We start from the raw sequence: 72,089 nt of genomic DNA, 5'->3' as shown, positions 1-72,089 counted from the left end.
TATAAGCACCTGTTAAGATAGCGGGTTCGTTCAAGTATACACGTGGGTAACATAATACACGATAAGCAAAATATTAATTTTATAATTTTATAACCCTAAAAAATACTATAATAATTATATATATTAATTTAACAAAAACTATAATAATTATATATATATATATATTAAATTAAATATTAAAAATTGGTGACCATTGGATTGGCTTAAATATACATACCATTAAATTTCTTAAGTGTTATACGTACAAAATAAATAAATTTAAACCTACTTAATAAATATAAAAAAAATATATATATATATATACACACCATTGAACTTGATGGGATACGAATTCTACGAAACTAATTTCAACGATCCAACCGTCAAACTTGTTTGTATATGCTTCGAGATCGCATCAGCAAAAAATTGCAAAAAACAAACATTCAGATATCAAGTAACGGGACAAAACTTTTCGACTATTATCAACGAAAAATCACGATTTAATGGTTGTTTTAACTCCGATTTTGATGATTTTTTACAGCTACACTCCTTGACCCTATATGAATACAATGAATGAACTCGATCTTCAATTTAAAATATTTAAACTAGTGGATACCACAAAATCTTAGGTTATACTTAATAAAAGTATGACTAAACTATTAAGTGTTAGTGAATCTATTGTTTTGATGGGATACGCATTCTATGAACTAGTTTTAACTATCCAACCGTCAAACATGTTTGTATATACTTCGAGATCGCATACGCCAAAAATTGCAAAAAACAAATATTCAGAGATCAAGTAACGGGACAAAACTTTTCGACTATTATAAACGAAAAATCACGATTTAACGGTCTTCAATTTAAAATATTTAAACTAGTGGATACTACAAAATCTTATGTTATACTTAATGAAAGTATGACTAAACTCTTAAGTGTTAGTGAATCTATTGTTTTTATGGGATACACATTCTACGAAACTAGTTTCAACTATCCAACCGTCAAATATGTTTGTATATAATTCGAGATCGCATACGCCAAAAATTGCAAAAAACAAATATTTAGAGATCAAGTAACGGGAAAAAACTTTTCGACTGTTATAAACGAAAAATCACGATTTAACGGTTATTTTAACTCCGATTTTGATGATTTTTACAGCTACACTCCTTGACCCTATGCTAATACAATGAATGAATTCGATCATCAATTTAAAATATTTACACTAATTGATACCACAAAATCTTATGTTATACTTAATGAAAGTATAAATAAACTCTAAGTATTAGTGAATTTATCGTTTTCATGGGATACGCATTCTACGAAACTAGTTTCAACAATCCAACCATCAAACTTGTTTGTATATGTTTCAATATCGCATACGCCAAAAATCGTAAAACACAAACATTCAAAGATCAAGTAACGGGACAAAACTTTTCGACGGTTATCAAAGAAAAATCATGATTTAATGGTTTTTTTTTTTATGATTTTTTACAGCTACACTCAAACATGTTTGTATATACTTCAAGATCACATACGCCAAAAATTACAAAAAAAAAAAAAAACAATTCAGATATCAAGTAATAGGACAAACATTTTTTACAGTTATCAACGAAAAATCACGATTTAACGATCATTTTAATTCTGATTTTGCTGATTTTTTACAGCTACCTTGACCCTATATGAATACAATGAATGAACTTGATGTTCAATTTAAAATATTTACACTAGTGGATATTACAAAATCTTATGTTATACTTAATGAAAGTATGAATAAACTCTTAAATTTTAGTGAATCTATCGTTTTGATGGGATATGTATTCTACGAAACTAATTTCAATGATCCAACCGTCAAACTTGTTTGTATATGCTTCGAGATCGAGTACACTAAAAATCACAAAAAAATAAACATTCAAAGATCAAGTAATGAGACAAAACTTTTCGACGGTTATCAACGAAAAATCACGATTTAATAGTAATTTTAACTTCGATTCTGATGATTTTCTACAGCAACACTCCTTGACCCCATATGAATACAATGAATGAACTTGATCTTTAATTTAAAATAATTACACTAGTGGATACTTAATGAGAGTACGAATAAACTCTTAAGTGTTAGTGAATCTATTGTTTTTATGGGATACGCATTCTACGAAACTAGTTTCAACGATCCAACCGTCAAACATATTTGTATATACTTCGAGATCGCATACACCAAAAATTGCAAAAAACAAACATTCAAATATCAAGTAACGGAACAAAACTTTTCAACGGTTATCAACGAAAAATCACGATTTAACGGTTATTTTAACTCCGATTTTGATGATTTTTTTACAGCCACGCTCATTGACCCTATATGAATATAATGAATGCACTCAATCTTCAATTTAAAACATTTATACTAGTGGATACCACAAAATCTTATGTTATACTTAATGAAAGTATGAATAAACTCTTAAGTGTTAGTGAATCTATTGTTTTGATGGGATACGCATTCTACGAAACTAATTTCAACGATCTAATCATCAAACATGTTTGTATATACTTGGAGATCGCATACACCAAAAATTGCAAAAAACAAACATTCAGAGATCAAGTAACGGAACAAAACTTTTCGACGGTTATCAACAAATAATCATAATATAACGGTTATTTTAACTCCGATTTTGATGTTTTTTTACAGCTACACTACTTGACCCTATATGAATACAATGAATAAATTCGATCTTCAATTTAAAATATTTACACTAGTGGATACCACAAAATCTTATGTTATACTTAATAAAAGTATAAATAAACTCTAAGTATTGGTGAATATATCGTTTTGATGGGATATGCATTCTACGAAACTAATTTCAACGATCAAACTGTCAAACTTGTTTGTATATGCTTCAAGATCGAACCGTCAACTGACAGTTTTGAAAAACTAAATATTCGTTTACACGTACTTTTAATAGGGATGAAAGCGTTTTTGGGTATAATTATATAATGTTAAAAATTTGCATAAGAGGAGGGAAAATCGAAAAGAAATATAATGTTTTTTTTTTTTAAGTGTTCATGTATCACGTACAGCTCCAATGTGCAATAGATGAGGAAGGCATAAATATAGGGATACATATATTTACAAGTAATGTTAAATAGACCAATTTTTTAGATTAAATTTGCAAATCATATGATGTATCAATAATAGAAAATAAGTACGTTTAACAAGACTGAAATAATAATCTAATTATCCATAAGGACATCATATGATTTACCAAATTTGATTTAAAAAGTTGACATTCCTAGCATCCTTATATATAAAAACAAAAATGAATGTGAAAAAATAAAAGTAAAAAACAGAATGTAGAATGGTAAAAAGATAAAAGAATCAAACCACCTCTGGTTTGCCCATACAAATGAACTTCATGCTTAATGTTCTCTTCAATGACCCATCACCGCTTTTGCTTTTTTATTGTCCTTTTGCAATGTTTCTTGGAATAAAAATGCCTTTCGATGGAATAAAAGTAAAGAAGAGAAAGATTAAGAAAAATATCAGACCTTACCTAAAATCAACTCCAGTGGTTGGGTTAAAAATAAAATTAACGTATATTATCTTAATTTATTTTTATAGTTATTTTAGCTAGAAAATGTTTAAATTTATCGATAATGAAAAATCACTAAATATACTTCATTCTTACACACATGCACCACATGAAAGAATATGTAAAACCATACAACCTACCTCATTCTTAAACACAAATGCACAGGTGGATAAAAAGAAAAAAAAAAAGGAAGAATTGTTTGGTGAAAGTGGACTTTGTGTGGATGTTTGAACAAATAATAGGTATTTAAAGAGTTTTTTGGTGAATTTTGATTTAAATTTAGCTGTTAGATTTAAGTTTGGGTTGTTAGATCTTCTTTTCACAGTCCAACCACATGGGTCTGATAAAAAAAATAGTCATTGGTCTTTCCGCAAGTGGCCGACAAAGTTAGCAATTGGGTTCCAACCACTAATTTTGGCTCATTTTCTGGGTTAAATTTGTCCCAAAAGTAAGTTTAATAAAACCTCTTTGTAGCCCAATGATTGGAGAAGCTTGGACGAATTTAATACTTAAATTTTGAGTTTTAACCCAACCATTAGAGTTGGTCTAATAAAATCACCAAAAAGGTGATCTAAAATTTTGCAAGGGCTACTACTATTCTCTAAAACCCAATCCTTCTTCATAATTCTGCACCAAAAGAAGAAAATGACCACTCAATCGAATTACTTGAACATTGTGTTGCCAATAGAATGAAAAGGTAAACTTCATAATGGTGATTGAAGAACCCACCAATTCAGATTTGACTTTCAGCAAATTCCGTCGAGTCTCTCTTCTTTTTTGCATGATTTGTGAGGTACGTGTAATTACTAATTACCCTTCACACATTAGAATCTAGATGAGATTGAAAATCAAATAAGAGTGAAATGCTTGATATGGGATTTATGGAAGCTAAGCAGTATGAGAGAAACTGGTTTGCATGGAATGTGGTGGAGTTTTCTCCTTTTTCCACGTTTGAATTTCTTTTATTTATTTTTCATTTTGATACGAATACCCTTGGAACAATCAGATACAAAATCTACTTCAGTTGTAAGTTTTTTTGTTTTAGGGTTTTTTTTTTTTTTTTTTTTTTTTTTTTTGTGAAGCCTTTGTAAACCCAAAGTAAGGTTTTGGCTTTCTAACAATAAAGATAAAAAAAAATTCAGTTTCTGTGCTTAGTTTTTTTTCCTTGCATCTCTTCTTCTCTCTCGTCACCCTTTTTGACATCTCTCATTTTTCCAATACATATATATTCTTAACATTCCAAAAAACAAAAAATAAAGACCAAATACTAAACACAAAATGATTATTAATCAGAATCCAAGTTAATGTTTTATTTTTACTGAGATGTTATAAACCAAAATTATCATTATACACTTCTGTATTCATTCTTTCTCTCGTATGTTTGCGTAGATGAGAGTACATGATAGTCATTTGTAATGTGAATAATAACGCTTTATTTTTATATTTTATTTAGATTTAACTGCATTTAACACCATAAGGTTCGGGAGTCATTTGCCAAATGAGCTACAAGGTTTTAAGTTTCACATATTACACCACGTGGTTTATAAATTGCACTAATTTAACATCTCCATCAAATTCATTGTCTAATCAGACGTTAAGTGTTGACATGGCATAGACTGAGTTAACATTTGAGGCACACGTTGACCATTAATTTTATAGAAGGGATAAAAGAGTAAAAAAAATAAAGCAATACAGTGAAATTAACGATCAACATGTTCTTCAAATATAGTTCCATACTATGTCACGTCAGCACTTAATGTCTAATTAGACAGTGATATTGTCTATGAGGTTAAATTGGTGCATTTCAAAAACCATATGGTCTAATATGCATAAATTAAAACGTCATGGCTCATTTTGCAAATGATCATCAAACATTGTGGAGTAAAATGCAGTTAGCCCTTTTATTCACAATGTAACTTTCTGGCAATTGAGCCTTCTTTTTGTGTGAATAAAATGCTGTTAACCCTTTTATTACAATGTATAGGTCCCTCGCACAACTCCCCATGCGTGAATGGTGAACTCTTGTGTTAATTTTGAAGGGTGCATTAGTAAAGCCTTCGTTAGGCTTTTAGGTTTTCTTACAAAGTTAATAGAGTGTCAAGCATGCCATTGTTGGCCAAGAACAACAGATTGTAGATTGATTTAATTGTTTGTGAGTCATTTGCTTGCGCCACAAGTTACTTGAGCTTCTTAATCAAATGACTATTTATAGAGGATTTAAGTCCATAACAAGTTCTTTACTATGCCTCGTGGATAAGGACTTTTGATTCACATTAAATGCCAAGTTATTATGAATTCGCCAACGAGTAGAGTGAACTACTTCACAATTGTTAGTTGGAAGAAAAAAGACAAAAAGAAAAGATAAACAGATATTGTAGGTAAAAAGCTTGCAAGAATCCGTAAGTGTTAATAAAAATGACAGCAAAACGTATAAAAAGATGATAATTAAGACATTAAATAACAAATACAAATGCTTGAACAAGGTTTCAATCTATTCGGGCATGATCAGCTGCATGTCGGGCAAACTCCTTTCAGTCATAAGGTAGAACCTTTAATGAGAGGAAAAGGAAAATAACAACTAAGGAATCGATACTACAAAAAGGGAAGTAGCAGAGCTAAAACTATAAATATGGTGGCTGAACTACAAAAGGAAAGTAAGGAAAATGACAGAGCTTTTTAGGGAATTTTTGATAGTTGAGTTGAGGGCCCCTTTCTCCTTATTCCTCTGCTGGTTTTATAGAGTCTTCTTCCTTGTGAATTAAGCTTTTCTAGTTTTGATGCATCTCCCTTCCTACCAAATGGCTGATTTTGTTTGTTGGCAAATGACGAGTCCCCACTTGAATAACTGCCCTTTGATCCCTTCGAATTTACAAACTTTGCCATCAAAAAGTGCTTTTCCTTTCACTCATCAGGTGTAGGCTTGCCGTCCAAAATTGCCACATCACAGGTATTTTTTAAGTATTGGGCCAAATATCGTTCAAATGCCTTTAAATACCCATTAAGCAGCAAGTGTTTTCTTTGAGGGAACTAGTGCACATCATGGGTCTCACATATTGCACAAGTGACATGTGATATATCAAAGGCGGATTAATCATCAGGAGTAACACATATCAACATCTGGCATAATGCAAAAAAAGTTAATAATGGAAATAATTGAAGAATTATCTTTTAATTTAAATTTGATGAAACCAACATTGACATTTTAAAGTCAAATTTTGATTAAATTCTTCCGCGGGATTAGTCCACATTGGATTGGTTCAAATGTTATACCAATCAACCTATTTAATTGATTCAAATGAGACACCAATCTGATTTGATTAATCGAATTAGCTTATTTGACTTAACTGAACCGTCTGAAAAATGGGATCCCTTTCCTTAAAGAATATGTAAACATAAATATGTAAATATATTAATGGCTATGGCCTTGAAAATTTGAAAATCAATAATGTATGAAGTGTTTTGTTAATGAGTATTTTATGAAGTAGAAATACTACTTCATAAAATATTCATTTTCTAAGAACAAAGTCATGCAAATTTTTTTTTATATCAAATGTCTAATTTGACAATAAATTTGATTAATAATTAAACATAATACAATTGGTTTAATTAGAGGAATCAAGGTCAATCTAATCTATGAAGTATGCATGCTTGGAAAACAACATAGAGATGAATGTCCAAGAATGGCTACTTGGAAAGAAAAATTATCATTGAAATTGGTTCACACAGACATTTGTGGACCAATGTAGATCAATTCAAATGTTGGAAACAAGTATTTCTTTTTTATTACAAATGACTGCACAAGACTAACTTGGGGTTTATTTCTTGAGATACAAGTTAAGAGCATTTAAATGTTTCAAAAAGGTTAAAGCCATGACAAACTACAAACTGGTTATAAGGTGAAATGTCTTAGAAGTGACAAACATGTTGAGTTCATGTCTAATAAATTTGTTCATTTTTGCAATTCTACTGGAGTGCAAAGGCAACTAACCATGGCTTATACTGCATAGCAAAATGGTGTTGCTAAGAGGAAGAATAAAACTGTTGTGGAGATGGCCAAAGCTATGCCTCATGAGAAAAGCATGCCATATTAGTTTTGGGCTGAAGCGGTACATACTACTGGCTATTTATTGAACATAAGCCTAGTAAGATGACACCATTTAAAGCCTACAATGGAAGGAAACTAGAATTGCACATTTCATGATATTTGGCTCACTATGCTATGTGCACATTCCCTCTAACTTTAGACACAAGATGGAGAGCAACAATCACAAATGCATTTTTGTTGGCTATGACACTAGTGAGATGGGTTACAGACTATATAAGCCTCTATCAAGGAAGATTATCCTCTCAAAAGATGTTGTATTTGATGAAGATATCAACTAGAATCAAAGTGAAAACTCTGAGGGAATTGTTAGTGTTCCATTCCTTGATGTGGATGAAGGAACAACAAGTGAATAAACTGAAGGTTCTGCAAAAATTGATGTTAGTCAAGTTTCAACTCCTTTCACTTCACAAAGTGAGAAGATTCAAGATACAAGTGGTCCTAACTCACAAAGGGAGATTGAGTTATCACAAAGCTATGACTTCACTCCACAAAGGTGGAGGGACCTGAATAATGTATTTGCACAACTGCAATGTTTACATTATTGAGCAAGACAGCTATGAGAAGCAGCACTAGATAACTCATGGAAAAAGGCTATGAAAACTGAAATTGACATGATTGAGAAGATATACATTTGGGATTTGGTGAATAGACCATCAAACAAACCTATTATTGGTGTGAAACGGGTGTACAAAACAAAGCTCAACCTTGATGGTACTATATAGAAGAAAAAAACAAGATTGGTAGCTAAGGGATACTCACATAATCCTGGAATGTATTTCAATGAATTTTCCACTGTGGCAAGGCTTGACCCTATCAGGACCTTGATTACCTTAGCGACTCAGAAATGTTGGAGCCTCTATTAGTTGGATGTGAAATCTGCATTCCTAATTGGAGTACTAAAAAAGGAAGTGTATGTGGATCGACCACAGGGATTTGTGATTAAAAATAAGGAGGACAAAGTATAAAAGTTGAATAAGGCTCTTTATGGTTTGAAGCAAGCCCCTAGAGCATGGTATGATGAGATAGATGCTTATTTTATCAATGCTGGCTTCCAAAATAGTCACAATGAAACTACACTATATATCAAAACAAATGGAACCTCAGGTATCATCATTGTATCTCTATGTTGATGACATTATCTACAATGAAAGTTGTCCATCAATGCTTCAGGAATTTAAACATGATATGGTAAACCGCTATGAGATGACAGACCTTGGATTCCTGCATCATTTCTTAGATATGGGGGTTGCTCAAATTGAGAATTGCATTTCATTCATCAAAAGAAATATTGAAAATGCTTGAGAAATTTGGAAGGATTGTAAATTAGTGGGAATACCAGTTACTGTAAATGATAGATTATAAAAAAATGATGGTAGTAAACCTGCAAATGAATCTGAACAGAAAACTGGTTGGAAGTCTATTGTAGTTGAAAGCTACAAGACCAGATATTGTGTTTGTTGCAAGTCTTCTTTTTAGATTCATGCATAATCCAACCAAGAAGCATATAGGAACAACCAAAAGAGTATTGAGGTGCATTCAAGGAATTCTAGATCATGGAATTGAATATACCAAAGGAAAATTAGCTCTGCTAATAGGCTACTATTATAGTGATTGGGCAGGTAGTGAAGATGATATGAGGAGTACCTTTGGATATGCATTCAATCTTAGTTCAGGTGTGTTTTCTTAGGCTTCAATAAAAAAAAAATGGTTGCACTTTCAACTGCAAACGCATAATATGTTACTACTGTAGAAGCAATATCACAAGATAAATGGCTGAGATTTGTAGTGGACGACTTTGGTGAAGAACAAATTTAGCCTACTATGTTTCTGTGTGACAATACATCAGCAATTGCCATTGCCAAAAACCTTGTCTTTCACCAAAAGACTAGGCACATTCACATAAAGTTCCATTTCATCAAGGAACAATCCAACAAAATGGAATTGAGTTGGTGCATTACAAAAGTGTTAATGTCTAAACCTTTGCAGCCATGTTCATGAAGAAAGAAGGTTGTTTGATCTTTGTAACAACCTTTTGTATTTCAGTTTTTAAGTTTGTAAATGAACAGTCAAGATTAACAAGTTCATAGGCTTAATGAGTGCCATCTGTCATAATAGATCACTCACTTAAGTGACTCATGTGCATTACACAGGAGGTTCAACGGTTGTATGCTTATAGCCTTCACACACTCATTTGATGCAAGTAATCCTCACTAAGATTTAAGGAAAGTGGAGTAAAAACTCCATCTTCTTCAACCTCTCTCCCTCTCCATTGTTCTCTGCAACTTCATTGTTTCAATTCCTTGTTCAAGATTATTATAGCATAAATCATCCAAATACACCTAAACTTACAGAAACTAACAGCTTGAACAAGGTTCTACATGTTTTTGGAATGTCACTCACTTTCTTTTTGCTGATTATATGTTCTCTTTTTTTTTTGTCACCTTTATTTGTTTATATAAATTTGAGCTACCAAGGACATTAAGCTTCACATGCCCATTGAATTAAATGTTTATGTTGATGCCGGTGTAAAGGTGGCATGGTCATATGACTTGACACCACTCGTTTATGTAGGAATGCAAGGCTTTTGATGAAAAATACATGTGAATGGACACAAAGTTTCTCTGTGAGTTAACTTCAGATGTTGATAGCTTCCAATAAAGCCATTGGTGGATCTTACTAGTCGTGCTCTTGCACAAATAATTGAAAGGAAAACACTTGAGAAGATAATTGAAATATTTCATCTGCCTGATGACCTTACAAATGTCTCCGATGCTTGAGATATATATGCATGCTGAGCAAAAACATGTAGCTTCTTTGTTGTTTTTAACAACATTCAGAAATCGTCCAAGAAGAGAAATTGGAGCCTTTGAAAAATTCAACTCATTATCCACGTATTAGAAAAGTATCTTTCATTGAATGAATAGAGGATTACATTGAGATATTTATACACTTGTCAATAAATGATTAATGACTAGTAAAGATTAATTAATCTTAGGCTAAGATTAGTTACATTTCTATTGTAACAAACTACAACTAACTATAATAGCCTAGCTGAGATAGTGCTGATTGTGTTGTTGACATGGAGCTATATTGCTGATATGTGTCTTTACACCCCCCTCAAGCTAAACAGAAAGGAACCAAGAGAGAGCTTGGACTGAAGAAATTGAAATCTAGCCTTTGACAGAGCTTTAGTATGAATATCAGCAATTTGAAACTGACTAGGAACATACTGAACTTTCAGAAAATGAGCAAGAATAAGCTTCCTAATATAGTGATAATTGATCTTAACATGCTTAGTATGAGCATGAAAGACTGGATTTGAAGCTAATGGCAGAAACATGGTCACACCACAAAACTGGTACCTGAGACAAGGGAAAGCCAATATCCTTGAATATTTTGCAAATCCAAGCTAATTCGGCAGAAGTATATGGCAAAGATTAATATTCAGCTTAGGTGGAAGAACAAGCAACAATGTGTTGCTTCTTTGCACTCCAACTAATAAGATTGCAACCCAGATAAACACAATAGCCACTAGTACTCATTCTGTCAAATACACAGCCTGCCCAGCCTGCATCTGAAAATGCAGTGAGTTTGAGATTGCTTTTCTTGTACCACAAGCCTTTATCAACTGACCATTTGAGAAATCTTAACACTCTTTTAACAACTTGAAAATGCGTATCCCTTAAACAATGTAGAAATTGACATAGTTGATTAACAGTGAAAGACAGATCATGTCTTGTCCAAGTCAAGTACCGCAATGCACCAACTACGGATCGACATTCATGGGGATTTGGTAAAAGAGAACCGGTATGATCCAGTTTTCGAGTGCCAAGAGAAGTAATGCAAGACTTACTACCTTCCATATGAGTTTTAATGAGAATATCCATTGCATATTTATTCTGGGAGAGAAAAATGCCTTCTGCAGTTCTAGTGACTTCGAGACCCAAAAAATAAGGCAAGGCACCCAAGTCCTTGACAATAAAATGTTGACCAAGTTTGTTGATGAAAGATTTTCAAACTGTGGAATTGAGACTAGTAACCAATATGTCATCAACCTAGACAAGTACTATTACCGCAGATGGTTCAAACTTCATAAAGAAAGAGCAATTAGATTGGGAATTAGAAAACCCAAGAGAGAGCAAGGATTGAAAAAGTTTGTCATACCAAGTCTGAGGGGCTTGTTTTAAACCATATAAAGATTTGTTTAGCTTGCAGACATAAGAAGCTTTAGAAAGATCAATGAAATCAGGTGGTTGCTGCACATAAACTTCCTCTTTAAGAGTGTCATGCAAGAAAACATTGCTAATATCCAGTTGATTCAATAACCAATCAAATTGAACTGCTAGCCTAAAAACCCACTTATAGCCTACCGAAATTTAATAAGGAGATGAAGGAATAAATGTCCAAGTTCCTATGGATTGAAGTGCCTAAAACTCCTCTAACATAGCCTTTTGCCAATGCTTATGCTTGGATGCCTGAAGATATGTAGTTGGAACAAAATTAAGAACATCAATGAGATGTTTGGTAGCTGACAATGCCTTGGGTTTGAAAATACCAGCTTTAGAATGTGTAACCATAGGATGTGTGTTTTTGAGTGGAGAATAAGGTGTTGTAGGACTGGAAGGAACATGATTAAAGGCTGCAGGGCTAGAAGTAGCACTGCATTGATGATCTGTGTCAAAAGATTTAGGTTGTAATGCTGATGATTAAAGAGATAAACCAGGGATTGATCTTGACTGTGCTGTTGATGGTTAAGTGGAGAGACTTGGAGTTGAAAATGGCAGTGTAAACTGAGATAAGGACGCTGGAACATTGGTTGATGATAATGCTGAAATAGTCTTCAAATCATGAAAAGGATAATGATTCTCATTAAATAGTACATGCCGAGAAATGTAAAGTCTTGAAGTGAAAGGATCTAGCCATCTGTATCATTTGCTGGAAATTGTATCCCAGAAACACACTACAAATTATTACCATCTAATTTTGAAGAAGTGTATGGTTTGAGACATTGGAAGCATAGACACCCAAATACCTTGAGCTTTGAATAATTTGGAGATCTATTGAATAAAAGTTCTCAATGAGACTTGTCTAAACCAAAAATAAGAAGTCTGTTGATAAGATATAAAGTTGTAGAAATTGCTTCAACCCAGAAAATATGAGGAACTTTGGAGTCAATGAGCGAAGTCCTGGAAATTTCAATTAAGTGCCTATGTTTTTGTTCAACACATCCATTCTGTTCAGGAGTGTGAGGGCAGCTATATTGGTGAACAATGTCATGTTATGAAAGAAAAGAATTTAAAGCTGAACTAGTGAATTCACCCCTTGAATTCGATATCAAAATCTTGATTTTATTACCAACAAGATTCTCTACATAGCTTTTGAAGTTTACAAAGATGTGGTACACTTCAGATTTAGCTTTCAAAGAAAATAATCAACTATATTTGGTATACTCATCAACAAACAAAACATAGAATTTGTAGCCACTTAAAGAAGGGATTGGAGTTGGACCCCAAACATCACAATGGATAAGTTCTAAGTTGTGAGATATTGAGTTGCAACTAGAAGTAAATGGCACCTTATGATTTTTTTTTCCAATTGCACAGTCATTACAAAAGAAAGAACTAGACTGTTTACCACTATAAACAAGCTTATTTATATTTAATATCATTATGAGAATTAGAGATGATGGATGACCAAGCCTCTTGTGCCAGAGTTGCAGAGAAGCTTTGGCAGTGAAAATTGCTAAGGGAGAATGATATGATGAGGGTAAGCCATGTAGTGGATAAAATCCTTGACTAACAAGCCCCCGAAAAAGCATCTTCCCCGAAGAATGATCCTTGATTTTAGAGCCATCATAATCAATAGTAAGTTTACAGTGATTATCCTTTAAAATTTGATATACAGAAAAAAGATTGAACTTCATATGAGGCACATGGAGTACATTATTCAAACGAAAATCTGCAGTAGGTGACACACCCTAACTCGGAATGTCCACATATACTCTAAATTGAGTTGTGATCGCTAACACCTGGAGGGTGATGAAGTCATAAAGTGTAGTGATGTGGAAAATGTGAATAAGTTAAACCTAAAAGTGCCTAAATATAAGAGTGCGCTTATGAGCGGGAATGAACTCATTTAACATCAGAGCATAAGTATAGTAAGGTAAGATGAGAATTATACCAACAAAAGTAATCTCCAATACCAAAATTTACCAAGAACCGTCGTCGATACGAAAGCTCAACAACTAAAACCTGAAGGGGCAAAAAAACAAGGGTGAGTCGGCCTAAAAATAAAGCTTTATAAAAACCTTCTGAAAACGTTATAACCCCTCGCCATAAAACAAGTATAGTTTCCAAAATATATATTCTACGTATTGTATAAAAATGCTTACCATAACCAGCAATATTTCAAGGATGTCATACGTCACAACTTTCGTGAATAAGTACATGACTTCCGTAATCACATATTTTTGCCTAAATAAACATATCATATCAAATACTTATTGACAGATGCTGACACACGAGTTCATGCATAGGTATTGTGATATAAACATAACTAGGTGTAATAATGATATACGTTCTAGTACTACGGTGCGATGTGCATATACATGTGAAAGATTGGCCCTGGCCCGAGCCAGTACTAACACCAGTGCAGCAATGCTGAGCAAATAACTTATATATAATCATGCCACAACAATTCGACACTTCTAGTCAATATAATTAAAGCATCCCCTTAATAATAAGCTTCCATGTGCATCCCGTAGGGTTATTTCATCATTTCCCAACAATAAGACATTTCTTATAATGTTAATTTAATCATGGCAATCACGTAGAGAAAAATTAATAATTGTATATATGGAAACTAACCAATATATATATATATATATAGAAAATACCCACTCACAGATCACGTTGTCGAGTCGAACCCGTTCGAACTAGAATAGCCAAAGTCACCGATAATAATCACACCTAAGCATAATATTAGGACCCATTAGTAAAACTCCACTAAAATAATTAATTTGGGAAAACAGAGTGCGAATTTGGAATCAGGGGGTCAAAATACGCTAAGGAGGGTCCCCGACAAATTTTGTAAAAAGTCAACGAGAAGGTGGCCAACCCTAAAAAATCAATTGAGATGCCCCGATGGTCAACTATGTTAAAACTTTGGAATATCACTAAATGGATGTAAAAAAATGGACTCGAGGCATCGAAATTAGCATAGGAAGGTTCCCAAGAAAATTTCAAAAAATCAACCCAAGGAATATTCCGAAGAATATTCTGAGCCCAATTCAGAAATTGGCTGGCATGGGACAAAGGCCCAAAGGCTTGGGCTTAAGGTTTTGGGCCTAAGGCCTTTTTTTTCCTTCTTCTCTGGTCGGGTCAACCCGGTCCCTGTCATGGGTCTGGTCGTTGGAAACTAGGCAGCAAATTCCCAAGCTCCAAATGAGCTCAAAACTCAACCATTTGCGATGAAATAAAAGTAAAAAATGAAGCTCGTGAAGTTAGGGTTTGAAATATACCAATAGTAGATGGAGTTGGTTTTAAAATACCCTGCAACCATGAGGGTTTCGCCAGAAAACCGTGGAGTATGTAAAAGTTACCCAAAACTTGCAAGTAAGTTCGAGATCGAGCTAGAAATAAAAAATTAGGAGAAAATGGAGGAGTGCGAGTCCTTACTGAGGTCGAGAAGTAAGGGGATCACCGGATCCTCATCGGCATTTTTCGTGCAGTAAGCACCGAGAGAGAGAATAGGTTCCCAGTTTAAGACAAGGAGGAAAAAAGAGGTGCACATCGAGGTGATGGTCACTGGTGGTGGTGGAGCTCGTCAAAGCGGTGAGGGCGTGTCAGTTGGCGCCACAGTTTGCAGAGGGAGAAAGTTGGGAGAAATGAGAGTCCTTGAGAGAGACTCCCAGTTTATGGTGGAGAAGAGAGAAAACGTGGCAAAGAGAGAGTGGGGAGTTTTGGGATCTATGGGTCCCACAAACCAAATATAAATAATAAAATATTTAAAATATCCTAACAGAAAATATTAAAATATTAAAAAAATACTCGAAATTCAAATTTCATAAAACACCTTTAAGTTTCGTAGTTCCGTAAAACCTTCATCGTAACTCCAAATTCGATTCCACTTGCACCTACATGTTCGTACCGTCAAGTACTTCAAGAATACGGTAAAATAACAGGTCGTTCGCATCACGAATTGGCGGTCAACGAAGGTCAACAATCTCGCCTCAAGGGTATTTTCATCTAATCACTCTTTTAAAATTAATAAAATCATAAAAGTAGGACGGGTTGTCACAATCTACCCACCTTCAAAAAATTTCGTCCCCTAAATTTGAAATAAGTTGCCATACATAAAATACTCCAAAAGATATTAAGAAATATATATATATATATATATATATATATATATATATATATATATATATATATAAGGAAGAAGTCAAGTTAAAGCGGTTGCAAAAAAGAGAATGTCATTCCATCGCGACTAAAGTGCAGTGATTCCTCTTTCATGCCCCCAAACTCATACTTTCCTTCTCCTTCAGCACAATACTGTAATATAATACCTTTAGAAAAGCATAAGGCAAAAATCTATTCAAAATAACACGTCGTCAAAAACACACACACACACACACATATATATATCATGAAAATTTTTAAATAGTTGTACTGAAATCCAAACTGAACATAAAAAAAAAAAAATCACCCACACACTCATTGTGTCATGTACTCCAAGAATAAGTGTATAGTATCTTTGGGTCATGCCCAAACAATACATAAATAAATAACTAAAAAAATACTAACATAGACGGCCTAATTGTCTACTTACTTAACGAACCCAACGAATAAGTTATTGATACTATGGTCTGCAGCCCGTAATACCGACAATTCATTGTTGTCCCTATAAGTAAGTAACAAATTCCTCAGAGTACAATATTACCATCTTGCCCCTCATTGGGAAATACATATAAATCGTCTGATTAGCGCCTCAACCGCGCTCACGTGCTACCCTCTCGGGCAACAACGCAAATAGCACACAATTTGCTACATCTTAATCTCTATCATTCAAATTCTTATTCACAATATTCGTCTATCAAACATGTTCCATGCGTAAAATCTCTATACCACAGCTCAAATAATATCGTAGCCAAACCAGAATAACAACTATCGCCTTATGCAACATAAGCAGATATAGGTGTCTAACATAACTAGCTAATTGCAAAAACATACAAAAGCAATATATTCTCTAAGGTCCGGATAGTTCATTCCGACTGGCCGCTAGTCCGAAGGTGAAGTGTGGTATGTGACAAACTTAATACACATGTCCTTCAAGAAGACTTCCTAAGGCTTGGAAGTGAACCACATGTCACGGCAAAATGCAGTAGTGACACACATACCATATATTCAAACAATGCAATTCACAATACCATAATGAGTAGATTCATATTGAATTTCCCTCGAATTTAGCGAAAAAAAAATTTGTTGAGAAGGCTAAAAGAATAATCAAGAATTTGAGAGTCAAGCAAGTCCATCAAATCTAGAATACAAGGTAACTATAAATCATGCATGACATCTCGCTACAATGGTAGCTTCTAGAATATTCAATCACCAACGGTAAAGATTAGTTTAGCAAAGTATTTGTTGGGTGATTGAGAAATAAGTAGTCACAACTACAATTCCAATGTCAACAATTCTTCTAGATGGTCCATTTACTTTAGAAATAATACAAAGTGTAGCAGGGTAAACACGTACCCAAAGTTAACTGGAATGCCTTCCAGCACCAAAAGGTAAATATGGAATCACAATCAGAGTATAAGCTAATCGAAATGCCAGAAAATTCGATAAATTCAAGAATGAGGAATTTTTTACCAAATGGTTTAAAATGTAGTCCCTCTAGGACCAATGAAAAGTGAGCTGACTTATCGAGTCGGTTAATAATCACATAAACATCATTATGATCTCCACATGTATAAGATACCTCGTACTAGAAACTTATGGTGATATTTCCCCATCTCTATTTCGATATAAGAAATGACAATAACCACTCGGACGATCCTTGATCATTTGTAAGTAACTTCAAATCGATATTCGTGAATCCCAACTAGAAAGGGATAGGACAAGCTAAAGATGTTCAAGGGTAGATATGTCTTTTGCTGTAACAGTAATTACATTTGCACAATCGGGGTAATACACAATAGTGCAAGTGTAGACGTTGATCTAGTTTTTCCATCATTGCTATCAGAAATTTAGCTTATTTCGAGTGAAGAGGTTTTTGGAAAGTTTGTATGGTTGGTAAAGATTTTGGATACATTTCTCCACAGAGAAGTGTCATCCAGTTTTCAAGTAAAGATGATAATTGTTGACTTTAAGTCATAAGTAAAATGGTTCATTTCGAACGATTCTACACGTTGGGAAATATAAGCTACACTCTGCCATGCTACCTCTACACCGCCGAAATATCCAAAGAACACATTATCATGGATTTCGAAATGATCAATGTCATCGAAAAGTGTAAACCAGAGGTAAGATGAGACAACCGTTCAGTTGTCAGAAACTTTATTCATATCCAACATCCCAAACCAAACTAACTTTCCTCGGTCAATAAGTGAGGAAAAACACTATAGCCAAAAAATCGCTAACAATTTATCGATAAAAATAAAAAAGACCAAGATATCTTGAATTTCACAACACTTTGTGAGAATTTCAACCTTCTTCCACTAAAACCTTTTTGGAAAAAGAAAAGAACATCGTTTACTGAGATCACGTCTCCCAAGAAAAGTACCAATCTATACAAAGCTAACATTTGATGAATTGGCATAAAGCTGACTACCAGTGTTTAGAAAATTTGCTCTCGTTGCTAGGGTAGGTGAGAAAGTCATCGGTAAGACCACTATGAATTCCATAAACTACTGGAGAAAACTCGAGTTCCAAAAGTTTGTCGGAGTGAACATCAACTTGAAGTAGGGTTAACGATTTTTAATCGCCACCTCGTCACCCAACTGAGTTGCTAAAACTAGGTACGATCCTAAGGTTTAGTCTTTCACCTTCACGGATAGGTTTAAGTTTCTCTAAATAAAGTGTTTGATTGAGTAAATTCCTAATCGGTAAGCTTTTGTAACTAAGTCATCTCAATGATGTAGGGTTCATTCGAAAATGCACAAGGAAACTTGTGTAGTACGAGAAAGTGGATCGATAGTGTACTTCACTTCACATTTTGGTGATATCCTAGGTAAAACTTTGAAAAGTGACGCCAAGGGTAGACATCTTCGAAACGTACCATACTACTTCCTTTCATTATGCCACGTGCCACTAGGTCTTCATAATTTCTCAACGCATATTTCACTCTTACAGTGGGAAAATAACTCGTGTGTCAATTCTAATATTTGCGTATGGAAGTGATCGGAAAGATGGCTAATCAAAGTGGTTTTGGTTACCTAAGTGGAAAATATGGTTAAAACAACTACAAGTTTACTATCCTCCTACAAGGCTTGCCCTTAACTTTCCACAATTTTAATTTCTTCGGCTCAGGTAATCACTGTTAATCGATCTATTAGTCGCACCGCTAATTAACGCACATATGATATTTTGGTATTGTTCGCTACCTTGAAACTATGAACCGGTGTTCTGGCATAAGGGTATCACTCCCAGATACTAGTACATGTGTCTGGTATCAGAAATTATACTGCCTGAATACTGGTTGACAATTCCTGGATATCGGACAATATCGTCAATTAGTAGCGCCACCATAGGCTAATTATAGGTTAGAGCCTGCTCAGGTACTTGGTTTCAGATGATTGGTAAGGAATTGGTCCTATGTGGTGGTTTCATTAATTCTAGGGAAAATACTCACTACTTTGGGGTTTTCAAGTGACCGTAGGTATAACAACTCGTACACATGTGCCTATGCTCGTCAAAATGACGAGTACATCTCCAAAAGAAATTTGAAAAACTAGTATTGGTTGGAACATCTTAAGGTCGGAAAACAAAAGGATTTGCTAATAATCTACTTTAGAACGGACTTAAACCGAAGTTGATCTTCCTCCTAAAGATCCAGAATTATAACTAGCACTTTTGAGAAGATTAGTGCTATCGGGGACCAAAATTGATTGTCCCCCAAATGTTCTTCCATCAAGTGCTACCACTTTAGTACCACATTGTAATACGAGACATTTCTAGAAATTTCGACAAAAAGAAAAACTTTGTTGGAATTTCCAATAGGTGATATACTAACAGGTACTGCCATAGAATCAAAACTAATTGGGATTTCCCATTTCAAAAGGTTTGGTAATGATGGCTGGAGAATAATGATGGATTGATTGGTAATTCTCTAGTGATACACAATTATCGATACATTAGCCCTGCTTCAAGAACCATCAACTCATACCAAATCGGGATTTTCCTTGGCAGCGAGATTTTTGTCTAACGTCTAGAGGTGGTCGCCAAAAAGTTCATCTAGAACGTCAATAAGTTGCTTAAGTCATTCAAAACTTAGAAAAAGTTAACACATTTTTCGTGCTCGACGAGGTGGCAAGATTCGTAAATTAGGTTCAAGGACCAGGAATGCTTACATCGGGCGTGTGATGAATGCAATACTGCCTAAACTTATGCTCTGATACCAAACTGACATACCCCAACCCGGAATGTCCACCTGGACTCCGAATTGAGTTGTGCTGGCCGACACCCGGAGGGTGACGAAGCCATAAAGTGTAGTGATGTGGAAAATGTGAATAAATTTAAACCTAAAAGTGCCTAAATATAAGAATGCACTTGTGAGCGGGAATGAACCTATTTCACACGTGATGTCAGAGCTTAAGTAAAGTACAGTAAGGTAGGATGATAATTATACCAACGAAGTAATCTCCAATACCAAAATTTGCCAAGAATCCTCGTCAATATGAAAGCTCAGCCACTAAAAACTAGAGGGGCGAAAAATAAGGGTGAGTGGGCCTAAAAATAAAGCTTTATAAAAACCTTCTAAAAATGTTCTAACCCCTCATTGTAAAACAAGTATAGTTTCCAAAATATACATTCTACGTATAATATAAAAATGCTTACCATAACCAGCAATATTTCAAGGATGCCTTATGTCACAACTTTCATGAATAAGTACATGACGTCCGTAATCACATATTTTCGCCTAAATAAACATATCTCATCGAATGCTCATTAACATATGCTGACACACGAGTTCAGGTAGAGGTATTCTGACATGAATAAGACTGGGTGTAATAATGATATATGCTCTAGTACTACAATCACGTGAAGACTGACGCTATGCGCAACACATATGAGTTGGAGTTACCTATTGCAACCTGTATGACAGGACTGGCACCTACAATGGATACAAAGTGAGCGTATGGTGCGATGTACAAGTGAAAGACTGGCCCTGACCTGGGCGAGTACTAACACCAGTGCAACAATGATGATCAAATAACTTATATATAATCATGCCATATCAATTCGACACTTCTAGTCAATATAATACTATTCAAGACCACAAATATAATTAAAGCATCCCCTTAATAATAAGCTTACATGTGCATCCCGTAGAATTATTTCATTATTTCCCAACAATAAGGCATTTCTTATAACGTTAATTTAATCATGGCAATCACGTAGAGAATTTATTAATAATTGTATATATGAAAACTAACCACTATATATATAAAGAAAAGACCTACTCACAGATCACGTCGTCGAGTCGACCCGTTCGAACTAGAATAGCCGAAGTCACCGATAATAATCGCACCTAAGCATAATATTTGGACCCATTAGTAAAACTCCACTAAAACAATTAAATTTGGGAAAACGAAGTGCAAATTTGGAATCAGAGCGTCAAAATCCGTTAAGGATGGTCCCCGACAAATTTTGTAAAAAGTCAACAAGAAGGTCGACAGTCAACCGAGACACCCCGGTGGTCAACTACATTAAAACTTTGGAATTTCACTCAATGGATGTCAAAAACGAAGTCGGGGTGTCAAAATTAACCTAGGAGGGTTCTTGAGAAAGTTTCAAAAAATCAACCCAAGGAATATTCCAGAGAATATTCTCATAATATTCTGAGCCCAATTCAGAAATGGGTTGGCTTGAGACAAAGGCCCAAAGGCTTGGGCTTATGGTTTTGCGCTGGATTTTGGGCCTAAGGCATTTTTTTTCCTTCTTCTTCTCCGGTCGAGTCAACCTGGTCCCTATAGCGGGTCCGGTAGCCGAAAACTGGCCAGCAAATTCCTAAGCTATAAACGAGCTCAAAACTCAACCATTTGTGATGAAATAAAAGTAAAAAATGAAGCTCGTGATGTAAGGGTTTGAAATATACCAATAGTAGACGAAGTCGTGGCCGGAGTCAGCCGTAAAACGGCTTGCAACCATGTGGGTTTCGTATGAAAACCGTGGAGTATTTCTCCCGAGTTGAGTTCTGTGTAAAAGCTACCCAAAACTTGCGAGTAAGCTCGAGATCGAGCTAGAAATCAAAAATTAGGAGAAAATGAAGGAGTGCAAAACCATATCGAGGTCGAGAAGTGAAGAGATCACCACATCTCCGTCGACATTTTTCGTGCAATGAGCACTGAGTGAGAGAATGGGTTCCCAGTTTGAGACGAGGAGGAAAAATGAGGTGCATGGCAAGGTGATGGTCACTGGTGGTGGTGAAGCTCGTCAGAGCGGCGAGGGCGTGTTGGTCGGTACCACAGTTTGCAGAGGGAGATAGCTGGGAGAGATGAGAATGCTAGAGAGAGAGAAGGGAAGGAATGGAAAGGAGAGAGAGAGAGAGTCCTAGTTTATGGTGAAGTAAGAGAGAAAACGTGGCAAAGAGAGAGTGGAGAGTTTTGGATCTGTGGGTCCCATAGACCAAATATAAATAATAAAATATTTAAAATATCCTAACATAAAATATTAAAATATTTTTTTTTAAAAAAACCCAAAATTCAAATTTCATAAAACACCCTTAAGTTTCGTAGTTCCGTAAAAACTTCATCGTAACTCCAAATTCAATTCCACTTACGCCTACGCGTTCATACCGTTGAGTACTTCGAGAATATGGTAAAATAATAGCTCGTTTGCATCACAAATTGTTGGTCAACAAAGGTCAACAATCTTGCCTCATGGGCATTTTCGTCCAATCACTCTTTTAAAATTAATAAAATCATAAAAGTAGGAACGGGTTGTCATAGTAGGTGTATGAATAATAGATGTACCAGTGTGCTGGATATGCATAGCTTGACCATCACCAATATAGACCTTATCATGTCCATTAGAAGGCACAGAATACTGAGCGAATGATATATCATTAGCAATATGAGATGTGGCACCATAATCCATGATCCAAGTAGGAAAGGGTGGCTTGGAATTGGTATGAGCACACATGGGCTGCAGCTTGGCAGGAGGAATTTTGTTAGCAAAAGAGTGATTCATCCTCTCTATGCAATCAATTGCTTCATGATCTTGAGAATGACAAATTTGGCAAGGAACTCGGTCACTATAGCTGTTGCGATTATTGCCCCCATAATTGGGATTATAATTGTTAGAATTCCATCTATAATTTCCAAAACTATTATAATTGCCTCTGTAATTATTTCCACGATAATTTCCTTTACCAATATTGTTGTACTGTTTGGGAGAAGGATTGTAGTTCGAAGATTGTGCTGCATAGAGTTATGGGGTTGGCAACAAAGGAGGCTAAGGACTTTGGTATTGAGTAGCAAAAGCTTGAAAGGGTTCAGAAGCATAAGGAATAGTGGCATTCTTCTTGCAATTCATGAACATTTCTTTGTTGAGTAACAATCCATGAAAGATTCATGGTCATCGGAAAGACCATTGAGAGTAACAACAATTAGGTCATTTTCAAAAATTGGCGCGCTAGTAGCCATGAGTGCATAAGAGATATTCTTGATCTGCTGAATACACTCAGAAATAATAAGGGGGATGTATTCAATTGAGAATGTGAGAGATTTTAATGGATTTATAAATCCATAGATTTTTATGGAGTTTAATTGATTTGTAGAGATTCCATATAAAATTTTGATTCAATTCCCTCGAAATCTCATGGGAAGAGGTGAGATTTGTGGATGTTTAAAATACACTACGAAATCTCTCCAATTCCCTCTAATTCCTCAACTTTCTCAAATTCTTTAAAATAAATTTCTAATTGAATACACCTGGAATGTTATAAACTTCTTTAAAATCTTAATTGAATACACCTGGATTTCTAAGGATTTTAATAAACTATTTTAAAATGCTAATTGAATACACCTAGAATTTCAGAGAATCACTTAAAATCCTGATTGAATACCCCTAGATTCATTAAAAGAATTAAAATCCCTTAGAATCCCAATTGAATACACCCCCCTAAGATCACGTTTTTGCATAGAATGTAGTCAAGAACACAGTTGATGGATGTGAGCAGTAGAAATTCCTCCAAATCTTTGCATCAGAGATATTATTGCTTAAGATATCGAATGCAGGATTCGGAATTCCAATACTTTTGCATGATTCATCGAGGAGAAACGGCGGCGGACAGACTTCTTACCATCAACAATTTCGGTCAATCGATATCGACGAAAGATCGGAGCAAGCAACGCCTTCCAGATGAGGTAATTATAGCTTCGTAGGAACCATACAACTAATACTTTGGATTGTAATTGAAGAAATTGAGGGAGAAGATATCACCGATGTGAAATTAGGGTTCATCGGAGAAGAATTGGGGGTGATGATTTATGGATTCAGAGGTGATGAACTCGAAGAAGATTGCATAAATTTGCAAGATTTGCAGAAATCGCAGCGATCGGAAGAAGCGAAAGATAGAGGCGATTAAGCAGAGAAGGATGATACCATATTAGAAAAGTATCTTTCATTGAATGAATAGAGGATTACACTGAGATATTTATACACTTGTCAATAAATGATTAATGACTTAAGTAAAGACTAATTAAGCACGACTCAGAATTGAACAATAAAGAATGAGAGAAACATAATGGAAAAAAAAACTCCTTCTCTTTATGCATGTCTCACAACTATACTAAGGGCTGGTTTGGTATAGCAATGCTTTGAAGAAAAAAAAACTATTTCTGCTATGCTATGAGAATAAACTCATTTTTGCTGCTTCATGTTTTCAGCTTTTTTTTCACCCAAAATTGTGAAAATAAGCTGTTTTTAAGTGTTTACCAAACACATTTTTGAGTTCAACTTTTTTTGATACCCACTGTTTATAAAAGCACATCAATATCAAATCAGTACTAACTTGAGTTTATATAAAACGTAATACACTGATTAACGAAGAGATACAAACATACATCTATTAGACAGCACCATTTTCTAAGGGGATGCATTGATCCCTTTAAGGGTAATCCTTTTCAATTTGAAAAGGTGCATACACAATGTAGTGCCTCTTTGTATAAGCCGGCACCATTTGAATAACTTACACCTTTTGATACAGACGGTTAAGAACTTTTCATTCAAACATTGAATTAAATATTATAATATATAAATTTAACACTTTATACTAATCTTTTCAGGATTGCATTCCCTCATTATACTATGCTTAGAGTACTTAAGATTACTTGAAAATGGAATTTGAAGTCTAGTGTCCTAGTCGTCTATTTTTACTTTATGTTTCACAGATTCCAAAGGGATTAAAACTACCAAGAACGAAAAGAAGAAGCACTAAGTTGGTCTTGAACTTGTATATTTTCGCTTGAGTTGTTAGGTGGCTAAATTTTCTTCATTTTCCCAAGCAATCTTAACTTTGATTGCCCCAGTGATGAACTCAACAAATTTACGCCCAGCTCTAGTTTGACATTTGATACCTGCGGAAGAATTTCATATTGTCATATGTTTTTCAATGTCGCAGAGTTTGCTTAAAAACCAAACAGCTGTTAGTGTAGTGGTATTTCTCCACTTTCGTTTAAAACTGTCCCAAGGTTAGATCCACTTTTCGCTCGGATAAAAAGAAGAAAAAAAGTTGCTTAAAAGTGTTGGTCTGTGAAAGAATTTAGTAAACTTCGGGACGATGTTTTGCATTTTTCTTGCTGCTTGTGGTAGTTCTGAAAAAACCTTGGCTCTGCATGTAAATACGCAATTGAGAGAGACAAACCTTGTTCTTGCTGCTGTTACATATTTTCTGTAATTGTTGTTCAGGGAGGTCGAAGATTTTGCTCGAAGGTACGTTAAAACCAGACTGGCATGTAAAGATGCAGGAGATCCTATCTTTGGGTCAGGAAAGGATACATAATAGTCTTGTCACATGAGTAAATCTGTGCTAAGATATTTTCGTTACTTTCTTTTGGTTAGTTTAAGGTTACAAATGCTTTATTTGTGTATATGTATGAGGTTTACATGTTTCTCCTTTCAACTAGCTTCTGAACCTAATGACATGCCATGTTCCTTAAGACCAATGGTGGAGGGCAAGTGCTAATCATGGCGGGTCTGTAAAACTTACCTAGGCAACCCGAAATGAAATTGTTACTCCCCATTCCTCTTTACTATATGATATCCATAAAAAAGAAAAAGTTGTGGAACGAAAGTTGTGAAATTGGTACCAGGAGGAATATCTTGTATATAAAAATTATAATCTGCTGGATTGACTAGTCAAGCCCACTAGTCAACTAAGATAGATTTGTTAGTCAATAAATCTAAGATTCAAACACCAATTTTAGTTTCCAAAAACTATCCTAGCCAAGAAGGCTGAAGTTCTTTGCAAGTTATTAATATGTCAAGTGAGCATAACAGTGAACACAAAGCATTTAGATGTTCAACAGATATATGTACCATGTATGTGTGTGTGGGATGTGTGACATAGTAAACATAACTTGAATACAATAAACATAACTTGAACACGATATTTTTGGCAGTAAAAACTCACATCTGGGTTAAAAAACCGGAGACTCTTCACTAAGTTAAATCCACTAGTGTAAACAAAAGTTCATACAAAGATCACATAAGCTCAATTCCTAAATCCCTATCTACGGAGCAACTTTACCTTTGTGCAACCTTGCCTTACACAAGATGGACTCCTTTGGTTTTCACGAGATGGCAGCTCCCCTGAGCTCTTCATCTCGTGGCACCGATATCACCACAATCAATGATGTGATATGATATTATGATATGCACATAAAATATGGGTTCAACTGACCAATCAGATTTTCCAATCAAACAGTTGAAGCAAGAATCTAACTTGAAATCAAAAGCTTGGTCTAAAACAAATTTAAAGCTTAACAACCAGACCAAGGCATAAGTGCAAACTTAAAAACAATGCAACCCTAATATACAATGATTGGGTGTTTAATGTATAAGGAAGGTTTGGCAGTTAGGGTTCATAAATGGAAAAGATGCAAGCTTCAAGCCTTTGAGCAACTCTCTATCTCTCTCTAACAAATGAATTATGAACCCCAGAACAATCAGAAACCCTAGGAGCAAATATACCCCAGGAAACCTGATTTTCCATTAGCCAATTTGTTCGAGGGACACTTGTGGACTGCACAGGAGATCTAGCCAAATCAATAACTAGAAACTGACTACTACAGAAAGGTGTCAGAAAGTAGGGATGGCAACGGATCGGTTTGGGGACGGAAATGCTATATACATCCCCATAACCACGAAAATTAACCATATCTATAACTGTAAATTAACCATTGGTTATTATCCATAACCATATCCACATGATACCGGATTTCCCATCAGTTAACGGTTATATCCATCTTCGTTAATATAAAAAATATATTCGCCCAATTGATTCATGATAATTTAGTAAATATTAATTTCGTCATTAAATATTTAATGTATAAGATGATTTAATTAATGGATCTTGTGGAACATAAAAATTAAAGCTAAACATTGATAATGTTGGTTGATCTTTAATATCTTGTATAAATACTATTAAATTCTTATAGATTTTGATTCATATCAAAACTTTTGAACTTTGCAACAAAATGCAACTCACACAATGTAATTTTTGTATGCTCAAGGTAATGGATTCGATGAATAATGAACGTACATATATACACATATATATACATATATACATACATATATATACACACACATATAATTATATTATATATTATTCGGTTCGGATTCGGGTACGGATATGGATTGGGGACCCTTATAACCATATCTAAAACCATAACCGAATAATATTCACGGTTTTTCTCCATACCCAAAATATACCCGAATTTTCATACCCAAATCCAATCCATTATGGCAGTTATCCACGGTTATCGGGTTTAACGGTTAGAATTATCATCCCTATTAGAAAGCCCATGTGGGCTGTCTTAATCTATATGCCTAAACAGCTGGAAGGCAACGCCCTAAACTGGCTAGACAATCAAACTAGTCAGAATGCAACACAAATAAAGATATGAAATGCACATGCATGAACAAACCTTTGAGTTGAAATGTGTCACTTTTCGAACGTTTACTCCAGCAGTAACAGCCCATAATCTAAGTATATTCTAAAGCTAGATTAAGCATGTGTGATGGTTCAATTACAATATTTAACATGAAAGCCAAACACTTAAAACTAGACTTTACAAGTTGGAATTTGTTTCCATATCTTCTACATGTGGTTTTCCAAATTACTAATTTTTTTCATCAGCTGATGCATATTATGCATTAAATTTCTTTTTGTATTCCTGGTTATTCATAACTGGCAGTTCTATTTCTGTCATTATTTTTTTTTACCAAGTGAGAGGATATGATATTGTTATCAACTATCTTCCCTAGTCACTCAAGTTAACCGTGCATTAGCTATTAGTTTAGCGATATTCCCTCAATCAGACAAGATTTATTCCACAAGCAATAGTATCATACCAATGCTGAATGTTTGATTTATATTTCAATTTCTTTCTTTTTGGAACTCCCGAGTGCATATTTATTTTATGCGCTTATGAATCGTTTGTTCTTCACGGAAGGATCAGAACCAGCCACAAACAATAAACTCTACATCACTTACTACTTCAACTTCAAGTTCTGTATCACTCATTTTTTTCTCATGCATATAGGAGTATATCTAGAGTGGAAACGGCTCGAACAAAACTCTATCGGCCAAAGGCTGGAACAATTTTGACGAGATGCTAACAGGCTTCCAAGGGTTACTATTCTCAGTTATTTGACCCAAACAAGCAATCGGCGATGTTATACTTGTTTTCACATTGAATATTGCACTGCAGGGTTTAGTTGAAAGATCATAAAATGTAGCTATATATAATGAACAAATAGATGGTCACTGGCCGAATCTAATCTTGTCAGGAAACTTGGTTTTTAATGAAGATGTGAGAAAACCGATTCTGCAATGTTCTCAATGTTAATGTATCAAATCTTAATTGAACTATCTGCCTGCTTTTCTCTCTGTAACTTAATTAAGAAGTTCTTGCACGTTTCTCAAGGATTTATTGAATTAGGATAAAGTGATCCACATAGTAATATTGGACATAAAGGACCTAATTGACCACTCAAAGATAATGTAAATAACGTCATTGCAAAACAAAAAAGCCAAATCAAGCACAACACTTTCACTAAATCATAACTTCTAATTGGAGTCTTCTATCTCCTTCTCCACCTGAAAGGGAGCATGTCTTGCGAACGGTAAATGCAAGAGCTAAAAAGATTGAGAAAAACCACAGCATATATTAGTCACAAATTTAAAGAATTAGAGAGAACGAATTGATATTAATCATGATGGCAATTATGCCATATCATTACACTATAGTTATGTGGAAGCTTACTTACAATTTATCCATCAACCATTCTTCGTCGCCTAAACAACGCCACTCTCACATAAAGCCAGTCGTATACACAGTTCAAGACCTTGTAGTATGTGTATCTTTATGACCTAATGAATATCAAACTCCCACAAACTCTCCAAAATCCAACAACAAATCCAAGAGCTAAACTCACATAAAATCCGGGTGTTATAAACCCATCCTTATCTTCAACGTAATTCTCAAACACCGGCTGCTCCTTCGAACTTGATTCCTCTGGAGAGCACATCTGTTGAAGAGGAATTCCACAAAGCAGAGGATTTCCAGCGTAAGAAGAGAGACCAAAGTTTTGGAGTTGGGTCTCGAAGGGAATTTTTCCAAACAGGTGGTTGTATGACAAGTCCAAAACACCGAGATCATAAAGTTGAAGAAGACTTGTTGGAATTCTACCATAAATTTGGTTTCTGGACAAATCAAAGAACTGTAGCGAAGCCAACTTCCCAATCTCTAGAGTTATTTGACTTGTTAAATTGCTTCTCGATAGGTTTAAAGAAACCGACCTAACAAGATCATTAATTTCATTAGGAATCTCTCCGGTTAACCGATTGCTCGATAGATGAATACTCTTTACAAGCCCCAGAGTACTTATGTATTTGGACATTATGCCTTTCCATATAAATGATGTTTCTTCATCGTAATAATTGTTGAAGACAAGACTTCCATCCCAATGTAACGCCATACACATGACTGACGGTTGGACTTGAATTTCCTACTTCAGCCAAATTTTTGAAATTGTTGATGCATTTGGGTATACTTCCAGAGATATTGTTAATCGAGAAATCCAAAATTTGAATGCTTTTAAGATTACACAAGTGTAATGGAATGCCTCCATAGAAGTGATTTGAACGGAGGACAAGGATAGCCAAATTTGGAAGTCCAATACCCAACCATTCAGGTATCAGCCCTGATAAGTTATTTTCTCCAACATCAAAGACTACGAGGCTTTTGCAATTCTTTAAGGATGAAGGCAATTCTCCTACAAATCCATTCCTACTTAGTTTCAGTGTTTGAATAGGAAATAAAGAGCCCATTGTGGTAGGAATTTTCCCGAAAACAAGCTAAGAAGGAAAGATGAGAGAAACTCAAATCTTGAATTTGAAATTATTCCTCTAATTCGGTTGTTGGAGGGATTTATATATAAGTCGTCATCAAACCAACTACTCCAAAGCCAACTTGGAAGGACATTAGAAATTCCTACATTAGGCATATCAAGAACCCAATAATTTTTCTGAGTTTGAAGCCATTTTGGAAACTGTGACCCATCTTGCAAGAGCTCAAGAACATGTACTTCAATTGGAAAGGAGGAACCCAATTAGAATTGAAACTTAAAGCTAGTGAGTTAGAGGACAAATCCAAATGCCTTAATCTGGATAGTTTAGAGAAATGGTTTTCTGAAAACAACCGCTTCCAGAGCATTCATTTCAAGATTGATAGTCTCAAGCTTAGACAGTTGCCCAATACTTTCAGGTATTGTTCCACTCAATTGATTTCTAGAGAGAAGATTTGTTCCAATTGATTTCTAATATCATTGGAATTGATAGAAGTAGTCCCTGAGATTAACATAACTCTACAATTTGGTTCCTGAGATTTGAAATTTTTGTCCATCATCAATCTTTCCGTGAAAAATCTCTTTTAAATAAAGACCAAAATGACAAAAAAAAAACCCTCAATTTAATAAACAATGGGCTAAAATGATTTTGACCAAAATTGAGGGTAGTTTTATCATTTTATTCCTATATAATGGAGATTTCTCACGGAATGACCAAAATGATTGATGGTGAACAAACTAAGGGACCGATTATATTGATTTTAAATTTCAAGGTCAAATACTATTTTAGCTAAAAAGCCAAATTAAAATGGATTTGCCCTAGCCTTTGGGAAGAACTTTTCATGTGATGCTCCAACAAAACTCAAAAGGCCAAACAAGACTTTCGTTGAATTAATGATTTGGGGAATTTCTTAGAATTAGCCTTCATGCATGCGCACACGCGTGTGTAGAAAGTATTTTTTGAATCATAGCATGCTATGTGCGACTTACACGTTTTAAATGTATTTATATGCGTAAATTGACAAAATGAAAGTCAAATATTTGAAGTAAATGAATAATCTTAGATCAAGCTAGAAGAAACCCCTCATAAACCAATTAAAGCAACTTAATCCACATAATAAAATTAGTCTCTATTGAATTTACATTAAAAATAGAGAAAATAATATTTAATAAACAATTCGCAAAGCCCATCCCATCCCCCATAGTGTAGATAATATTGATTGTTAAAAAAAAACAATCATTTGACAACTAATTTAATCACATTATTATTTGTGTGCGAAAGACCTTTTTTATAACCGGCATTACACACCTCTTAATATGTTTTGAACATGTTTAAAAATAAAGAAATAATATTTAATGACAACTTATTGAATCACATTATTGCTAGCATATTGTGAGGTCCTAATTATAAAAATAAAAAAATAATTGTACAAAAAATTTAATTATTAGAAAATCATTGTTAAAATGACGAAAATACCCCTGCCACATTTGATGCATTATTTTGGGTTTCTTTTGAAGTTTTTCGTTTGAGGGGCATTTTTGTCTAATTTTTTTTTTGTGAAGCTTGTGACCCAAAAAATACTATTCACTTTAGTGTTGGCTTTATATATAGAGATTGATGTTAAATATTACTTTCGTTGTATCACATAACTTTTCATGTGACACGCTAATGAATAAAAAGAAAAGAGATGCTTAAATGAGATTCATGCAATGAAGATCCAGCTCAAGCTCAGTATACAACATAGTAAGACTACTTTCACATTCACTAATTGCACATATTTTAGGGTTTCATGCTAATTAATCTCAGTCACATAGTGCATATGACTTATAATTTTATCATCGAAGTTGAGTAATTGGGGTCAGAACGCTGTCTCCGGTGCTATAAGATGGCACCCACGTATAAGACATTTTTTTTATTTCATACCAGACGACAGTTAAAAACTGTTGTTTATGACCTTTTCTGTACTAGTGTATACTCCAGCAACTTTGGACCATAGGGTAGAGGAGAACGGACTCTGCTTTCGGTATGAACTTTTGCTAACTTTGTATACTCCAGCTCGGAGCTTCTTATTTGCTAACCAACCGTACCTGCAAAATGACCCACACAATCATCAGATTAATGAACTTTTGAGACAATTTGCAACATTTTAAACCCTCATTTATAGTAACAGCTGAAAATTTGCTAGTGTCTCTGATGCTGCTCTCATTTTGGTGCATATGAGTCCCATGGTTTTCATCTTCAGGCCAACTCGGACAACACGCAAAAGGTAATAAGCTAATCATTGTTCTAAAAATCCCCACCTAACCGCCTAGCTAAGCGGCTGGCTACCGTTCTGAATAATGTCTAGGCGTTTAAAATTAAGAAAGAGCACCTAGACATGCTGAGACGCGCGTCTAAGTTGTGACTCACTTAGACAGAAAATATATAACTTTTATTTTGCATTTTGTTTTTTTTTTTCAATAAATTGTAAGAGACTTGTTGCATACTTAAATGAGCATACATTATATGCATGTTCCCCATATTTTCATTATGTTCTAATACTTTATAAGATATATGTCACTCTATTTTGCAATTTATGATAAAAATTATATATATTTTAAGTACAAGCAGACATGTATTTACACGAAATACAATAAATTTACTTAAATCAGCCTAATCCTCCTAGATGCCTGCCTAGACCCCGCCTAGCCTCCTAGACGTTAGGCTCCAGTCCGCCGCTCAACTAACACCTAAAAAATTAGGCGCTGAAATTTTGGTAGTCGGAGATTGAACCAAGCCCATACGGGCTGGAAAACAAGTAAGTGGAGCAAAGCTCAAGCCTGGAGACTGGGATGTGGTGGTGTCACAGACAGGTGGGCTGCCTATTTGTCGGTGGTTGAAGAAGTCATGAATTTGATTCCAACATTATCTACAGAGTGATGTAGAGTGTCATCTTTCATCACTAAACTACTCATCAAACTATTGATTTAGGGGTTTTTTTTAATGTTTGTATTCAAGTAAAAGAACCCAATTATTCAACAGTTTACATAATATTAAAAAAAAAAAATTGAACAAATGATAGTATCTATCCTAAGGGAGTGATGGAGTAGGCTAAGTCTTATAATGAGTTTGTCATAATAATGTGGTTCAACTTCAACTGCCGAGAGTCGAACCTAAGACCTATTAAGTACAAGTGAAGAGGAATTAAACCGTAATACTAAATGACACGTAATATAATTTCAAGATACATAAATAAATAAACGATTGCTCATTAGGAAGATTCTAACACGTATCATTTAAACACACAATCAAGTGCCATTCGTAACAACTCGTCCAGCAATCAAGAGTAAATCCCATTTCTGACCTTTTTTGATCAATTTATCATCTCAATTTGATCACAAAATTCTCCAGATTCTGCAACAACTTTAGTGCAACGTGCCAACATTCTTCCACCACCAGAACACCTCGCGCCGAAGCTTTTGAGAGTCCCCTTTGTGAGTTGATAATGCCCTCGACGGAGGGCCCTTGAGCTCTTACTTGACAGAAAATGAACTGGTGCTCATATTCGACGGAATTGTGAATAGAAATTGAACAAATTTGCCATATTGTCAAAATGATTTTGAGTGATAAAACTTTGGTTTTTTTATATACAACAGTACACTAAGGGATGAGGGAATAAATTAGAATCAAACTCGTCATTTACGAAATTCAAACTTAAAACCTCTCACTTATAAGTGAAGAGGAATATCACTAGACCTAACTGACAATAACGTGTCTAATTAGTATACATGCCAAAACGACCGAACCGATGAGTAACCATTGGGAGCTTCACATAAAAAGCAAGGTCATCTCCAACCGAAAATGCTAAATATAATCTTGTCTAGAATTATAGTCATACAAAAAATTATTTTTAAATAAACAGTGTTAGACCATACTCATATACCATATTCAACCGAACGGGCTAAGCAGCCCCTCAATAATTTATTAGCTTTAAGTTTACACTTTAAATTTAGGGAACTTTAACGAAAAGCACCCGGTACTGTTCACTTTAACGAAAAACCACATTTTTACACTAAAAAGTCAATCATGGTACTATTCACTTTACCCTTTATTTTGTCCTTATCATTAAAACTCAAAGTTTTCAAGCCCTTTTCATTAGTTTTCCTTTAAATTTATTGGTTAATTTAATTAAACTACATTTGAATGTTTTCAAATCTAGCTGTTAAATTTGAATCAATTATTGCAAATGTGGAGCTGAGTCCCAAAAAAAGAGCTAAGAGATGGACTACATTTAGCCAACCTGATGCCCCCTTGCCCAAATAAAGGCCTAGTAAGAGCATCTCCAAATGAGATGTCAAATTGTCCACATTAGCTATAACAGTAAAAAAATGCAGTCACTAATTGTTTCCAACCGAAATGCCAAATCATGTGTGGCATGACGTGGAATGGCAATAAGGGGGTTTGTTGTCAAATTTGACAGCAGCTTCAAATTTTTTTTACTAATTATTAAATGTCTTTTATTAATATTTTAATATCATTTATTATTAAATATCTTTTATTATTTTATTGTTGAACATGTAGAGTTCGTTTAAAACACTACCTCTTTCTTCTTTTTTAATCAAGAAGTTTGTTCAATTTAAGCAACGCGCTGCTTTTGTGAAATACAATGATTTCTTCAACAGGCATCCTATGTTATTTTGTGGACATGCCTCAAAAATTTTCAGACTCATCTTTTGATTTAGCGGAGTAGCATTTTTTTAGTATTGTTAATTCTGAGGCCAATGAAGAATTGGAAAGGCTGGAATTGGTTGCTCTACAAAATAAACAAGAGAACATGGAAATAGGAATGAGAAAACATCGTGGTTCCAAAAAAGGTCATGCATATATCAATAGAAGATCACTCGATGACCACCAAAGACTATAATGATTATTTTGTTGAACATCCAGTGTACTCTCCAACTCAATTTCGAAAGAAATTTCGGATGCGTGAACCTCTTTTCCTTCCAATTGTAAATGTGGTAGAAGCCAATAACTCATACTTTGCTCAAAAAAGGGATCGATCAGGTCATCTTGGTTTATCACCTCTACAAAAGGTCACTGCTGCTATGAGGATGCAAGTTTTATCAATAATAGCCAAAATTTATGGCTCAATTTCATAAATGTCACTTTTTATAAAATCTTTCAAAAATAACAGAAAATCCACTTAAATAGACTTAAATATCCACAAAATTAAAACCAAATAAACATAAGGATGTAGTTGGTAGTGTAACGGAAAAAATTCTCAGCTGCTGCCTCTTCATAACTACGTAGATTTTTTAAATGATGTGGAAGAATTTATTGCTGCTCGAACTCAGAAGGTGGAGGGTGTGACTTCGCCACCACTCGCAGAGGTGCTTGCTGCATGTACAGTGACAGAATTGGCCAGGGAACTGGGAGTTGAGGCGATTTAATTTGAAGGGGACTCTTCCAGTGTACTTGCTGCCATAAACCAGAAGGACCGTGATGATAACTCCCATTTTGGTACAGTAATTAACGAGGTGCATTATTATCTACGATCACTCCCAATTTAGAAGATTTTGCATACATGGAGAGGGGCAAATTGGGTGGCTCATCAATTAGCACAGTTCGGATTGCTTTTGGAGGCGGAACGAGCATGGTTTGAAGAACCACCCGATATAATTTGTGACATTCTTTTTTAGGATAGAATTCATATTTAATTTTGGTATCAGATGCTCTTTTTCCCTTTGTCCAGGTTGAAATCCCTGATAAGGTTTTTATCAAGGCCCATGTAATTACACCCTATCCTCATGTTTACACGCGTATTCCTATTATCTATGAATGAATATGGTACTTTACCTCAACAAAAAGTCAATGAAATGGAGATCAACGAGAATTTGCAGACGCTTGTCTATGATGTATCAATTGCCTAGCTATATAGGAAAACACAAATAATTCAACAAAAAAAGATCATCTGATAGACTTTGATATGTGAGTTGTTGATTGGGAATAATATTGTTGAATGTGAGTTCTTCATAAAAAAAATCATCTAGTCACTTGCATTATATTATCAAATAGGCAATTTTTCCCTTCTAAATGTAATTTGCTACTTATATGGATGGATGACCATCGATTCTATATTCGGACCAGTCAGTTATGTTCAAGAATTTTATAGGAGTTTTCATTTGCTTTATGAACTCTTTTGCAATTATATTCTTCTTGGAGTAAGAAGAGTTCCAAGTTTGGAGCGGTTAAGTTGCTTCCATACAACTCCCACAAAAATTCCATTGACCCTCCATGTTCAATGAGTTGCAAATTAATCAGAAACTAACTTGCACAAGTTAGATATTACCAACTCCCCTCCAAGCCTTGCACTTTGAACAACAATGGACATGAGATCTATTCAAGTGTTTTAGCTTTTCTTGTGTAAATGGGTTTTGGATTTTGAGGGTTTTTAGGTCCATTAATGTGAGTTTTATGCTATATTTGAAAGTTTTTATAAAAAGTGACATTTATGAAATTTAGCATTAAATTTTGGCTATTAATGATAAATACTCATGAGGATGCTTGCTTATGGATTTGCTGCAGATGTTGTGGATTTTTATTTCTATTTTCAATTAAGGGGTTGTATTTTGTTGGATTATTTGTATTAGTATTTTGTTAATAATTAATATGAATTTTATTATGAATTATTTATATAAGTAAAATTTAAAATATAAAACAATAATTAAGAAAAAAAATAATGTAATAAAATAATAGTTTAATTTGACATATCTGGTGAAGAGCGAAACATTAAAATATGTCAATTTGCCACATAAGCTGTCAAATTTAAATTTTAAGTTTAAAATTTGACATCTCCCTTGGAGATGGTCTAAACTCCATAAAATTATAACACAGTCATCAGTTAGAGATGAGTTTTTAAGCAAATCAAGTTATTTTTTTACTTTTGGACTTTTAGCCCTCTCCATTTGAGATGGTCTAAGGGCTGATTTGGTATTGATGTGCGTTGAAAAAAAAAAAACTATTTCTGATGTGCTGTGAGAATAAGCTCATTTTTACTACTTCACGTTTTCAGCTTTTTTTCACCTAGAACTATGAAAATAAGATGTTTTTAGTGTTTACCAAACACCTTTTTTAGCTTAGTTTTTTTTTATACTCATTTTTTATAAAAGCACATCAGTACCAAACCAGTACTAAGTACGCAATCAAGAAGTGAAAACTTGATGAGAAAAAAAACCAGTTGAGTTGGCTTAATTCTTGTTTAAATGTATGGTGAGATATAATATGCTTCCAAAGTGATGTGTTTAGCGTTGAGTGCATAAGGGAGAGAATTAGAGAATATAGATGATAACAAAATGCTAGGAACTAACGAGGAAGGCTCTACCCACACGCTCTCTGAGACTCAAGAAAGTGGTAACGAGAATAGATTACAGAGATGGCAACGGCCACAACTTCACAGTGCATAATCTGACAGTTGCGAAAAACAAAACCCATCATTATTCAAACACCCCAATGACGGTTCCACATCCACCAAACCAGTTCAAACACTACAAATACGTAGAAGGTTAAATACAAGAATCCGACTGGTCCAATGCAGAAGCAACAACGAAGAACAGGGTACCGAAATCATTATAAGATGACCATCATCAACTTGACATACAAAAGTAGCAGAACGGCGGTTGGGAGATTGGCCAATGGATTGATCAACGAGCAGGCATCAGAAGCACTCCCAGCAGGGCCACCTATAGGGGATAATCCTGCTGGATGCACTCCGGGGTACACTGAAGGCGACTTGGGTATCCCTCCAATAGAACCATCTGACTGGGGTGCAGGTGCAGGTGCAGGTGCAAACATTGTGTCATGGATTACCGAGGTAGGCGGGGCTTTAAGTGGTGGAAATTTCTGTGGACCTGCATCGCGTTTTGAAATACAGTTCTTGAGTAACAAATTAATCACAGTCTGGTTTCTGGCTCCATGAAGTCTTTTTCTTTTCAGTTAAGAAATCACAATGCATAAAGCGATTGATCTTCTATTTTCCAATAAGATCTTATTTTCAATAGAGAGTAATATACAATCTGCTTATATGCTTTATAACACTAGTAACTGTTTGATAATAATCGAGTCCATAATTTGAAATTAGAATTTTACAGTACTATAAAGAAAAGTATTAAAACATGAACCAATTTTTAACAAAGAAAACGGGCAAAACTTCCTTCAGTTTAAGAAAATAAGACAACCAATTTCATGTGATATCCAGAAACCTACAAGTGCAACCAATTTCTATAGTTTTGTTCCTTTTAATTAGCCAAGCAGCACAATACATAATAGCATCTATACGTTTACCTGGGCAACGGGGCTGAAGAGATGAAGACAATCTGCAGAGGAGGATGAAATCAGATTGACATTAAAGCAGAATTCCTACATTTTGAAACAGCTATAGTAAGAGTGAAAAAGTAAAAGCATAAAGGATAACCATACGTTGTGATGATGCTGCCATTCACAAAACCACCATAGTTACAAGAAGTGACATTGCAACCACCACCACTCTGCTGAACTGTAACATTCCCGACTATGAGGTTACTTTTCTTACATTGCATGCTCGAACATGAAACTGCTAATGAAGCAGGCTGGCAGTACAAACTGTAGAAAATAACACGATTATGTGATTAATACTCAATCCGCAGAAGAAGTTGGAGAACATGTAGATATATATAGAAGTACACTCAATTACTTGAGACTCCCAGGCCCACAACTGCATTGTAAACAGTGACTTGCTGTAATGGCATAGCTACCATTGGGCACCATCAAGCCGTAATCTTGAGCATATTTAGGAAAGTTTGATGCACAGGCTGCACTCAAGAGAAACAAAATTAAAACATTACCAACAGGCTATCTCATAAAGATCATTACTTCAGATATAAAATACAATAGAAATAAACAAAATATATAGGAAACAAGTACAAAATATTAGTTACCATTCGCCAATAAGTAAAATATATGTGACATATTTCAAAGACGGAAAACAATTTCCATATGTGATGCACTACCAGCACTCAAAAGGAAGCAGAGGTGCATATTTCACGACTTCTTTAAGCAATATCTATAAAGAAACTCTTTTCCAAATTCATTTTCTCTTTCTTTTGTCAGGATAATGTGATGTTTAAGGTTGGTTTGCTTCCTGAGCATACTACTTACATAAAGAAGTCATACATGAAGAAGCAGAGTATTCTCAAGGAAAGGTTGAAGATTTTCTGTCTTGGAATTTATATGGTAAAATATTTTTGAGAACTTTGTAGTCAATTGTTTAACTGAAATTGTTACACAATTACCTAATGGTTTCTTATTCATTATACTGAAGTATATTTCTAGTGCACCAATATATTTTAGCGGCTTTTGTCTCAAGTTGGATTTGCGAGAGAACCAAACCAACCATTTGATAAATTTTAAACACAAAAACTATGTGATGGTTGTCTTGATTATTAATCATTCTACAAAAGTCTATTTACACAAAAGTATATGATATATTTTAAAGATGAAAACTTCATCCAAATCTGTGAGACAGCCAACCATAATAAAGGCCTCAAGGATTCCCAGAAACCGTACAGCTATGGCGGTAAACTAATCTCAAACATAAATGACATGGTCATTAGTCCGAACGTTGAACTAATTAAAACCCATCAAAATGCACAAACTTTAAGAACTCCGATTCTCTACGATGAAGTATCTTATAACAATAACAAGTACAGCAACTGAAACCAAAAACAAAATGGCGCAATTAGAAACCAGCAACACAATCACTCACAAACTATTAACATACCAAATTTCAACATAGAAGTAAATTGTAATTAATTAGCTTCCAATTGCGAAACACTTGATAAAATAAGTAAAACTACAGATTACCTGGCAATGGGATTGCAAGTATATCAGCAGCCTTAATAGCAGTACTCCCCATGGCATTCACATTCATCAAATCGGTCAGTGTAGTCGAGTACCGCGCTGCGATCCCTGCCAGCGTGTCCTCCGGGCTCACCACGTAGGACAAGTAGATAGCAGGCAGTAGATTATCAGTCCCATTGAAGCAAGTGCAGGGCAGAGGCACCACAAGGGTCTGCCCCACGTCGAGCACCGAAGGGTCCGAAATCGAATTGGCCTCCCTAATCTGGTCCGCCGAGACCAAGCCGGAGTACACCGAATCGGCAATGGAGGCCAGAGTGTCGGAAGGCCGGGTCTTGTAGTGGGTAGACACCGATTTTCGAATCCCGTCGACGCAGGAGCAGGTGATTGGGACTTTGAGGAAGAGCTGGGACGGGAGGATGTGGTTTTCGACGTCTGGGTACGAAATGTCGATGGAATTGGCGGTGAGGAGAGCAATTGGGTCGATCTGGAAGAGGGAGGCGACCTCCGAGACCTTTAGCTCGGTGTAGACGGTGTACCCGAGCAAGGCGTTGCACGAGTCGGCGTTCGAGCAGGGCTCGATTGTCGACTTGGAGGTGACGAAAACAGCCACATTGACTAGAACTATCAGAAAAAGGAAGATTTGTGTCTTGGAAAAGGGTTTTTGAATCGCCATTTTTGGGAACTGTTTCTCAGATTAGAGCAAAAATAGAAAGAGGGTTTAACTGTGGTTTAAGAACGAAGCAAAAAAGCTGGGTTTTTTGGGTTTGAAATTCGGAGAATTTTCTGGGTTTTTTTGCTTTTTCTGCTTACCCATCTGGTTCTATGCCTACCCAGCAGAAGAAACAGAAGGATGGGTTCTTTCAATGGCGGAAGCAGGAGAGCAAAATGCTGGGTTTGGAGCTCATATTTTCAGGATTTTCAGATTGGTTTCTGGATTCGGGCTTCTGGCTTTTAGGGTTTTGGAGTTTGATTCCTGTGAAGCTTTAGAGAGAGAAAGGAGAGAGAGGGGGGAAGAAAGGGAAAGTAGTTTTGAAAGCTGGAGAGAGAGAGAGAGGGAGAGAGAGCAGAAGATTGCTTTTGTTTTTGTATGCAGACACCAGTCGGATTGTTGAGCTTGGGGACGGATTGATGTCTGTTCTGACTAATTTGTCCTCATCAAATCTACCATTTTTCGCATATGTTTCCCGGTGATCCGACGTCGTTTCTCCTAAGGCGTAAAGTTGGTTTGAAGATTTACGTGGTTTTTGGACTGTGGTGTTTTCGTAATTTCACAGTTTGCTTTTGAGACTTATGGGCATCCAAGTGTACCCCACAGTCATGTATTGTAGGGGTTTTGATTTCTGCTTTTCAGACATGCCGGTTAGAATATCTGGTTTTCTTGCTGGGGTTGAACTTGAATATATATATATATATATATATATATATATATATATATATATATATATATATATATATATATATATCTGTGTGTGTATCCTACGCGTGCATTGGAGAGTGTCTCTGACGTTTTCACTTCAGTGGATAGATGTCCGTCTCCGTGTTGCGACTTGCGTTTACAATAGTGAATTCCACGCACTCGCTGCACTGCAAAACCACGAATTATTAAAATTATATTTTACCTCATCAGGTTCAAGATCGATTGAAACTTCTTATAAAATCTTAAAATATTTTAATTTCATACATTTACTTATCATTTTATTTCAATTTCATACATTCGTTAAAAATTTTGTTAAGTTAACCGTTAAGTGATCATGTGGCAAATAAAGATTCCCCATTTATGTTGGCTGTCACATTTGTGTCACATGATAAATAAGGGATCTCTTAACTGTATGAGATTGAAATATTTTAAAAATATCATATGAAGTTGTAATTGCTCAATAACTTAGATACATGTAACTGGGTCACAAAATTATTTTCATTCCATCTTTTGTTTGATTCAATTTCGTAATCCAAACTTCAAATCATGAACTTTTAGAAACAAGATACACACTTTCTCGATTGGGGTGAAATTATTTAGTGTATGCAAGTCGGCATACTATACCTTATACGTTATATACAAGTGAATGGACACAAAAAAAAATATATGTTATTTTCTGGTGATATCTACATTCTTCAGATGGCGCTAAAAAGCATGTCCATTAGTATAAACCACATCCACAAGATAATACTTATCCAAGGTCATCATCGATTGCAGAGTTCAAGGTGATTTCGATATGCACTTATTCATCTTGGTCTTGAGGCTCCAAATATAACTCTGCGAGTGAAATTCTTGTTTTTATTCCATTGTTAGCTTCTCTTCTTCTTGTTAAAAAATTTGCATTTCTCTTTTCTCTAGGTTCGAGATCCTCACATTATGGCGTGAAATTGAAAGCTATAAGAATTGACCATAATCGTTTATATCCACATCCCAACAAGTTGAATGTAATGTCTTAATCGTTATTTCTTTGTTTCCTATGCAATCAAATTCGAGAGCGTTGGTATGCATGTATTACTTCTATGAAATAAACACACATTTTAAATTTCCGCAAGGGTATGTTTGAGTGAAGAACTTCCAAAGTCCACGAGATTTAGGCATGGTGACGAAGAAATTAATCATAAAAACTTTGATAGAACGGACTAGAAATGCGGCACGTGAGCTTACAAGAGGCATGATAGAGGAATGTAGAAATGACTACCTAGAAATACTAATGTACTTTGTTTTTCAGCGCCATACAAAGAAATGTGGATTGGGTTTGGGCAAGGGCGGAGCCACATAGGGGCCGGGCTAGGCCCAAGCCCATCCTGAAATGTACCGAATATTTATCTTTTGTCCTTACTCCATTATTGTCGTATAAGCATATATGATCTTCGATTTTAACTTTTTTAGTTCAAATGTTGTTTAATGTGTTCATATTCCGATTCGCTAAAAGATTATCCCATGAAACTTACAGTTAGTACATGAGTTATGCTTCTCATCATTCCAATGCATAAATTAAATTTCATCTCATATATGCATATGTTATAATCATTTGACAATAAAAATGGTAACATCAATAAACTCGTGCATATTATCTAAGAAGAGCAATTCAGTGAGAGTTATACACTATCTCAAACTTGTTTTTTCAAATTTCCAAACAAAACCAACGCATCAATTTAAAAATATTGTCACGCCAAAGTACATCTCACAAAGCCTTATAACAGCAACTTCCAATCATTATATTCTGGAGCCCCCTCCAAGAAACTCTTTGCTTCGATGGCAAGGCAAAAAAAAAATCTCCATGTTGATTGTTTCCTTTCTTTTTCTATTGAAAACCCATTAAGCAAAAGAAAATCAAAAGTACAAGTCATAAGCAAACGCAAAGATAGTAATTTTTATTCAAGTTTTAAGCCACTGTCAAATATGTCAACCTATCTATCAAATTCGTAGTATTTCATTAAAGAATACCAAAGAACATAGTCATAAGATATTTGTAACGTCTTGACTCCAAAACTGTTGTTTCAAGAATATAATGTCTGTGATAGGCCCAATTTAAACTCTTGTTTAATTTACTACCATTAATCACGATTCTTCACTTCAATTCCTTAATTCCTCACAAAACTATATCCATATTTTCATTATCAAAACATATGATTAAATTATAAATTTAATCCTCAAATTTCTTCTATTAAAACAAATTCTTAACAAAAGATTAATTCTCTATTATTTAGGGCTGCATCTAACCCCTGTTAGACTACCTACATACCCTTGAGTGGGATCAAGCTCTTCGTAGTTCACCACTCATTCTTTATCCATTTCATATTCACAAAAGATATAAATATAAGAAATCAAGGTAAAAACCATATCACATAAGTTCAAGTCACTTTCTAACCAATATAGGCCCACAAGACTTCACATAAGATCCCGCAATACTAAATTTAATCTTCAAAACATTATGAGCCATGTTGACTAAAAGTCAACTCTCGATCAAAGGTAGGGTCCACAACCCTACGTAATTCGATCCAAAAGATCCGCCCATCGGATTTCGGATCAGTAACTTTCTAAGGTCCGCATTATGCTTATAGAATGACATATTAAATTCTCCTTGCAATCCAACGGTCAGATTCTCCGCCAATTACTAGGATTAGGTGGCGGTAAACATTTTATTTTACAAACTTAGAATTCCAATTCAGAAAGATCCATAAATTGGATTCCCGATCCGTCAGTTCCTAATATCCTCAAATATTACGTTCTATAGTGCATTAGAGTTTGGTGACAATTCAACGGTCAGATCGTCAAGTCAAATAAAAATCAAGTAATGCATCTTAATAAAACTAGATTCACAATAATAAAATCACATACGACGGGCATCAAAATCTGAGATCAAGATATCAATTTAGTGTAAAATAGTATCGACGACCCACTGGCCATGCGCCGCCGCAAGTGGCAGTCGGCTGCCCCAACTCGTTGGAAAATTTAACTATTTCCAAAAATTACCAAATTTTGCAGGAATGTACAAATCAAGGAGAGGAATACTTTTCATACATGAGCCGAGGTCCAATTTAGCCGGAAAAAGCCTCAATTTCACTCAAACTTGCCAAAAACACTAGAAATTGGTGGCTAAAATTCGTCACCTCCGATGCTTCGCCGCCCCAACCAATGCCTAGGCTTTTTTCCTGAGGTTGAGGGGAGTCCATTGATGGTGGTGGTGGTGAAAGTTTTATTTGTTGGAAATGTGCCCTAAAGCCAATCATATGATGATACTTTACGGACATTTCACATGTTAAACTAATCTAGTTTAAATATAAAGGGCAAATATTATTGTTTAAGCCGTCTCATATAAATGTTATATGCTTAAACGATAAGTCCAAGGAATATGTGATTGGGAGAATGCAATCTAAAGAAGTTAGATTCATGAGACCATTCTTTCGTAGACACATCCTAAACGTTCCTGATCATAGGATTGCCAATTGGGCATTGACAGTCCGTTAAGATCAGTACGTGCTGTGTATTCTCTCAGGGAGAGTGACTAGTCTCGAGTCATTGGTGTGTGTGACATCAAGACAAGTATGTAGGTGCTCAATAGAGAATGAGTTCACTGAACACGATCAATGAAGAGTTCTCATATTCATGTCATATGAGAACTCATGGTTGGGATAATGCAAAGTAGTCATTTGACCTGAGGCATCACGTTTGTCTTGTGGTTAAGTACTTGATCTTTGATTATGTCAAAGTCACTCCATCAGGAGGGTGTCCACAACATCGTTGGGGTTAAGCCACTTAGCTATGGAGGCAAGTGAATGCGCAACAAGGGATCTCTAACCTTCAAACCGTTTGAGGGAGAATACTCTATGATATGATTTAGAACCTCTGGCCAGAGTAAGAATGAGATTTAGGAAGTCGTTCCAAATCACATTCAAGGTAATCATATAAGCACACGAATCACATTGGATAGTAGACATGAATAAATAAACTATTAAACCAAACAATGTGGTCAAGAGTATTGTATTAGAGAAAGACCGTATTGCATTTGTAATCCTAAACTGAATAGGTTCTCCACCTCTTCTGATTAGCTTGGGTAACCATGATATGCTACTAGGTGTCACTCTTGGTTTGTGGAAGCCCTAAACGTGTATAAACACTAAAGGGAGAATTGAAAGTAAGTTTCAATTCACAATCGATTTTAAAGAGTTTTAATCGCCCACTGCGTCGCTAAAAGGAACCTAATGGATCGTACACCGTGTAAGGTGGAGATTGAAGAAACAATGGAGATGAGTAAGAATAATTAAATGGTTTAATTATTTATGGCAAGGATTAATTAATATGTTAATTAATCAAACGAATAAAGTTCGTTAAAAGACCACGGGTTAGTTTTGGGTCTCAAGGCCCAATGGGCTTCGAACGTCAAGCCCATTGACTTAAGTTGTATGACAACTTAATTCACAAAGGCCCAAAAGCCCAATAAAACTCTTATGGCCGACCAAGTTAGAGAGAATGACCTTTTGGTTCTTTAGGTCACTTATTTGAAGTGACTATATAAAGGACTTTATAGCCTAAATTCATTATGGGTTTCTTTTAGAGAAAATTGGTGAGAACTTGTCTCTCCTTTTCTCTCTAGGAGGCCGGCCCCCTGGGAGGGTGCATCTAGCAATCCCACTACTCCAAGGTCACTCATTCCTTCTCCAATCTCTCCTTGGTGTGGAGACTTAGAGGTTCTCAATTTTGGGAACTTGGAGAAACCTTTTCATCCATCCAAATCCATAGATTTTAGATGCAAGGAATGAAGGCCCTCTCTTTGGGTGATTAGCCTTTGCTTATACAAAGAGGAATCTACAAAGGTATATTTCTCAACTCACTTTGATTTGAGTTGAGTCTTGGTTCACCAATCTACTAGGCTTTGAATTTCATGGTTAATGTTTTGTTTTTAAGTGCATGCAAGCATGATTCCGCCTTTTAATTGTTAATTGCATGCTTATAGATGTTGCTTAAATGAACATGTTTTCACAAAATCATCCTTCATTATTCAGGTTTGGTGGATCCCCACCACGAGACCCTCGGCTCCACTTTATGGGTTCTTCACGAAATTAGGACCAAAAACCCATCAATCATGGGTAAAAATTGAAGAGGGAAGGCCGGTGTAAAATTTCCAGGTGGTGAATCGGTGAAAATTGCCCGAAAAACGATGGAAAACCGCCGGATATAGCTTCAGGTCAAGACTGTCGCACAGGTTGGTTGGTACCCGGTTCCCCCTCCCTTTTTTTCTCTCTCATTTCCCTCCTTTCTCTCATTTCCATTGGTCCCTTTCTCTTCTCTCTCTCTTCCCGATTGGGCATCCCCCCTTCCTCTTTTTTTTATTTTATTTTTTATTTTATTCCTTCTTTCTGGTAGCCTATTTCCATCCAGAACAAAATTTGGAACCTTCCCAAAATCATGGCAAAATGACTATTTTCCCTACTTTCGTTCGTTTCTATTTCATTCGTTATTACTTTGTTTTACAAACGGTTTTTGCCTACGGGCTCATAGTATCGAATTTTATGGCAAGGGGTTAGAGCATTTTAATGATGAAATGGTTTTGAAAAACATTTGTTTTTGCCCACTCACATTTTCTGTTTTGCGCCCCTCCAGGTTTTAGGTAGACTTGCTGTTGGTGGCGTACAAGGATTTTGGCGATTCTGACATAATAAAATATTTTAGGACATATTCTGGTACTGTATAATGAGTACTTGTCCTACTGGACTGCACCTAGATTTTCTATGCTTTGATTATGAGTATTTACTCTTGTAACTCACTCCTAACACTTCTTGTTTATTAGTGCACTTTAGTAGCTTTCGTTTTTATTTATTCGTATATTTATTATCCTTATTGCTTCCGCACTATGCACATGACTACGTCACCCTCACGTGACGGTCAGCATGTCTCAATCTCGGTCGGGATGTGTCATTTTGAATGTGTTTAAAAATAGAGAAAATAATATTTAATGAACAACTGATTGAATCACATTATTGCTAACCTATTGTGAGGTACTAATTATTTAAAAATAAATAAACTGTACAAAAAAATTAATTATTAAAAAAACACCAATAAAATGATAAAAATATCCTTGTCACATTTGATGTATTATTTTGGATTGCTTTTGAAGTTTTTTATTTGAGAGACATTTTTGTCTAATTATTTTTGTGTGAAGCTTGTGACACCATAAAACACTGTTCATTGGGCCCATGGCTTTATATAAAAACATGAGAAGAAAAAAAATGAGGTATTTATAAGCACCCTAACCGCACCCTTCTGAGTTTTGATGCAAAATGCTCCTATTGGAATTTATAAGCACCCCTAACAATTAATTAAATCTTATCATCATTCATGTAATGTTGTAAATACTATTATAGATATGTGACATCTAAGGTTATAACTAAAGGTGGCATTGAAATTAATTAATATATTAATTTATTTCACAAGTCATGAGTTGTGACAACCCGTCCTTGATTTTAAGAGTGTTTAAAGTTTTAATAAAGGATTTTACAAAAATGCCCTTTGAGGCACCCGCATTATTCGAGATTAATCATTGTGTCGTGCCATCTAAGATTTGTTTTCTTGACATATCCTCGTAGTACTCGTCGCTACGGAAGCGTGGGTGCAGATGGTTCGTGATTTGGAGTTATAACGAAAAAGATTTTAAAGTTTAAAGTTTGGGCATTTTATGAATTTTATTATAAAAATTTTGGTGTGCCATTTGGATGGCCTAGATTAAAGGAAATATGAAATGGATGGCTTGGATGTAAGGGAAAGAAAATAAAAATAAAAAGATGAAGGAAGGCTTTGTGTGTGTGTGTGTGTGTGTGTGTGCGTGACTGGTGAAGAAAAAGAAGAAGAAGAGATTGGGCACAGCTGCCCAACCAGAGGAAGATAGCAGGAGCTTCAGGAGAGAAAAGAGAGAGAGTTGGGCGAATGGAGAGAAGAGAGAGAGAGAAGCCTGGCCAATCGGACAGAGAAAAGGAGGAAAAGAGGGAGAGCGTGGCGCGGGGGATCAGCAAGATCCCCTTGGCCCATTCTTGACTCGATCGGCACCCATGCCTATTTTCGATGATTTTCACCCGTTTTTCCGGCGAATTACTTCAAGAAACCTCATGGGAAACACTCTAGGAGCCTTCCTCTATCCATTCCATCTCAAAATTGGAGGGATTTGGCTTTGAAAATGGAGAAAATCGCAAGAAGGGCTTCGAATCACCCAATCCCGAAGCAATTCCTTCCAATTGTTACCACCCATAGCATCTTCTTGAGGCCTAGAACAAAGCCCAAGCATTGGTTGGGATAGCGGAGTTGATTTGAGAACGAATTGGAACTCACCCATTTCTAGGGTTCTTCACGAGTTTGATGGAATTGGAGCCTTTCCAGGCCAAATTGGCCTTGACCACAAGTATAAAGTTTACTCTACTCATTGAGATCTTCATTTCTGTAAATTTTGGTAATTTTTGGAAATAGTTGGACTTTCCGGCGAGTCGGGGTGGCCGACCGCCACCCACGGCGGCCTGTGTGGCGGCGCGTGGCCAGTGGCCAGCCAATGTCATTCTTAGCATGTGTTTAATGTTCTAGGTTCAGTTTTGATAATTGATTGACGTAAATGGAGTAATTGAACCTAAGTTCGTTATGATTTGTGGTTAGGTGAAAATGTGAATTGACGATTCGACCGTTGGATCGTCACCAAACTTTGATACATTGTAATACGTAATATTTGAGGATTATAGGAACTTACAGATTGGGAATCTGATTTACGGATCTTTCGGAATTGGAGTTGTAAGTTCATAAAATAGAATGTTAACCGTCACTTGGTTTTGACAATTGACGGAGATCCGACCGTTGGATGGTACGGAAATTTTAGGATGTTGTTCTAGAGATATATTGTGGACCTCTGAAAGTTATGGATTGGAAATCTGAGTTGCAGATCTTCCGGATCGAACTATGTAGTGACGTGTTTTATATAAGTTATATATTCTATCGATATGATTTATGAGGTTTGATTTGATGATTGTTCTAGGCGCCGATCGTCATGACATCTTGATGTGTTGTGCTAGGGAGTTGTAGGGCAAACTCCAGGTGAGTGGGCAGTTATTTTCAGTTTATACCTATATATTACTGATTTTTCCCAGAAATTTAATTTATATGAAAGTAAGTTTTAAAATGCCATGCATACATAATATATGAATTATATGAATTAGTATTTGATGCATATATATGAAATGGTGTTGTGGACGCATAGGTGAGTATCAGGTGAGTTTTATATGTTCATGTGAATTATTAATGATATGAATTGTGTTGAGAGCTCATAACCTGCACCCCTGGTGTTAGTGCTTACCCCGCACCATACGCTTACCTTGGATCCAAGTAGGTGCATGTCGTACAGACCATAAGAGGTGGTTCCGACATGTCGTACAGACCATTAGAGGTGGTTCCGATTTGTAGGTGACTTTAGATTATTATACAGCTGTTGATGAGAGAAGCACTAGAGCGTATTCTTACACCAATTCTTGTCGTACAGACTACTTCAGGTAGTTCCGATTTATGTGCAGAGTAGTGCCATACAGGTCACAGTGGTGACTCCGGTTGGATTGGATATTGAGCTATAGAATTAACCGTACAGGACAACTGCAGGGTCTCCGGTTGATTCCTTATTTCACATGTTATATTGATGCATCCTTATCATGTTTTGAAGCATATCATGGCATATTTCTTGAAAAGTGTTAAAGACTTATGATTTGGGTTATTTACTGTTATATATGGTTATATATATACTATTTTTCTGGGAAAGTATACGAGTTTTACAGTGAGGGGTTAGCGTTTTGATAATGAGATGATTTTCGAAAAACCTTGTTTTATTGACCCACTCAACTTTGTTTTGCGCCCCTCCAGGTTCAAGATAGCAGAGCTTTGGTGGCCACGAGGAATCCAACGGTGTTCTGACAGAATTCACAAAAATAGGATTCACCCTCATGTGTTACCTCGTAGTAATTGTATCTTTAAAGCTTCCGAACTGTGCAAATGGTTATGTCACTCTCACGTGACGGCCAGCATGCCCTCATTCGGGACGGGGTGTGTCATGAGTGGCATCTACCAACATGTTACAACTACTCAGATCATAAAGAAATATTTGTATATTAATTATAATACTTTTTCGAACCTTAATGTAGCTATAATGCAATTTCATTTTTGAGAAAATTAGAATCCCTTGTATTTTTTTAGTACTTTTTAGATCAAACATTGGTTCTATTTTAAAATTTGATTAAGGCGCTTTTGTCACATCCCGGCCCGGGGTCCACCACATCCCGGGCCCACTCCACCACCGTAGCACGATATTGTCCGCTTTGGGCCCCGACCACGCCCTCACGGTTTTGTTTCTGGGAATTCACACGAGAACTTCCCAGTGGGTCACCCATCATGGAAGTGCTCTCGTGCGCTACTCACTTAATGTCGGAGTTCGGATGGAACCCGAAGCTAGTGAGCTCCCAAAATGCCTCTTGCTAGGTAGGGATGGGAATATACATTTAAGGATCACTCCCCTGGGCGATGTGGGATGTTACAACTTTAAACAATAGCCACCTCATTATTTTTATATTTATTTAAATACATGTCATTATTGTATTTTTTTTTTAGAATTAAAATGCTAATTATTGAATTCCAAATATATCCTTGGCAGCTGATATTTAATTGTACGTGACCTTTTTTGTAGGAAGTAATTTCTGATTTGTTGAATTTGAGAACATGGATTTCTTCTACCACGTTTGAATTTGTGATCTCCCATTTTTGAATTTTGAATGGGTTTATGCAATTCAATTAGTGGTTATTTTCACAATTTTATCTTCTTGTCGTGTGAGATAATTAGACGTATATATGATATTATTCTGCTACTTCATTCTTGGTTTTCGGTGGTTTGAAAATGGTACGTTGAGCAGGTTTCAGCAAAATTCTGTACTGCTTTAGGTTTATCAAGACGCTGATACGTTGATTATCTTCTTAGGCTTTTAGTAATTTATGTGAATATAGAATTGCTCTAAATTATTACTTTAGAAAGAAAAGCTATGATGTTTTGCCTTCTAAGCTACAGTTTGTCGTTTGAATTTGTGGAGAGAGTTTTTCATTCGGAAAATTTTCTGGGGATATGCTTTTTGAAGTTTGAAATTCAAGGACAAAAATGATATGTACCTCATTAGTTTTCCAAATTGCAAATAAAGATGATACCCCTTTGGTTTTCAGGTTTGTAGGCACACTTTCTATTTGGAATAGCGTTAAAATCCCTCCTGAAGTTGCCAAGTCCTTTTTTGCAGCTACGAATATGGAAAGAGAAAAATTGGAGGAAGTCAGAGAGCAAAAACTTGCCCTGTTGTTTGTGATAAGCCAACGAAGTTTGAATCAACTTGCTTGCTGCTGTACAATCTTCTTGTGATACTGATGCTGCTTTTAGTACGGATAAGGAGTCCTAGTCTTACATTGAATTGTAATTCGTGTATGTCTCGTATAATTAGTTCATATCCCACAAGGACAAGGCTTATTGTTGTAGTCTCTATAAACATTAGAGCAACTCCACCCATGTGGATTGCTCGGGGGACAGGGGAGAAGAAAGGGCCTGAGGCCCGGTGGACAGTGCTCCAGCCATGGAGAGCCCGAGTGAGGGTGGGAGCCCGAGCACAAGGCCCGTGAGGAATCCACCAGCCTGCAGCCCGAGGGCCAGACATTATTTAATTTTTTTTGTGTCAGCCCGAGGGCTTGCAGCCCCATTCCAATGTTTTTTTTTATATTTTATATTATTTAAACAAACAAAAAAAAACTAATATTTTATTACATATTACCAGGGGGAGGGCTCCAAGGGTGGAGATGCAAAAGGTAGTTACTGTTCATTAATGGTAGTTACTATTCATTAAAGGCAATTACTGTTCAATAGGGTGGATTCAATAGTGAATTGCCAGGGGGAAGGGCTCCAAGGGTGGAGTTGCTCTTAACGTGCACTATTCACTCTATTCATTAAGTATACAAAATTTTGTTCTTTAAGATATCTTTCAGTTTGTTCTTTGATTTTTTTTTTTGTAAATAAATATAAACGTACCAAATACGTAACAGATGATATATGTAATATATCAAATAAATATTTTTTTAAATAAATATAAATGTACCAAATACGTACCAGATGATATATGTAATGTACCAATTATATTTTTTTTAATAAATATAAACGTACCAAAAATATATATAATGTACCAAACGCAAGTTTATTAACTAGGTAATTTTGATTTCACAAATTAACCATTACAACATGGTGAAGATATTAGGTTGTTGCTTAGACGGAAGTGCCCTTACTAGTTTATGAGTCCATCACAAACGGGACTCTTGCAAGCCGTATCCACATTAATAAATGCAATACGTAGACTTCTTAACTTAGATTTTCATGGAAAAGAAATACGAACGTACCAAATATTTATCAAAACAATATTAAAGTAACGCACCAAATATGTAGCAAGAAGAAATATACGATTAATCGAAAGCACTAAACAAAGAACAAATAGAAAAGCATCCAAACGAAATAAATGGACAATGTCTTCTACAAACATGATTGAATTCAAATGCACATCTTCTACAAACATGATTGAATTCAAATGCACATATCTGAAATAAACATTGAAAAAAAGTTAAATCATTACAAAATATAGAAGGAAAATTATATTGAATTACGGTAGAAATTTCAATATGGTACGATAGAAATTTCGTTTGAAAGCATTGATGTAAGGAAGGAGAAGAAGAGCATACATCATGTTTCATGTGGTAATTTGAAAGACTTTTTATTAAAATTGAATACTACATTATCTACTAGATTTTAAGAGTTTTGATATAATATCTAGGAATCAAAACGTACAGTAAATATAATGGCAAGTTGGGTAATTTTTCATTATAAAAAAAGGCTACTTCCAATACATGTGGCACCTAAATTGTAGAAAGATGTTTAATCAAAACTCGAAAAAGCATGAATGTTTAATCTTAAAATTAAAAAACACTAGGCATCTGCATCAAAACATCCTAATGCGTAATTTGAATTAACGTGAACATCTGTCTTAAAAGCCAAAACGAATTTCCCTCCCGTAAAGGCGGGAAGTACGTCCTCGTTCCCCCCATAATTTTCCTCTCTTTTTTACCCCTTTGTGTCTCCGTAAGATCACGTTTCCGTTGCACACTCAAACTCTACCAGTCTTTCTCCCCAAATCCCTAAAATCCCTACAAAACCCCCTATTTCAACTTCACCACCCAATTCCAAATCCCCCAATTCACAATTCCCAATCCAATCCATGGCCGATTCAGCTCAGAACGAGTCGCCGACGACGCCTAAACGGCAAGTCGTTCGCCGGAAACTGGTCCAGACCACATTGTTCCCTCTCAAACCCCAGCAACAGCTCGAGGTAAACGGCGATCTGAAGGCCGCGAGAGGTAATGCTGGTGACGACGAATACGGCGACGACGAGGACTTCTGTGGGAGTCAAAGTAAAACGAAGAGGAAGTCAAAGGGAAAGAAGACGCCTCCCGTTAAAGCCCCGAAGAAGGTGAATTTTGTGTATTTTTTTGGGTAATTGATGAGCTTTGTTCTAATTCTTATTGTACATTTGTGATTGGCTTGATTGAATATGAAATTAGTGTTTTTTTTTTGTTGAATTAAATTGTTGGTGTTATTGTTTTTGAATTTAGGACGGTAAGCGATCCACGAATAGTACACCGAAGAAGAAGATTAATGGAACTGAAGTGGAGAGTGAAGATGCGCCTCGAGTCGTCACCGATTTGAGGCTAGAGGCTAGATTGAAAGCTGAGGTCAATAATTCTGTTTTTCGTCTTATTTTCTTATCCAGTTGCCTTATATGTACCGGTGTTTCTGCTATAACGCTCTTTGGTATTGCATTCTGCTCAATTAATCTCAACCCATATCAGTATATAACCCCAACTTATTCTTTAATTTGATTTTTTTTCTTTGTTGTTGTATTGGTTGGACTATTAGATTGGAAATTGGGTTATTTAGCGTCATTTTTGTGGATGCTTTGGTCTTTGGTTTGTTGTTCTAAGCGTCTTCTGTTTATGCTTGATCAGGAAACATCACGGATATTTTCAGGAATGTTTTCTGGAAAGCAAATACATCCATTTTTTTCAATTTGTAAAGCTGGAAAAAGAAAGCGAGAGGCAACTGAAGTTGATGGTGATTTGAGCTACGTTGGGAGGAAGGATAAAGAGATCACTAGTGGTCCGATTCATGTGTTTGAAAGGACTCAGGTATGGTTCTTTTGGTTTAGCAATGTGCAGAATGTATATCAATATTGTGTAGCTATCACATTAGCTGTTCTTGAAATTTAATGTTTGTGGCCAGTTTTCTTGCCTAAGATGAATTTTAAATTCTACTATTCAGGATGATGCTGTGTTCCTTGATTGGAGAAACTGGACATTTTGTGAGGGCACGTTTATGAAAAGTGGTCCAGACATGGAATGCACGTCCTCATCAATTTTTGAAGGCTCTGTAGAGTGCTTAAATTTTGAGAAGCTTCCCATTGTTTTCCAACCCTGCAAATTATCGACTTTTCAGAATGTGGTATCCTTAGATCAGCATTGTATTCAACAAGAATTCGCTCATGATATATCACCAACAGTCCCTGGCTTCTTAGTCGATGAGCAATTGATGCACTATCAGCAGTCAAAGGAAGTAGAGGTGCATATTTTATTTCAGCACTTATCTGAATAATTTTTAAAGAAACTCTTTTCCAAATCCATTTGCTCTTTCTTTTGTCAGGATAATGAGATGCTTAAGGTTGATTTGCTTTCTCAGCATACCACTTATATAAAGAAGTCAGATATTGAGCAGCAGAAAATTCTCGAGGAAAGGTTGAAGATTTTTTACGTGCATTGTTTGGGAATTTGTATGGTGAATTAAGAACTTTGTGGTCAAATTTTTATGTCAAATTGTAACACAATTATATAATGGTTTCTTATCAATTACAAACCTGTGTGTTGCCCTCGGTTTAAACTAACGTACCAATATATGATGAGATATTGTTCACTCTATTGGTTCATTACTTGCAGGTTGATGTCAAACTATTCCAGTTGTGGTAATCAGCCCACAAATAGCTTATGGACATATAAGTACCGGCCAATGAAGGCTATTGATGTAAGATAGGGATCCATATCTTATTGATACCAAAGTAGTGCGTTTTATAGTTTCTTGTGTCCTACTTTTTTCCTAAGTGCAGATAAAATTCCCTTTCCCCTTCAATTTCCTAATTCATTACTCCTAAACTTATGATCTTCCGATGGCATAATCCTGCAGGTATGTGGTAACCATGAATCTGTGAATTTTTTGAGTGAGTGGCTTCGTCTTTGGTATGAAAGAGATTTTCGAGCCAACAGAGATCTCACTAGGTGTTCTCAAAGTGGCTCTGATTTAGAAAGTGAAGATGAAGAGGCAAGCATGAAGAAGAATAATGTTCTCTTAGTTACAGGGCCAACTGGGGTATATACAAATTTATTTTATCCAGTTGATCTCCTTGAATTTTGTCACCTCATTCTTGTTTCATAATTTTGTGCCAGAGAATATCGAATGATGACAGGGCCTTAAATTAATTAACCTTATCTTTACTCTTGTTTAAGACTAAGAGGATGCCATCTTATTGGTCAATCCTTATAGTACTATTGTTTTGGGGGCTAGCATCTTTAGTTCTGATCCTAGTTTATCTCTATCCTCAATATTTAATAAATTTTTTTCCATGAGGCTGTTTGCTACTGTCACAAAAATCATTATGTACACAAAAAGATAAATTCTATGATGATGCTTTTGGTTCATTTTTGGCGCTAAGTGTAGTTTTTTCATCTTGCAGAGTGGAAAATCTGCAGCTATTTATGCTTGTGCCCAAGAGCAAGGTTTTAAGGTTTTGGAGGTAAGGAGATTAAAATATGCTTGTGCTGAACATACTGCAGTTCTCCATTAACAAACTATTATTCATTTTCATAACATGACATGTTTTTAACTATTGATTAGACCAATATTTTGTTTTAATTTGTAAAATAATCATGCTGTTTAAAAGAGAAATAGAAAAATAAAAAATAGTTGTAGTGTGATATCCATTGTACTAATAAAAGGAAAACAACAAGATATTGCAAATTCTGCCACTGTCCATCTAACTACTGACCACCTTTTACAAATTTAAGGCCTTCATTGGTTCTTATCTCCTCCTAGATATCACTTTCATGTTGGACCATGCAATGCTAAATTATGGTTCTTGAGATCCAGAATTAAGAGTAAGATTCGCATCAAACTGTTAATATTCGATCACTGGATAAGTCAACTTATGACAGAATTTTTGACTTAGAGATGAAGACGTCCTTAATGGTTTCCGTGTACCTCATTTCTCTTTCCTTATAATAAACGAAGCATCTCTAAATTTAGGAAATGCATCAAGGTGCTTGCGCTTGTTTGTTGGAACATTTAACATAGATGCTTGTGGTTGGGTCAGTATATGGTGAAGTTAAAGTTTAGCTTCCTGTTCAAACAATGGAGTTAGCCTCATCATTATGTGGAACTTGATCCAAGAACCTAAAACTGGTGTTTTGTGTAATTTCTCACTATACCTTTTGGATTTTAATAGTATTGACATCAGAGCTGATTTTCGAATATGTTGTCTTACCAGCTCAGTGCATCAGAATGTCGGAATGGGGCTCTTGTAAAACAGAGGTTTGGAGAGGCTTTGAAATCTCGCAATTTTAGAAGGTTTGCCTGTTTATCTTTACATTTGAGTTTACTTTTGTTTTCATGTTCTTAAGCTGGATAATTTAATTGAAGCATGTACTCCCTCGATTTCTAAGTCTCTTATGCCCGAGGAAGTTTATGTTGGGGTTTTCCATCCCATGATGAGTTGTCCTAAGTATATTAGGAATTATAGACTTGGAAGATTTAGTGGTTTTCCCAATTGGAGTTGTTTTCCTAATTGGAGTTGTTTATTCAATTGGAGTTAGTTTCTCAATTGGAGAAAGTTTCATAACTAGGTTCCAATTAGGATTAATAATCCTTATTGAAGAAGACCCTTATTATGTCTATATAAAGGGGCTATTGTACTAGTTTTGAATTTAGGGAGCAAAACAAAAAATTGTATACCACTCAAGGGATTAGAGTGAGAGAATATTGTAAAGTGTGTGTGAGAGAAAAGAAAAGAGAGAGTGTATTTCTTGTTCTTGTTATTTCAAGTTTTTTCGTCAAGTCTTAATTCTAGAGACTTGGCAAGATTATTAGTTGTACTCATTATTGATATAGTGAAAGATTGTTGTTGCTGCCCCTGGACGTAGGCACATACAGCCGAACCACGTTAATTCTCGGTGTTATTTGTCTTGGTTATTTTGTTTTTCCCATTCTTAAACTCGATATTCTCAACTGTTTATACTGAAGCATCGGCTGTCCTCAAGTTTTAATGATTCTGAGTCAAATTGGTACCAGAAATAAAATATTTGGTTGCTGCTTATATTATGTCATTGATATAAGAAGTGTATGCTTGTCTAGTTGTCCTTGATGACTTATATAGAAATGTTGAGCTTCCAAATTCCAATTCCAAAGATACTAATGCCCAGAAATGAATATTTATCTACTGTGTCTGTGTAATGTAAGAGTGGCCAAATTCCTTTCTTTGTTCTCTTTGGTGGTGACCAGTGATCTCTAAGGCATTTTATTCACTTGGATTTTTTGGTTTTGTTTGAAGATTCTTACATATGCGCTCCTAACTAAGTTTCACCCCACAACTGAATTTTTAGAGTTTAGAATATTGACCAAAGCATCACTTCATGATAATTTGATTTGTGAAATAGCAATTCCACTTGGAGGGGAATTTTAAGATGTTTGAAATTCACAGCTGGAAGTGATGATGACGTATATCACCATTATACTCTTTCCCTTTCATCTGGAAAAAGTCTGTTTCTTATCAACAAAAAAATAGAAAGTGCTGCTGATGATGATGATAACTGAATTGTTATCACCTTTATAGTTAAAAAGACTACCTTGGGATCATAAGTTATATTATAAGATATGATTTTAATGCAGATGAATTTGGATTGATGCATTTACAATGCCTTGTCAGTGGTTGGGCCTTTCATATTTCGTAAATTAAATTGTCTTTTTGACACTTCTACGTCTCGCTAGAATGTAAAATTATTTTAAATATATTTAGTTAGAGACTCAAAATGCTGTTCTTTTAGTAAGAGACTGCCTGCTGTTGGCAATTTTTGCTTGTTCTCACCTTGAGTTTTGGCCTTTATCATTATTGGTGACTGATTTAAACATAAAAATTTATTTATTTTTTCTTCCTTTGTTTATCAAATATACTATTTCCTTCAGATCAGTGGCAAATCCTGAGGGTTCACAGAACAAGTCTATAGTGAAATCCCTGTTTGTCGATGCAAATGGTATGACAGACCTTGAGATGGCTGATGATGTTATTGAATTGATAGCCGTATCAGATGAAGATTCTCATGAGGCAACTGAAACCTCTGTAAAATCCGTCTCTAAGGAGGATTATAGCGAAGTTAAACATCTTATACTTTTTGATGATGTGGACATCATTTTTCTTGAAGATCGTGGTTTCATTGCAGCAATTCAGCAGATAGCTAAAACAGCCAAGGGGCCCATAATACTGACCAGCAATAGTAAGAGGTTTACTGGTTGAAATAGTTGCACTCTTGAACTTTTGTGTTTTGAAATGTGCATGACCTTATAATGATTGTGTTAAATTCTAGGTGACAATCCTGTCCTGCCAGACAGTTTTGATAGATTACAAGTGCGTTTCACGTTGCCATCACAAAAGGAGCTGCATTCTCTTGCATATATGGTATGATGTTCTAGTGCATCATTTTCTGATTCAAATTTCCATTAGGGGTCACTTGAAATCTATATGTTTCTAAACTCATTTTGATGTCAATATCCAGGTTTCTGCTTCGGAGAGAGCCAACATACAACCTTTGCTTCTTGAGCGACTTATTGAGTGTTGTCGGGGAGATATTCGGAAGATCTTTATGCATCTTCAGTTCTGGTGTCAGGGTGGAGGTTTTAGAAAAGGTTAGGCTTACATGTTAGTTGTAGTTAGATCTATATTTTCCACATTATTCTGTTAAGGTTTTGTGCAACTTTTGTTGACCAAATCACAATACCTGTGGTATTTCACATAATCTGCAATGGGAAGGTTTCATCCCAATCAATGTCTGGCCATATGAATTCACATGTTTAGTACTTCACTCGAGTTTATTTTACAGATGATATCTAAATTGAGGAGTTAGACCAAGAGCATTATTTGTCGAGGAAAAAGAGGATTCACCCCTAGTCCTACTGATAGCATCGGTGTCCTCTTTTCAAAGTATTGACAAATTCGTGATTTGCTTTCTATTGGAAAAAAAGAAGTGATTGATTGGCTTTGAAAAATCATACAACCATGATGATTGGGGATTCCTTGATCATGTTCTCAATGGAGATAAATATGGTGCATTATTGGGGGATCAAGGACAATTAAATTTTCAGTAATAATTAATAGGAGGTAATGTGGGAGATTTCAAACTACTAGAGGCTTGGACCGAGGAACCTTCTTTCCCATTTTTTTCTCCACCTTTCATGTTTTGAGTAGATTTGGTAGTGAGAGATAGAGAGTGCAACATTGTTGACAGCCTTGTAGTGGGCAAGGGGAGTGCTGTCTCATTTATAATTTGTGGATGACACAGTCGTTTTTCATTTTTGTGGAGGTGGGTGTTTCTATTTTGATAAAAGGTTATTGATGTCTATGGACTAGTCAGGTTTGAAGATGATTTGTTTAAAATTGTGTTGGTGGAGTTAGTGTTGAGGATAGGAAACTGATGTCCCTAGCTAGGTAGACGGGCTGTGAGACAGGAGTGGGCCTATTCACAGTTTGGATCTTCTTTTAAGCAGTGAGTGAGAAAAGGATTATTTATGAGAAATTATGATGCACCGGTTTTAGGCTGACCACCTCTAATTTATTTAGATGTTTAGTAAACTAGTTGTAATGTCAAAATATGTAAGGTATACAATGTTGCCTGAGGATGAATTGTAACAATGAATGTGCGTTGCCTTTATCATTTTTTTTTCTTGTCAATTGCTTTGATAATTTATTCAAGCCAATAGAAATTTCTTTCTTGAGTAATGTTTATTTAAATGATAAGTTAGACACTAGTTTCCTTTTCAACAGATTGGTATACATATACACACAATTCGACCCTCATTTTTTAAGTTTATGCCTTGAGAATTCCGTAGAGAAAAAAATAATCTTGGATTTGTCTCTGCAGATACCAAAATGCGAGAGTGGTATGGTTCCCTGCTATTTGATGTTGAGGCTGGCCATCTGATGCTGCCAAATATGTTACCCTGGGATTTACCTTCTCAGTTATCTGATGTAGTAGAGAAAGAGATAACAAAGGCATTATACATGATGGAAGAAAGTCCAAGATCAATGGACGTAATTGAAGAAAATCTTCACGAGATAGAAGTGCAATACAGCATGGACATGCCTTGTAATGGAATGGAAAGTTTAGAGGCCAAGAAGGTAGAAATGCTGAGCAGGAATGGCTCTGTTCATGACTGCTATCACTATACAGCTCAAACTGATACTGCTTCTGAGTTTTCCAACGATTTAGGTACCCCATTTTCCTCGTGTCGGCGTCATGTTCGGAATATGCAAGCTGTTGTAATGTCTGATTCTGAAGATGAGTTTATGACCAATGGATATCGTATAGTTACAGATAACGCTAACGATGAAGTCCTTGGTATTAACCCATTATCTGAGGAGCTACTTATTTTTGGAGCGGCTAATATAGATGGACCTTGTGAATGTTCAGAACTTGCAGACGAGGTGCACATAAGCGAGACTTGCAACTCAGTTGATATATCATGTGTACCGGAATCGTCTTTTGTTCCTGAAACTGAAATTGATAATATGCCAGAATTATCTTCTCAAACAGTGTCTTCTGACCATTTTGCCAACGCCATTAAAAGAGTATCTTTAGACGATGAATTACATGGTGGAGCCAGCAATCTTAATAAACTAACCTTCGTACAAGGTAACTCTGATAAGTGGGGAAGTGGCTGTGCTACAATTGCAGAGTATTCTCACAAGGAGTTTGAGAATCAAAAGGAACATGCGGAGACTGTTGCAAGGGCTTATCAGTTGATGGATGAGTGTAGCCACATGGATTTTAATGAGGGCTCGCGGTTTATACAGGGCCAAAAGTCCTCAGCGGTGACAGATTTAGTACAAGATTCATGGGACAAACTTCGTGGCTCCCGCATTGATCTTAGACAGTATATTGCATTCGAACAACCCAATGCCTCTCAGATTGTCATGCTTGCTGATCGAATGAGCAATTTGATCTCAGAAACTGACATGTTGTTTTCTAAATGCCAATCATTGACAAATGTTAGTGTCAATACTTTTTGGGTTGGATATTAGATGATTATTTGTATTATATATTCATTTCATAATGGCAATTGGTAATTTCTGCAGGATTCTTTCGAACTATCAATGATCCCCTTGGAGGAGTCAGATGCATACAGCTGGTGTGATGAGCGATTATTGTTGGCGTCTACAATTGCACAGCATGGGTTTTGCTTCTATGCAAAACGCATTTCTTCTGTAGGATCAAAAGAAGGTAGTGTAGGGAGGGTGGATTTGGCTGGGGAAATGCTGGCTAACACAGCCAGTACGATGGCATTCAGTAAGTTAATTGGGAAGGGTATGAGAGCAAGTAAGGATTCATCTGCCGAAAGAAATTCAGAGACGTTCCTGCCAAATGCGACAAGGTATTTGGCTCAACTTCCTTGCTGTGGAAAAATGTCTGAAAACTGTTTAAATTCATGATGCTGTCTTGAAATTCTTGTAATTGTCACCTCTTGGATGAATTTTAAATTCATAGGTTCAACTTTTTATTTGTTCAATTTACCTATGTTCACGTTTCCTGACCATTTTTTCTGTAACACGGGCATGCATTAATTTCAATGATTGCAAATATTTGTCTTTTAACTCATCTAATCACTCATGGTGTCTGCACTGCAGTGAAATCCAATCACGTGTATTTGATGTAATTCAGTCAATTGTACCTTCAAGAACGTACTCAAATTTGAGAGGTGGTGCACACCATGAGTATCTTTCTTCTCTGCGCCACATTTCAAGATCAGAAGCTTCTCGGTTATCAGAAGGAGCTGAGAAGACCACCAGAAGTAGGAGGTATGTACTCTCAATGTTAAATTGGCTTCGTTGCAGCCTTTCAAAACAAAGATTGTCAATTCCCATGCAGGAGTTTAACATAACCGCATGACTTTCTAACGCAGGAGGAGGGTTGCTCCGCACTACTTAAGTAGTGGTGCACTGATGTTATCTCCTGAACATATATCGTTGCTGGATCAGTATGACTCATACGGGAAAACCGCTTCACACTGACTGGGACGCAATGTCGCTAATCAGATAGAAACTTTAGATTAAGTAAAACTAACATAGTGAGTTACCGTTTCAATCAAGACGGAGTCATCAGCTCAATAAGGCTGGCATTCGCTAGAGTAAAATTTTAGATACTACTGCTATTTATTTTAAGCCTGTTTCAACGTCAGCCAGCATTGCCTTCACAGGAGAGGTAATTATTCTCCTTTGCCTTGGAATATGATTTCCTTCTCAGTTCACCCATTGTAAAGCATCTTAGTGATTGCATTGTAACTTTGGTAGCATTTGGTGGAAAGATGTTTAAAGGAATACCCGAATTTTTTTTATCAGAGGTTCAGTAGCACTTTATATCTTATTTCTAGTACTCAAAACTTAAAACAAAATTTGTGTAGTCATGCTACCAAGTTAGTTTCACGTTTTTTTTAAGAAAACAGAGAGACAACTGGTGGCAAGATACGGATATCCACCCTTTCGAGCTTGGAGAGGTTATGGGGAATTTCACCATGTTCATGGTTACAGTCAAGTAGACTCATTAACTCGGAGCATCGAACCTGCAATCTCACATTTTTTTGTTTATAGGCAAGTTAGTTTGACGTTAAACATGTTGTAAATGTCCATGAAGGCGGATTTCTGGAGTTAGTCTGGCCTATCGATTGATAAGCGTCACTCTTGACATTGAAGGCATTTTTTTTCAACTATAAGCATATTAATGCATAGTAAACCAAGTTGTGTCATCCTCCCTGAAATTCTGTTGAAAAATCTCAATGAACCACAGCAGGTGAAACACTCAAAGATGGGGGAACGGGAAACCAGCAACTCTCACTCAACGTAGGATAGCTTTCAATTTTATTCAATAGGATAGGTAGTTATTTGGCCAAACAATGATGGATGAATATTGAGGTAAACATAGTGACTACCCTTTTCAACCCTTATTTATTGATGTATTCTCATGGTAAATCCAGCTAATTCACTTTTCATGATTCACTAAAGGACATCAGTCTATTTTAGTTTTACTTTAGTTTTTGTACTAGTGGGGAGGAAGACTCGAATTTGGGCATCTTTGAACATGAAAAAAATCAAGTGTCATTGAACGAATAGTCATGTTCATTGTTCTAAAAATCTTCGACTTGCGCTGCCTAGACCTCACCTAGGTGCTAGGCAGTTGACCACCGCTTCGATTATTCTCTAAGCGTTTAAAAATTAAGAAATTGCGCCTAGAACCGCCTAGCATGTCTAGACCCACCTAGGCATCTACCTAGATCGCGAATCTCATTTTGACAAAAAATAAATAACTTTCATTTTGCGTTATATTCTAGTACTTTATAATCTATGTCTTTCTATTTTTCAATTGATCTATCCCAATGGAATTATGTGTTTTTAAATATAAGCAGACACTTATTTATACGATATATAGTAAATTAACTTAAATTTGCCTAGGTGGCTAGGCCCCAATCCATCGCCCGACTAGCGTCTAACGTCTTTTAGAACCTTGGTTATGGTACATATTAAATGAGTGATTCTTTCCACCTTCGTCATTACTTTTCTATATCAATTTGCGTAGTAATGAATTAAATGACAACAAAATTGAATTTTTTACTAAGCCTAAATTCAAAGTAAAGCTCTCATCTATAAATGAGAGACTAACAGAATTAAGAGCACTTCCAACGTTGGCTGGAGTTCGGGGGACAGGCTAGCAAATAGGGCCCGAAAGGCCGACCTATTGACTACAGCATGTGGGAGCCCGAGGGATAGGGCAGGCTCGAGCACCAGGCCTGTCACGAATTGCTAGCATGCGATCTCGAAGGCTATCTGATGCAAGGCTGACGTCAGCCAAGCGTCAGCCCCTTTTTTTATTTGATTCCGTTAGACGCGTGCACTGCACCCGTGCGTGGGGGCGTGTCACCCGACATGTTTTCAGTGAATGGGGCCCGTGGCGCAGTTTCAAATTGTTACAATTGGGAAGCCACGTCGCTTCCCATGGTCCATTGGATCTCAACGGCAAGAAAATGTGGACTGTCAGATTTGCAACGGTAAAAAAATAAAAATAAATCTTATTTAATATCAATCGTTGGATCTGAGATCAACGATTGATATTATTCTCCTTTATAAATTTAAAAAAAAAGTTTTAAAATTCAGAAATGTTACTGTTGTGCCACGTGGCACAATCTGGAGTGTTGGAATTCAATTTTTTTTTAAATCCAACGGCAGAGATTAATTAGTTGAATAAAAAAAATTTAAAAAATGAATAAAAATCCAAAAAAAAAATTGTTTTTACTTTTCTATAAATATCTTCTCATTATCATCTACCTTACACCACAATTTCATATTTTCTCAACTACTTTAAACCACATTCTTATCTTTCTCTCAAAGTTTCAATCTAATTTTTTTCAACAAAATGACTACTGATGCAGGTACAAATTGGATGCTTCTTGAAGATGTTGGGTTGTGTACTAGCTGGGTTGAAGTTACTCATAGTTCGCTTACGGGTAATGAGATGCAGTTGCGTGAAATGTGGAGTCTTATTCATACCATTATCTTGAGAAAATGGGTGGGAAAAGAACCAAAGAATCGATGTCCAGTCGTTGGAAATTACTTAGCCAATCGTTTAGTACGTGGAGAGACCCCTTGGCACAAACTAGTGCTAATCTTCGAAGTGGAGAAAATTATGCGGATCAGGTAACAATATATTATTTATTTGTTTGTACTATATCCAAATTTACATTATAATTATTTGTTTGTATTATTTATTTGTTACCTACTTTCATTATAATTATTTGTTTGTATTATTTATTTGTTACCGACTTTCATTATAATTATTTATTTTTATTATTTATTTGTTACCTACTTTCATTATAATTATTTTTTGGGATGTACTATCCACACACCCCTTTTTACTTCTCACACACCCCTTATTAATTTCTACTCCTTAATCTCCTTCAATTCATCCGATCCAACGGCCGAAACTTAGAAAGGTGTGTGAGAAGTAAAAATGGGTGTGTGGATATCACACCCCTTATTTCTTATCCCGCATTGTGTAGCAACTTCAAGCACAAGCTTGGTATGGTGCCAAAACCAAAAGCAAAAATAAATCATTCAACCGGTGGGAATGTTGGAATATTGTCAAAGATTGTCCTAAATTCAAAGTTGTGCATGTCAGTCCAGAAGTTTTCATGAGCAGCACCCCTCTACACTCTACACCCGTTCATGCCTCGCATGTTCATGAAGATGAAGCAGAAGAAGTGCCCGAAACGCCCCCCTGAACAAGCGTCGGGATCGACCCGTTATCCAATTAGGCATCAAGGTAAGAAGGCTTCAAAGAGAAAATGGAGTGCTTATAAGAATGATTATGCAAAGTATATGGAAGAACTTGCTCGCCAAGGTGAATTGACTTTGGCGCGAGAAATGGCGAAATTTGAGGCTGATAAGGCTAGAGAGCAGGCAAAAGGTGCAGCTGTTGAGAGAGCATTTCAAGCTAATGAGAGAGAAAGAGAGTTACTTAGGCAAGAAAGGGAACATGTTAGAGAAGAAAGAATGGCTCAACGAGATCGTGACATTATGAACACGCCTTTAGAAGGGAAGTCTCCAAATTCTAAATATTTTTGGAAGTCAGAGAAAGCGGAAGTGGTGCGAATGAGGCGTGCAAGAGAAGCGAGAGCAAGAGGAGATGGTCCTAGCACGACAAGTGAAGATCATCCTAGCACCACAATTGGTTAAGTGATGACGAATAGAATATTTTTTTGTAATCGGAGCCCATAATTTTCCAATCACTTTGGGTTGTAATTTCTTATTTATTGAATAGAGTACTTTATATTGTTTTCCAATTTATTGATTTTAGTACTTTATTTAAACTAAGAGTATATTTATTTAATTTGGTAACTTATTCATACTAATAGAATCTTTATTCAAAAGACATTTAAACACACCAAATAAAATCACATAAACATACCAAATAATAAAAAAACTCACTAAATGAACTAAAAACACACACCAAATAAAATTAAATAAACACAAAAAAAAAAAAAAAAAAAACAAACAAACAAACACACTAAATGAACTTAAGTATCTTGAGCTTGTTTCAATTCTCACTGATGCTCTATCAAATCAATTTGCCAGGCATTGTGCATATATGGCCTTTGAAGGACTTAAGTATGAGCCTTAATGTAACCCTACATATATGGGAAAGCTTTCGGTTTGTCCTTCATGAGTTCTTACGATAGTCTTTGCTCCATTATATAAAGGATATGTGTGATGGAGCAAAGACTGCCATGAGAACTCATGAAGGACAAACCGAAAGCTTCCCCATAACTGTAGGGTTACATCAAAGTTCATCCTTAAGTCCTTACCTTTTTGCATTGGTAATGGATGAGTTAACAGGACATATTCAAGATGATATTCCTTGGTGTATGCTTTTCGCAGACGATATAGTGTTGATAGATGAAACTCAGGAAGGGGTAAATACGAAGCTTAACCTTTGGAGAGAAGTGTTGGAATCTAAAGGTCTTCGCCTAAGCCGATCAAAGACAGAATTTATGGAGTGCAAGTTCAGTGCAAATAGAGGCTAAAATGAGTTAGGGGTGAGGATCAGAGATCAGGAAATACCAAAGAGCGACCACTTTCGCTACCTAGGATCTATCTTGCAAAAGAACGGAAAATTAGATGGAGACCTAAACCATAGAATACAAGTTGGATGGATGAAGTGGAAGAGTGCATCCGGCGTGTTGTGTGATCGTTGTACACCATTGAAGCTCAAGGGAAAATTTTATAGGACCACAATAAGACCAGCGATGTTATATGGCACAAAATGTTGGGCGGTGAAGCATCAACACATACATAAAATGGGTGTAGCGAAGATGAGGATGCTTCGTTGGATGTGTGGGCACACGAGAAAGGATAAGATTAGAAATGAGGATATCTGAGGTAAAGTAGAAGTAGCCGAAATTGAAGGAAATATGAGAGAAAATCGGTTACGGTGGTTTGGACATGTGCAAAGAAGGCCTACTGAGATTTCAGTTCGAAGATGTGACTACGGGACAGAGGTTCAGGGTCGAAAGGGTAGAGGAAGACCTAGGAAAACTTTGGAAGAGACCTTAAGAAAAAACTTTGAGTACTTGGATCTAACGGAGGACATGACACATAACCGAGCGCAATGGCGTTCTAGGATTCATATAGCCGACCCCACTTAGTGGGAAAAAGTTTTGTTGTTGTTGTTGTTGTTGTTGTTGCTCTATCAAATCAATTTGTCGGGTATAGTGCATATATGGCATTTGAAGTGCAGTACATCGTTGAATGATCAATTCATTGTAACGTCCATCTCTTTATAATGGCTCATGTTACACGGGTTCTTCGATGGCATCATGAGCACAATATATACGTGTTCTTGAATTGTTCATCGTGTCTGGCTCATATTCATCAACGGCATCATAATCGTACTCATTTTCCACAATTATGTTGTGAAGAATGATGCACGTCATCATAATGGATCGAAGTGACTCTACATTAAACAATCTGGCAGCACCCCTGACGATTGCCCAGCGAGCTTGGAGGATACCAAAACAACGCTTCACATCCTTCCTGCACCTTTCTTGATAGCTTGCAAAGTGTTTTTCCTTTGCACTTCGCGGACATGGCACTGTTTTGACAAATGTTGACCACCTTGGGTAAATGCCGTCTGCTAGGTAGTATGGCCCGTCGTACATACATCCTGTTGGAAATGTGCCCTAAAACCAATCATATGATGATACTTTATGGACATTTCACATGTTAAACTAATCTAGTTTAATATAAAGGGCAAAGATTATTGTTTGAAGCCATCTCATATAAATATTATATGCTTAAACGATAAGTCCAATGAATATGTAATTGGGAGAATGTGATCTAAAAAAGTTAGATTCATGAGACAATTCTCTTTCGTATATATATCCTAAATGTTCCTGATCATAGGATTGCTAATTGGGCATTGACAGTCCGTTAAGATCAATATGTGCTATGTCTTCTATTAGGGAGAGTGATTGGTCTTGAGTCATTGGTGTGACTGACACCAAGACAAGTACGTAGGTGCTCAATAGAGATTGAGTCCACTGAATGCGATTAACAAGGAGTTCTTATAATCATGTCACATGAGAACTCATGGTTGGGATAATGCAAAGTAGTCATTTGACCTAAGGCATCATAGTTGTCTTGTGGTTAGGTCCTTGATCTTTGACTATGTCAAAGTCATTCTGTCAGAGGGCATCCATGAGATGGTTGGGGTTAAGCCACTTAACCATGGAGGCAAGTGAATGCGCAACAAGGGATCTCTAACCTTTAAACCATTTGAGGGAGAATACGCTATAATATGATTAAAAATCTCTGGCTAGAGTATGAATGAGATTTAGGAAGTCATTCCAAATCAAGTTCAAGGTAATCATATAAGTAAAAGAATCACATTGGATAGTAGACATGAATAAACTATCAAACCAAACAATGTGGTCAACAATATTGTATTAGAGAAAGACCGTATTGCATTGTAATCCTAAACTGAATAGGTTCTCCACCTCTTCTGATTAGCTTGGGTAACCATGACATATTACTAGGTGTCACTCATGATTTGTGGAAGCCCTAAACGTGTATAAACACTAACGGGAGAATTGAAAGTATGTTTCAATTCACAATCGATTCGAAGAGTTCTAATCGCCCACTGCCTCGCTAAAATGAACCTAATAGATCGTACACCGTGTAAGGTAGAGATTTAAGAGACAACGGAGATGAGTAAGAATAATTAAATAGTTTAATTATTTATGACTAGGATTAATTAATATGTTAATTAATCAAACAAATATATTCGTTATAGACCTCGGGCTAGTTTTAGGCCGCAAGGCCCAATGGGATTTGAATGTCAAGCCCATTAACTCAAGTTGTATGCCAACTTGAAAACACAAAGGGCTTGAAAGCCCAATGAACCCTTAAGGCCGGCCATATGGAGAATGGTAGGGAACTTGCCTTAAATTGCAAGATTGCCACTCCATTGTGAGATCGTATAAAGGCAACTTTATAGCTATTTTATCAAAAAGGTTTTTCTTTGAGGAAATTGGAGAGACCACAAATTCTCCCTTTCTCTCTAAGAGGCCGGCCACCCTAGAGGAACATAGCTAGCAAACTTCCTTCCTCTAGGTCACTCATCTCCTCATTAATGCTCTCCTTGGTGTGGAAAAATTAGAGGTTCTCTATTTTGGGAACTTGGAGAATCCTTTCAACCATCATCCTCTAAGAAATCCATGAAGCTAAGAAGCAAAGAATGAAGGCCCTCTCCTTGGGTGATTAGCCTTTGCTTATGCAAAGAGGAATCAACAAAGGTATAAGATTTCTCAACTTACTTTAATCTTGAGTTTAGTCTTGGTTCACCATAACTACTAGGCTTTGAATTTCATGGGTTAAGTTTTGGTTTTGAGTGTATACAAGCATGATTCTGCCTTTTAATTGTTAATAACAAGCATAGATGTTGCTCAAATGAACTTGTTTTCATAAATATTTCCTTCACGTCCGTTGACGCAGTACGTGACTTTTGGTGCCTTTCCTTGCAGGACATCGTTGAACATTGAGGATTGGGCAAGGACGTTGAGGTCATTTTGAGCTCTCGGAACCCCAAAAAAGGCGTGCCAAATGCATGTATTAAAAGATACCACCGCCTCTAAAATGATATTTTTTGCTCATTTTCTGTCCCCATAAGCGCCTTGTCATGCACTTGGACAGTTTTTCCAAGTTCAGTGCATACAATCGATGCTTCCAATCATCCCAGGAAAACCTTGCATCTTGCCCTTCTTCAGAAGCCTTTGCAAGTCCATGTCAGTAGGTTTCCGAAGGTACTTTGCTGCGTAGATAGATTCGATTGCTTCACAAAACCTCATCGGGGACTCAAGAATGGTTGATTTCCCCATCCTTGTTATCTCATCCACTTGGTCTGCAGATGCTCCATATGCAAGCATTCGCAAGGCAGCATTAATTTTTTGCTGAGGAATGAGACCCATAGCACCAAAAGCATCATTCTTTTGCATAAAGTAAGAATCATGGTTGCAAACAGCAATCATGATTTTGTTGAACAAATGTCGTTCCATTCTAAAACTACATCTAAAGTACGTATCAGGGAATGCACTATTACGGACAAAATAATCGTCCAAGAGTTCCGTACCTAGTCGTTGCCTGCTTTTATCAAAGTTTCTGGAACGGCTGGGCCTGGAGATATGACCCATAGCTTGGATGACTTGATGAGAATGTGAGGCTCTGCCCATTCTTGCTTCGTCATCTCTCCTTCTACGCTCTTTATCCTCTTCCTTCTCATTTTGGGCCACTTGGAGATTGAACATTCCTTCTGATTGGTTAAACAATTCTTCATCTTGCTGATCGATTTCCCACATCATCCTTGAAGAAGAAGACATTGTAAAAATGAAGCAAAAACTATGAATAATGATAGAGATATTGAGAAAATTGGTGTGAGATTTGTAAGGATGGATGGTGGATTATATGGAGGATTAAAAAAGGATTAGGTTATAGATAATGCCACGTGGCATGCTGTCATTCGTTAAAAATATGATGGAAATCTATCCTCAAAGATTGTGACACGTGACGCGACGTGATTGGTTAATAATCTTATCAGAAGTCCATCACCAATAATTGTATTTTCAGATAATGATACGTGGCGCAACGAGTACGATTAAAAATCTTATCGGAAATCCATCACCAATAATTGTTTTTTTAGATTTTATGACACGTAATGCAACGAGAACGATTAAAAATCTTATCTGAAATTACAAATAAAATTATTTTGTATTATTTTATAACTTTTCGGA

At 35.9% G+C, this 72,089-nt stretch overlaps 2 protein-coding genes and 1 pseudogene across 2 annotated transcripts; 1 reads left to right on the top strand and 2 right to left on the bottom strand.

Moving 5' to 3' along the window:
* Positions 1-29,183: 29,183 nt before the first annotated feature.
* Positions 29,184-30,444, bottom strand: LOC126605735 (receptor-like protein EIX2; annotated as a pseudogene).
* Positions 30,445-37,849: 7,405 nt separating this feature from the next.
* LOC126604458 (lysM domain-containing GPI-anchored protein 1-like) lies at positions 37,850-41,697 on the bottom strand. Its single transcript, XM_050271711.1, has 5 exons — positions 40,339-41,697; positions 39,170-39,287; positions 38,917-39,078; positions 38,782-38,813; positions 37,850-38,348 (listed from the first exon to the last, which is right to left on the bottom strand). The coding sequence occupies exons 1-5, from the start codon at positions 41,006-41,008 to the stop codon at positions 38,068-38,070; spliced, it is 1,263 nt and encodes a 420-aa protein (XP_050127668.1). The 5' UTR covers positions 41,009-41,697; the 3' UTR covers positions 37,850-38,067.
* A 12,235-nt stretch (positions 41,698-53,932) lies between these two features.
* On the top strand, positions 53,933-63,622 carry LOC126604222 (uncharacterized). The gene is made up of 16 exons (XM_050271378.1): positions 53,933-54,366; positions 54,509-54,628; positions 54,902-55,081; positions 55,215-55,511; positions 55,593-55,684; positions 55,883-55,967; positions 56,127-56,309; positions 56,674-56,733; positions 57,484-57,563; positions 59,175-59,482; positions 59,573-59,664; positions 59,762-59,891; positions 61,124-62,250; positions 62,338-62,633; positions 62,887-63,057; positions 63,162-63,622. The coding sequence occupies exons 1-16, from the start codon at positions 54,115-54,117 to the stop codon at positions 63,268-63,270; spliced, it is 3,582 nt and encodes a 1,193-aa protein (XP_050127335.1). The 5' UTR covers positions 53,933-54,114; the 3' UTR covers positions 63,271-63,622.
* The last annotated feature ends 8,467 nt before the right edge of the window (positions 63,623-72,089 follow it).

The sequence above is a fragment of the Malus sylvestris genome, chromosome 15, assembly GCF_916048215.2.
Source record: "Malus sylvestris chromosome 15, drMalSylv7.2, whole genome shotgun sequence".
Classification (NCBI taxonomy): domain Eukaryota; kingdom Viridiplantae; phylum Streptophyta; class Magnoliopsida; order Rosales; family Rosaceae; genus Malus; species Malus sylvestris.
Note: the sequence above shows the minus strand (reverse complement) of the source record. Positions and strands in the feature narration are given on the sequence as shown.

Excerpts from the sequence above, each read along its gene's own strand:
- LOC126604458 (XM_050271711.1), bottom strand. The coding sequence starts at position 41,008 with ATGGCGATTCAAAAACCCTTTTCCAAGACACAAATCTTCCTTTTTCTG. Across the intron at positions 39,079-39,169 it reads TGTGGGCCTGGGAGTCTCAA|TTTGTACTGCCAGCCTGCTT; the intron begins GTAATTGAGTGT and ends TATTTTCTACAG. Across the intron at positions 38,349-38,781 it reads TCTTCAGCCCCGTTGCCCAG|GTCCACAGAAATTTCCACCA; the intron begins GTAAACGTATAG and ends AACGCGATGCAG.
- LOC126604222 (XM_050271378.1), top strand. The coding sequence starts at position 54,115 with ATGGCCGATTCAGCTCAGAACGAGTCGCCGACGACGCCTAAACGGCAA. Across the intron at positions 55,082-55,214 it reads ATGTGTTTGAAAGGACTCAG|GATGATGCTGTGTTCCTTGA; the intron begins GTATGGTTCTTT and ends TCTACTATTCAG. Across the intron at positions 62,634-62,886 it reads TTCCTGCCAAATGCGACAAG|TGAAATCCAATCACGTGTAT; the intron begins GTATTTGGCTCA and ends TCTGCACTGCAG.